Source organism: Curcuma longa, chromosome 5, assembly GCF_044706935.1.
Source record: "Curcuma longa cultivar G26 ecotype Majalengka, Jawa Barat chromosome 5, ITB_CL_G26_1.1, whole genome shotgun sequence".
Lineage (NCBI taxonomy): Eukaryota > Viridiplantae > Streptophyta > Magnoliopsida > Zingiberales > Zingiberaceae > Curcuma > Curcuma longa.
In genome coordinates this window covers 12,106,697-12,178,785 of record NC_133865.1, presented here as the reverse complement: position 1 = coordinate 12,178,785, position 72,089 = coordinate 12,106,697, and the positions used below count along the sequence as shown (strand labels likewise).

At 34.8% G+C, this 72,089-nt stretch overlaps 3 protein-coding genes across 4 annotated transcripts; 1 reads left to right on the top strand and 2 right to left on the bottom strand.

Moving 5' to 3' along the window:
• The first annotated feature begins 20,883 nt into the window (after nucleotides 1-20,883).
• Nucleotides 20,884-34,265, top strand: LOC141829462 (beta-hexosaminidase 3). The gene is made up of 14 exons (XM_074716937.1): nucleotides 20,884-21,436; nucleotides 21,758-21,832; nucleotides 28,234-28,269; nucleotides 28,376-28,487; nucleotides 29,273-29,343; nucleotides 29,519-29,649; nucleotides 30,237-30,302; nucleotides 30,562-30,662; nucleotides 31,831-31,890; nucleotides 32,127-32,160; nucleotides 32,750-32,848; nucleotides 32,918-32,977; nucleotides 33,636-33,886; nucleotides 34,015-34,265. The coding sequence occupies exons 1-14, from the start codon at nucleotides 21,101-21,103 to the stop codon at nucleotides 34,179-34,181; spliced, it is 1,599 nt and encodes a 532-aa protein (XP_074573038.1). The 5' UTR covers nucleotides 20,884-21,100; the 3' UTR covers nucleotides 34,182-34,265.
• A 129-nt stretch (nucleotides 34,266-34,394) lies between these two features.
• Nucleotides 34,395-47,444, bottom strand: LOC141829984 (inositol-tetrakisphosphate 1-kinase 6). Of its 2 annotated transcripts, XM_074717446.1 has the most exons (14): nucleotides 47,298-47,444; nucleotides 45,724-45,759; nucleotides 43,926-44,124; nucleotides 43,678-43,769; nucleotides 43,495-43,566; nucleotides 43,208-43,410; nucleotides 42,102-42,255; nucleotides 38,882-38,995; nucleotides 38,597-38,659; nucleotides 37,028-37,173; nucleotides 36,770-36,920; nucleotides 36,367-36,564; nucleotides 34,649-34,706; nucleotides 34,395-34,607 (listed from the first exon to the last, which is right to left on the bottom strand). In XM_074717446.1, exons 1-12 carry the CDS (start codon nucleotides 47,424-47,426, stop codon nucleotides 36,427-36,429), a joined length of 1,497 nt encoding a protein of 498 aa, XP_074573547.1. In that variant the 5' UTR covers nucleotides 47,427-47,444; the 3' UTR covers nucleotides 34,395-34,607; nucleotides 34,649-34,706; nucleotides 36,367-36,426. The 2 variants fall into 2 exon arrangements, with proteins under 2 accessions (XP_074573547.1, XP_074573546.1); XM_074717445.1 differs by having other exon boundaries at nucleotides 34,395-34,706.
• Nucleotides 47,445-54,996: 7,552 nt separating this feature from the next.
• On the bottom strand, nucleotides 54,997-57,992 carry LOC141830030 (MADS-box transcription factor 26-like). Its single transcript, XM_074717508.1, has 7 exons — nucleotides 57,725-57,992; nucleotides 57,549-57,633; nucleotides 56,376-56,437; nucleotides 56,048-56,156; nucleotides 55,906-55,947; nucleotides 55,441-55,482; nucleotides 54,997-55,346 (listed from the first exon to the last, which is right to left on the bottom strand). The coding sequence occupies exons 1-7, from the start codon at nucleotides 57,904-57,906 to the stop codon at nucleotides 55,182-55,184; spliced, it is 687 nt and encodes a 228-aa protein (XP_074573609.1). The 5' UTR covers nucleotides 57,907-57,992; the 3' UTR covers nucleotides 54,997-55,181.
• Between the last annotated feature and the right edge of the window lie 14,097 nt (nucleotides 57,993-72,089).

Here is a 72,089-nt window from a genome sequence, read left to right as displayed (position 1 = left end):
AAGATCCTAAGTGGAAAGAAGCCATGAGTTTGGAAATTCAAGCATTGGAAGAAAATGGTACATGGACCCTTACTTCCTTACCTAAAGGAAAGAAGTCAATCGGTTGCAAGTGGGTATACAAAATCAAGTACAAATCAGATGGATCCATTGAGCATTACAAGGCGAGACTTGTCGCTAAAGGTTATACACAAATTGAAGGATTGGATTATAATGAGACTTTTACACCAGTTGCCAAGTTAGTCACCATCCGTTGTCTACTAGCTATAGCTGCTACGAGAGATTGGTCTCTTCATCAACTTGATGTTCAAAATGCTTTTCTCCATGGTGATCTAGATGAAGAAGTATACATGCTTCCACCACCTGATTATAGTCGATAGGGGGAGAACATCGTTTGTGTACTAAACAAGTCACTATATGGATTAAAACAAGCTTCTCGCAATTGGTATTTAAAATTCTCTATAGCCATTCAAAAGGCCGATTTTAAGCAGTTTATGGCAGATTACTCATTGTTCACACGAGCATATGGAGACTCATTCACAATTGTATTGATTTATGTTAATGACATGATAATCACATAAAATGATCCTACCGCCATAATGACTCTTAAAAGCTTTCTACATGAGCACTTTCGAATAAAAGACCTTGGAAGGTTAAAATATTTTTTGAGAATAGAAGTGGCTACATCGAAACAAGAAATTTTCATATCACAACGAAAGTACACATTAGATATACTTGATGAGATGAATCTTCTTAGAGTCGCTCCAATCAATTGTCCTATGGAACAAAATTTTAAACTCACACCGACAGATGGAGAATTACTTAAAGATCCTTCAAGATATAGAAGACTTGTTGGAAAACTTATTTACTTAACAATTACTCATCCAGATATCAATTATTAAGTGCATCTTCTTAGTCAGTTCATGCATAATCCATGCAAACCACATCTTGATGCAGCTATTCGAGTTCTAAGATATTTAAAGGGAATACCTGGACAAGGTATTTTTCTATCAAGGAAAAATGATCTTAAGTTAATTGGTTATTGTGATGCTGATTGGGGAAGTTGTCCTACTACAAGACGATCAGTGTCTGGATATTGTGTTTTCCTTGGTTCCTCTCTTATCTCTTGGAAGACAAAGAAACAAACAACCGTTTCTCGTTCTTCTGCAGAGGCGGAGTATAGAGCGATGGCAGTAATTACATGTGAGTTAACTTGGTTGAGATACCTTTTACAAGACTTACAAATTAATAATCTGGGTCCTACCATATTGCATTGTGATAACAAAGCAACACTACATATTGCGGCAAATCCTATTTTTCATGAGCAAACAAAACATATTGAAATGAATTGTCATGTGGTTAAGGAAAGAATTCAATTGGGTCAAATTTCTACTATCTTTACGCCGTCAAATACTCAAATTATGGATATCTTTACTAAACCACTTCGAAAGTCACTTTTTCAATTTCATCTGCGCAAGTTGTGCATTTCAAATATTCATGCTCCAACTTGAGAGGGAGTGTTAAAATATACTATTTCAGAAACATATTCAGAAATCAAAAATATATCAGAATATGCTATATAGGAGAAGATTACCAGTTTATTATTTTCTTAATTTATCTTGATGTAATAAATGTTAAATATTTATTATCTTTTTGTCTTTTAGCCAACTTGTATATATATGTAAAAGATTTTATACGAGCATGAAGAGACAAGAATATTTTTCCAGATTCCTATTATTTCCTCCTTCTTCCATAGTTTTTTACACAAAAGCCTAAAACCTCAATGGTGCCATCATCTCCCAGTTCAGCGACTCTAGCAACTATTGTGGGTCCCTCTCGTGTTAGTGATGGATGTTGGTCTTTTCTAAGCCACCTAGGTACCTAATATGTGTCAAAACATAAGTTATAGCGTAGTTGAATGACAACATTAATTAGGATTGTAAACAAGTTAAATTGAATTAAATTTATAATGTTCAAACTTATTTGATAAGGTAGTCAAGTCAAATTTAAAATAAATTAAATTTTTAAAATGATTGTTCAAGTTTGACTTGATTTTTTTTATGAGATTGGTTCAAACTTGGCTTGAGTTTGATTTGTTTAGATGTTATCAGGCTCTGAATTCAAATTTGAAATGATTGTTCAAGTTTGGGTTGGGTTTTTTTAATGAGATTGGTTGAAGTTTGGCTTGAAATCGGTTCATTTAGATGTTATCGGGCTCTCAATTCAAGTTTGTTTAATTGTTTAAAATTTTTTCATTTTAAACTTGTTTAGTTGGTTATTAAGTATGATAATATAAATTCATTTGTTGATGTTGAAATTTCCTTTCTTTATTTAACATGTTGATAAAAATTTTATTAATAAATATAGTTCATAAATTCACAAATATTATTCATGAATCGTGAATGTTGTTCATGAACGTTAATGACCTTAACATGTATATGTTCAAGCTTGTTTGTTTAATTTAATGGGTTATTCAAGCTTATTTATTTAATTGATCTTATGTGTATTGAACGAACATAAATGAGCTCTTACCAAGTCGAACACCAAACTTATTCACGAACGTTCGATTCATTGACAACCCTAGGCAACATAAGAAAAAATTCTAACCGTTATAGAGAAAAAATATATGAAATTCAGATATTTCATTAGTGAATCTTCTTCTAATTTTGAAGGAATCTTGATTTCTCATTGGTGATAATCTGGCTATCAAAATTTGTGATTATATTTGGATCATGATCATTTCTCTCTTTTATTCACTTGTGTGTTGGATGAGAATATCAAAATTTTCTATTTGATGTTTGTTGTTGGATTCACTTATTTTTAATGACGAAAAATTATTAAATTTTTGTCTAGTTACTTTCTAGAGAAGGATTTGGTGTGCCGTTAAATTTGGTTAGTAGATGAATTAAGTGACTTGTAGATTTCGTAGTTTTTCTCTCAATTTGAAAGTTTTCTTTGTTAAAAATCTATCATTTTTTTGTTATTCCTATGATTTTTATTGTTCGGTTATTTGATTTGTCTGCTTACCTATTTGATTGCATAAAGAGGGGGGAAATTATTTATTTCATCATATGATTTTATGAATTAGAGACTTATTGATTTTTTCCCCAACAAATGATATCAGAGTTTGATTTATTTGGTGATTATTCTTGTGCCTACGAATTACTCGATTTGGAAATCACGAATGGAGAACCTGCTTTGTTGTCTTGATTATAAAGATACGCTTCTAGGTGGTATAAACAAACCAAAAGATATGTCTGATAAAGATTGGACCAAGTTGAACAAGAAATTAATATGTGTTAACTGTAAATGTACGATCGTCGTTAATTAATAAAAATATCATCCTCTGAGATTATATTGTTGAGTACTAGTCTACATGCAAATTGGTTATCTAGACAAATCGAAATAATAGAATTATTGTGAAAGCAAGGGAACTAAGAAAATGAAATTAAAAGATGAGGAGAAAATCAATTTTAGAGGCAATCCTAGAATTTCGAATTGACCACGATAATAGTTGACAATCTAGTTGTGATTCCCTCTCTTATCTCAATGTTAGATATGTTTGAAGGTGGTCTATCTTAAGGTAACCAATGTTGATGCAATCGTGGCCATGAGCTATAATTTTGATGGTTGACATCAGTAAAGCTTAGAGCAAAGTATGAGAAATCTCACTTGTGTATCAAGTGTGCAGGAAAGTCCTTATAGGTAAAAAGGCTGGATGTGAGGCAAAGGAAAATCCAAGAAAGTTGAGAAACGAACTATTGGCAAGAGAAAGTCCTTACAAGTCAGAAGGTCGGATGTGAGACAAATGAAGTCCAAGAAGGTTGATGACTAGATTCTTGACAATAAAAGAAAGATAGAGTGCATCACGGATTAAATGCGCATGAGGTAAAGTTCCATCAGTCGATTAATAATGATATTCAATCGATTGATGTTGGTATCGGTCGATTGGAAGGTAATAATCAATCGACTGAGATTGCATTTCAGCTTAGATTATACATACCAGTCGACTAATACTCATATCAGTTGAATTGATTTGAGGATCAATTCGATTGATAAGGAACTTCAGTTGACTAATTCTATTTCGGAAGTAAACAAAATAGAATTGATTCGATTGATTCTCCACATCAATTGACTGATTCTGTTTCGAAAATAAATAAAATAGAATCAATTCGACTGATTCTCCACATCAGTTGATTGAATCTGTTTCAAAAGCAAACAGAAAAGAATCAATTCGATTGATTCACCACATCAGTCGACTGATTCTATTTCGAAAGCAAATAGAAAAGAATCGATTCCATTGGTGACTCGATTATCAGTCGACTGATGCATAAAATTACTCGACAAAATTAGACACCATTTTAAAAGGTTCAGAAGCTATTATTTGATTGCTGATCAAATCAGTCAACTAATCTCAAGAAAAGTCGAACAGGTTTAAATAGTGAAGGTTAGTCGTTGATGGATATTGTTCATGTGTTTTTACTCCAAGAATTCTTGCTCAAGTGCTGAAGAAGCCATCTGATCTTCAACTACCCAACTTGGAGCAATATCTAGAAGAAGAAGAAGCAAATCTCTCAACATCATTGTTAAACTTCTCCTCTTCTTCTTTATGTTTTCTGATTTTCTTGCAAGCCATTGTAATCCTACTGCAAGACGATTTCTCTGCCTTTAGGATTTGTCCGAGAAGAAGAAGGTTTAGTTGAAGTGGTGAGTTGAGAGTGAATCCTTGGATTAGTCACCTCAAGGAGGCAGATACCAAATAAAATCATCCGAGTTTGTATTGTGTGTGAGGTGTGGTTGGTTCGCAAAAAGTATTCGTTGCCTTAGATCAAGACTAAGCAAGTTGAGCTATTCAACCTCCTGTTGGGATTGGCCCGATGCGTTGCATGTGTTTACATGTTTCACAAACGTGCGCAGTGGAAGAAAAATAAATAATTACAACTAATTATTACAACACTTATAGCACACACATGCAAAATACAACAGGCACAAGACATGATTGAAATTTAAAATTTTTTAGAATAATAAATATTCTATGTGTACCTGGCATATGACGTTGAGCATGATTGGGTTGGCATCAATCGAGTGGTTCTATCAAAGCTCCGCCTCTACTGGTGATCCACACCAAGCTCTCCTCTGCACGGTTTCCTAAATCACAAGTCGCATCACCGTCTTTGATATTAGCCGACGATCAACAATGGTCGATACGAGAAAAACCCTAATTTTGAAATACACATAACAATGTTTATCATGATTATTTTTTAGGATTTTCTAACTTTCACCGGCAATCATATTCCCGATGTAGTTTTTGATGGTCCAACCTTTGACCGTTAATAAAGGGGCAAACGATCGAAAACTCTTTCTGACAAAGATGGAACGATAGTCATTGAACAATTGGGATTGATCTGTCGTGACTTGACAACTCTTTGCAAGAGCTATCATCCATGTTTCTTCTTCGACAACATCTATCCTCGATGAAGAATTCGCCAATGGTCGATGGTAGCCCTTCACGAGTACTCTGGCGATTGGACAATGAGATCCGACCGGTAGCTACAGTAGCTTCGGTGTTGGAGGCAAGCTTTGAGAAGAAAGCAAAAGGGGTGGTCTTTTCTTCTCCGGCAACTGCCTAGTTTCTCTCTTTCAATGGTCGATTGTGGTCCACCTGTTAGATTTGAGAGGTGTCCTAAGGCAATCGCCTTATGGTTATACTATTTATTGGATAAATAACAATTCACTATTTGAGTGCACATTCTATATGTGTTTGATTGGATTTTAAACTCAAATACTGAATGTCCGTGTCCGTAATACGATTCATAGCATGAGAGAATTTGTGATTGGATCACAACTCGTGAGTATCTCTACATGTGCAATTATGAATGTATTGAAATTATCCCTAGTCGAGGAATTGATGAGCACGGACGTCATCAATTTTGTCGAGACTAGCACGTTTAGACTCCTTGGTTAACCAAGCAGTCGATCTCACTGCTGGAGACATTGGATGTTGAGAGTTAAATGTGGATGTTGGTTAAAGGTAACCAGTTCATTGGAGTGACTTGTCTTGAGACTTCATATGATTCGATTCATATGTCAATGAAGATCTCAGTGCAGCTTAAGTGCAAGTTTCCTTTGACTTGCGGTATTCAAGTCATCTTGGTCATGGAGGCTTATACTTTGACATCTTAAGCAAGCATCTCCGAGGAGGTGTGGATCCGAGATGATTGGGTATAAGTCGAAGTGCCTGAAGGTGTTTGAATAGCCCACAAAGGATTCACCGCTCCTTGGAAAAGGAGACGTATACCTTGCGGCCGCTTGTCAGGATTGTTACTAAAAGTCTTTGATCAAAGCATTACATGTCAAGAGTACAGTACCCTTGGACACATGTACAAGTAACTTGAATCCACAGGACAAGAAAGCAGCTTAGGCTAGGTGTGACATAGTCAGCCTAGTGGGGATCGACACATAGACCATGTCCTGAACCAAGCGGGTATAAGACGACGAAATGAACGAGACACGTTTAATTGTAGCTGCTGAAAGGTTTAGAATTGTTTTGGAATCAATCGTTGATTTTTTGATCAATTGGAGATCATGATATACTACTAAGTGTCACTCATGATCATTTTGTAATTAATGGTTAATTACGGACGACAACATAACCGGAAACTTATTGGGTCACATGCACAACAAGTTCTCCGAAGGACTTAAAACGAGTTTAAAAATTGGATTCTCAGAATGAGAGAAATGAAATCTGGTTGGACCAGACAAAGGATAAAATGATGGAATTCATCTTATGAAGATGAAACTAACGAAACTGATTTCGTTCAAATTAGAGGTCGTTTGGTTAGTGAACCAAATGATTCAGTTTTGAACCAAATTGAACCAACTTAGTTTGGTTTATGATAGAAGATATTTTGGTAGAACAGATGCAATGAGGAGCTTCATCTTGGGAAGACGAAATGAACAAAATTAATTTGGATGAAATCAAAGTTCGTTTGGTTAGTGAACCAAGCGAACCAATATAAACCTAGTTTACTACAATGTGAACCTGATCTAAATCCAAATCCTAATTGATTTGGTCTGATTGATTTTCATTTGCCGGTTCAGGGTTTAAGGTTTTTATCTTTTGTTTCTTTTGGGTTACCACGGAAGAAATAAAAGGAAAGAAAAATTCTAAATTAAAAACACACTGTTACTCCTCAAAACAACGGGAAATCGCGCGAGCTCCTGTTTATATTCTTCGCCTCGCCTACCTCCCTTCTTAATCGAAACCCTAGCGTGCATCTTCTTCCTTGCGCGGCGCCGTCCGCTGTGGCCAGCCCGAAACCCTAAGGCGCCGGTTTCTTCCTTCTCTCCGATGGTCGGCAGCTTCTGCCTTCTTCACCAGCGGTGCGTGTTCATCATCTTCCTCGCGGGCACGACGCTGAAACCCAGCTCCCCTGCTCCGCCGTGATCCTTCTTCGCCCAAGGATAGCAGCCACCGCCGACGTTGCTACCACCCTTCCCGACCACGCGCACAGCCGGCCGCGATCGCGCGATTAGGGCACGACATATCTTCTTCCTCCCCGCGACGCTATCGAGCCCGCAGCGCCTCCCTGCTCTGCAGCCAGCCGCGATGATGCCACGCTCTGTTTCGTGGTACCGAGAAGAAGAACCAGAGCAACAGAAGCGCACTCTGCCTCTTGGCGACGGGAGAGAAGCTTGGTTACCGGAGGACAAAGCTTGCCGCCGGGAGAGAGTTTGCTGCCGGGAGAGGTTTTGCTGCCGGGAGAAAAAGGAAGAAGGTTGTATGGTTGTATTAGGGTTTTGCTGTTAGAATTCATTGTTCGATCGTTGGAAATTGTTTTCAACCATCGGATAAGTTTTCCAACCATTACCAATCAAATCTCGGTCGTCCGACGACCGCTTGTCAAATTCGGAGAAGCTTACGAATCTTTCGAAGATTGTTCCATCATTGTCGGAAAGAATTTCTGATTATTTGTCCTAAATTGACGGTCAAATGGTTGACCACTGGAAACTACATCGAGAATATGATTCTCGGTGATAGTTAGAAAGCCCCGGAATGATCGTGACAAATGTTGTTGCGTGGTTTCCAGAATAAGGCTTCTCTCGATTCGATCGTCATCGATCATCGGCTAGTACCGAAGACGATTACGGGACTCATGGCTTCCGAAGCTGTCCAAACGAGAACTTAGCGTGGATCACCAGTAGAGGCGGGACTCCGACGAGGACCGCTCGATTGATGTCAACACTGCTTAACGTCATCATCTGCGAGGTACGCACAGAATTATTTAGTTTTCTGTAAATTTTAATTTCCTGTCATGCCTTGTACATGTTATTTCCTGCTTTGTCATGCGTGTGTTGTGATAATAATTAGTTTAATTATTTATTTATTTTCACTACGCACGTTTATAAAACGTGTAAACATGCGCATTGCACCAGGAAAACGTATCTCATTCCTTTTACCGTCTTATATCCAGTTAGTTCAGGACATGGTCTATATGTGTCAATCTCCACTAGACTAACTACGTCATAACTAGTTACCTTTAACTAGCATTCACATTTAACTCTCAACATCCAATGTCTCAAGCAAGTGAGATCAGTTGTTTAGTAAACCAAGGAGTTTAAAACGTGCTAGTCTTAATATAATTGATGACGTCTGTGCTAATCAAATCCTTGACTAGGGATAATTTTAATACATTCATAATTGCACATGTAGAGATGCTCACTAGTTGTGATCTAATCACAAATTCTCTCATGCTATGAATCGTATTGCGGACATTTAATAAATGAGTTTAAAATCCAATTAAATACATAAAGAATGTGCACTCAAATAGTGAATTTCTATTTATCCAATAAATAGTATAATTGCTTTAGGATACCTCTCAAATATAACAGACTTCTACTTGGCCTAAGGCCAATCGCTATGGTATCAAATATCATGCGTCTCTATGTATTCCTCAAACTTACTTTGAGGTAGAGATTAAATAATCCGCAAGGTTCTTTTCGGTGGGAGTCTTCTTGATTTGTATTTCTCTTCTATTGATGATCTTTCTGATCAATTGATATCGCCGAAGTACATGTTTGGATCAATGGTGAGACCTAGGTTTCATTGCCTGTGCGATTGCTCAATTGTTGTCACAATAAGCAAGTAATGCTTCAACAATGGTTGGAATCACTCTAAGTTTAGTGATGAACTTTCTGATCCAAACCACTTCATTTGCTACTTCACAAGTTGCAATAGTGTCTTATTTGAAACACTTCTAACTTATTGTGTCATAATTTAAAGTGAATATGTACCTAGACTGTGACTTGGAGTCATCCTTGTCTGTCTGAAAGCTGGCATCAGTATACCCGTGTGTGACCATATCACCGTCTCTATATACCAAGAACACATTCTTAGTTCTTCATAAGTACTTAAGGATTGGCTTGACAGCCGCCTAATGATCTATTCTTGGATCTGTCTGGTTTTTGCTTGTGACACTCAGAGCAAATGATACATCAGATCTTGTACATATCATAGTATACATGATAGATCCTATTGTTGAAGCATAAAGAATCTTACTCATGTAAATCCTCTCGTCTTTTGTCTGTGGACATATAGACTTCAAAAGATAACATTTCTTGGATTCAAGCATGCTAAATCATTTTAACACCTTGTCTATTTATATAGACTACGAAAGACCAAGTAACCTCTTCGATGTATCTCTATAGATTTCAATCCCGAGGATTTAGGTCGCTTCTCCCATATCTTTCATGGAGAACTTTTCACCAATCATAGTTTGACTGACTGTAGAATAGGTATATCATTTTCTATCATTAATATGTTATCAACATATAATTACAGGAATACGATTGCACTTCCACTAACCTTCTTATACACAAAGGGTCGTCAGATTTTTGTGAGAAATCAAATTCTTTGATTGCCTCATCAAAACAAATATTCCACCAAGTTACAAATTTGATTTTCATGAAATCCATTTTCGACTTCATGGTTGTTAATGTACCATTTATCCCTTTTTAAACTTTTCAAAACTTCTTCATAATCAGTAGGTTCCTCATCCTCAATGAGTAACACGTCATTCGATTCACGTACGAGAAATCTATATTTCTCTAGAATATTGTGTGTCCTACTTGATCTACGAATAGGTTGTGTCTTTAAAGGTTCAGTCGATGGATCATCACATGAGTAATCGGTTATGATTTTTGACTAGGTGTCTCATTAATATCTATTTGAGTCTCTTGAACTTCACTATGTTCAACTCTACTTCCATTGTTTCCTACAAGAGAAACTCCTATAGAAATACAGTTGCCTTGAAACAAAGATTTGTTCCACGAGAGAATAGAATTGGTTACCCCTTATTTTCTTAGGGTATCTAATAAATAGACATTCATCAGATTTAACTTTTAGCTTATTTGATACACATAAGTAGGACAACTCCATATCTTCAAGTAAGATAAGTGAGGTTTTACTATTCCATATCTCGTTTGGAATAGTAGAGACTACCTTGGTCGGGACTCAATTTAACAAGTAAATAGTTGTCTCAAGTGCATTGCCCAAAAAGTTTTGGAAAAATTTGCATGATTTATCATTAACCTTACCATATCCAACAAAGTTCGATTTTGCCTCTCAAATATATCATTTTGCACGGGTGTATACAACGGAGTCCATTGAAATAATATTTCATTATCTCTTAGATAATTTTGAAACTCTTGACTTAGGTATTCATCACCTAGATCAGATTGAAGTATCTAAATACTTTTGCCAAGTTGTTTCTCTACTTTATTTCTAAACTTTTTAAATTTTTCAAAGGCCTCAGATTTATATTTCATTAAATACATATATCCAAATCGTGAATGATCATCGATAAAGATAATGAAGTAGTTATAATCTCCTCATGCTTGAGTTGACATTGGACCACATACATCGAAATGTATAAGGTCAAACATCTCTCCTACTAGTTTACCCTTTTAGGTAAAAGGTAATTTAGTTATCTTACCTTGAAATCATGATTCACATGTATCAAATGAATGTAATTCAAATAATTTTAAACTACCAACCCTTTCGAGTTCGGCCATACATTTTCTGCTTATATGGTTAAGACAATAATACCATGAGTAGGAGGTTAACTTTCGATACATCCTTTCAAGCATACTTGTTGCTCGTTTTGATATTGAATGCCTCGTTGGAAATATCTAACATGTAAATACTATTACTTAATGTTCTAATCCCATAAAGAACTCCATTCAAAATTAGGTAACAACAGTCGTTACTAAAAGTCAAATGGAACATTTTCTATTTAAACAAGAAATAGAAACAATATTTTTTATTAAAGCAAGAACATAGTGTTCGTGCCCTGGTTAGTTTTGATGTGATTAACCAAATTAGGTTAGGTCGTATGTTGTTCTAATCCCTCTGCTAAGTGTGCAAGAACTTAGGTATGGAGGAAGTCGAGCGTAAGACATAGCGGACGAGAAGGGTTACGTGGGGAAGTGAGCTAACGGGCTCGGTGCAATCCGAGGGACGCGGAAGCTACGGAAGAGTACGCCAGTGGAGCGAGAAGGACGTGCGCAAAGTTTGAGGGACGAGAAGCCAGAAGGAAACACGCTCGAGGGGCAAAAGGTCGGAGTCGGGTTCGGGTGAGCCTAACTCCGATTGGCCAGAAATCACCCAACCGAAGATTCTATAAAAAGTCAATAAAAGTCAAATTATTGACTTTGACCATTGACTTTGACTTTGACCAGAGAAGAAGACTTGGACCTTTTGGATGTGGCGGTTGAAAAAAAAAGAAAAAAAATAAGATTTATCTTTTATCATATAAAAATAAATACTTAAGTTTTATTAAAGATAAATCTCTTTATCTTTTATTAAAGATAAAGTTTATCCTTATGTAATCAACGACTATGATCAAAGTCTATCTCCGATCAACAGTTAGGATCGTATTAATGGATCAACGGCTAAGAGAAAGCTCATCTACGATCAACGATCCAGATATATTCTCTTATGCTATAAATAGGCTTGGAAGTTAGAAGAAAATTTAATGCTGAAATTATATTCTCTTCTAGCTTCTGTCTTGTGCTTCAAAGTTCTGTAAAAGGCTTCTCCGCCAGAAGGAGATTTTCATAGTTGAGCTTCAACCGCCTTGACTTACAACCACCTAGTTTGTAACCAAGTATATCTGTGTGTATTTGCCTTTTACTATTTGTTTAGTTTAATTAATGTTTATTTATTTAATTGATTGCTGCTAACTTCTATCCTTGTAAGGAAAAGCAAGAGATTCGTATTTTATTTTCAAGGGCAATTCACCCCCTCTTGTCGGTCCACCTCGATCCAATAAGTGGTATCAGAGTAGAGGACGCCGCAGAAGGACTAACCACCAACTGCAGTAAATTTTAAGAAGATGGTTGGACCAGTGATATATCCGCCGAAATTTGAGGGGGAGTTTGGAGCATGGAAAAGAAAAATGAAGGTATTCTTTTCCACAGATTATGAATTATTAATTATCATGAAAAATGGCTATGCAGCTCCGGAAGATAATGAAGGAAAGATCAAGGATCCTGACTCCTGGAACAAGAAGGAGCAAGCAGACGCTATAGCGAACGGAAAGGCAGAATTCCATCTGCTGACCGTCCTCCTCGAACAAGATGTCAATCGAATCGGGAAGTACGACTCGGCAAAGGAACTTTGGGAAAACTTCTTGGAATTGCACGAAGGCACCTCGGAGGCAAAACTGACGCGACGAGATATCCTTCGAAGCCGACTGACCAATCTCCGAATAAAAGATGAAGAATCAGTTGCAAAATTACACGCCAAGGTAAAAGAATTAATCACAAGCCTCGAAAATCTCAGAGAAAAGGTGACTAATCGCGATGCTCAAAGGTATACCCTAAACGCATTCCCGATAACCCCGGAATGGACCTCAGTAATTGACGTGTACTATATTTCAAAAGATTTAGAGGTGAGTATGTTAAAATAGTTATTTTCTACATTAGAACTTCACGAATCTCGATGTGTAGAAAAGAACAAGAAAACAGACAACGTCGCGTTAAATACAAGGAAGATCCAAGTCGACGAAGAATCTTCAACGGACGATGAAGAAACTGTAGGATCGCTGTAACATGCTAGAGGGGGGTGAATAGTGTGTTGTCGCTTTTCGAACTCGTTCATTTTCTATCAAAGTACTAGCAGCGAAATATTAGAAAACACACACAGGGACACACGGATTTTACTTGGTTCCTAACCCCCCAGGGTTAGTACATCCAAGGCCTATGTATGGGAGGTGTCTGTCCACTAGTGGTCTCCTTTCTGAACGTTGTTCGAAGACGGAGAAACCCGTCTTATAGTCCGTAAATAATATAACAATAAATAAAAGATAGTAAGAAGGAAATAGAATAACCAAACAAAAATTATTGTCGATCTTGGAATCCTGAGCTGTTAATTTGAGGGGTGTCCTAAGGCAATCGCCTTACGGTTATACTATTTATTGGATAAATAGCAATTCACTATTTGAGTGCACATTCTGTATGTGTTTGATTGGATCTTAAACTCAAATACTGAATGTCCGCAATACGATTCATAGCGTGAGAGAATTTGTGATTGGATCACAACTAGTGAACATCTCTACATGTGTAATTATGAATGTATTGAAATTATCCCTAGTCGAGGAATTGATGAGCACGGACGTCATCGATTCTGTCGAGATTAGCACGTTTTAAACTCCTTGGTTAGCCAAGCAGCTGATCTCACTGCTGTCAACATTAGATGTTGAGAGTTAAACGTGGATGCTGGTTAAAGGTAACCAGTTCATTGGAGTGACATACTTTGAGACTTCATATGGTTCGATATCGTATGTCAATGAAGATCTCAATGCAGCTTAAGTGCGAATTTCCTTTGACTTGCGGTATTCAAGTCATCTTGGTCATGAAGACTTATATTTTGACATCTTAAGCAAACATCTCCAAGGAGGTGTGGACCCGAGATGATTGGGTATAAGTCGAAGTGACCGAAGGTGTTTGAATAGCCCACAGAGGATTCATCGTTCCTTGGAAAAGGAGACGTATACCTTGCGGCCGCTTGTCAGGATTGTTATTAAAAGTCTTTGGCCAAAGCATTACATGTTAAGAGTACGGTACTCTTGGATACGTGTACAAGTAACTTGAATCCACAGGACAAGAAAGCAGCTTGGGCTAGGTGTGACATAGTCAGCCTAGTGGGGATCGACACATAGACCATGTCCTGAACCAAGCGGGTATAAGACGGCGAAAGGAACGAGGCACGATTCAGTGTAGCTGCTGAAGGGTTTATAATTGTTCTAGAATCAATCGTTGATTTTTCGATCAATTGGGGATCATGATATACTACTAGGTGTCACTCATGATCGTTCCGTAATTAATGATTAATTACGGACGACCAACATAACCGGAAACCTATTGGGTCACACGCACTACAAGTTCTCCGAAGGACTTAAAACGAGTTTGAGAATTAGATTCTCAGAATGAGAGAAATAAAATCTAATTGAACCAGACAATGGACAAAATGATGGAACTCGTCTTACGAAGACGAAATGAACGAAACTGATTTCGTTTAAATCAGAGATCGTTTGATTACTGAACCAAATAATTCAGTTTTGAATCGAATTGAATTAACTTAGTTTGGTTAACGATGGAAGAGATTTTGGCAAAATGGAAGAAATGAATAGATTCGTCTTGCGAAGATGAATCGAACAAAATTGGTTTGGGTCAAATCAAAGATTGTTTGGTTAGTGAACCAAGCAAATCAAGTTTTAACCTGGTTTGCTACAGTAATATGGTTCGATTCAACTTGTTTTATCCGGTTCAGTTGATCCGGTTTAAATCCCTAATTAGCCCGAAACCTAATTTTTCCCCGGTGTGTATCTCCTCTCTCACGATAAAACAGGGAGCATGCCCTGTTCGACGAGTGCTGATGGAAAACCCTACAGCGGGTTTTGATGGGGCTGCCGGAGAAGAACAGGAAGGTTGTTGCCGGCTGCCACGAAACCCTGAGATGCCAAGTTTCTCCATGCTGTGCCGTCTACCATCGCCGATCAGCCGTTCTTCTTCCTCCTCTCTGCGAGCAAGGGCACAGCGACCGGTCTCCTCTGCGATTAGGGCACGGCGCATCTTCTTCCTCCTCGCAGTGCTGCTTCTTCTCCAGCCTCGCGGTGCTGTTTCTTCTCCAGCTGCGATCGAGCCCGCAGCGCCTCACTGCTCTGCAGCCAGTCGCGTTGACGCCGGCCGTCTCCGCCCAGGGCCAACCGCCGGAGAAGCACGAGGTCATGAGCCCTAGCTCGTGGATGCTCTAGTTTTTCGGGTGATCGCCATTGCTGCGCCGCCGCCGCCTCCTTTCCTCGCACGAGTTTTTGCTGCCACGTTCTGTTTCGTGGCACCGAGCAGATCAAGAAACCAGAGCAACTGAAGCATGCTCTGCCTTCTAGCCGCCGGGAGAGAAGCTTGGTTGCCGGAGGACAAAGCTTTGTCGCCGGAAGAAAGCTTGCTGCCGGGAGATGTTTTGTTGCCGGGAGAAGAAAGAAGAACGTTGTATGATTGAATTAGGATTTAACTGTATCGCTGTTCATTAATTGGAAATCGTTTCTAATTATTGAATAGGCTTCCGATCAATAAAATCCCAATCATTAAATGATTGTTTGTCAATTTTCTAAGAAGCTTACGAAGCTTCCGGAGAATTTTTCATCAACGTCCGAAAGGTTCTGACCGACTTGTCCATTATCGGTGGTCAACAGTTGACCACCACAAACTGCACTGGGAATGTAGATTCTCGATGATAGTTAGAAAGCCTCGGAACGATCGCGACAAACGTTGTTGCGTTTTCGGAATAAGGCTTCTCTCGATTCGATCGTCATCGATCATCGGCTAGTATCGAAGACGATGATGCGACTCGTGGCTTCCGAAGCCGTCCAAACGGGAGCTTGGCATGGATCACCAGTAGAGGCGGGACTCCGACGAGGACCGTTCGATTGATGTCAACACGGCTCAACATCGTCATCGCGAGGTACACGTTTAGAATAATTTTATTCTGTAAATTTTATTTGTGCACGTAGAATAATTATTATTCAGAAAATTTTTAATTTCCTGTCATGCCTTGTACATGTTATTACCTGCTATGCATGTGTGTGTTGTGATAATAGTTAATTTTAATTATCTGTATATTTCCGCTGCGCACGTTTATGAAACGTGTAGACACGTGCATTGCATCGGTACGATCCCAACATGAGCGTCGTGCACTCCTCCTGGATCTTCCCCGATTGCAAGATTTTAGCTCCTTTTGTGTTTGGAATCACCACTTGTTGGAGAGAAGAATTTGTGAATTGATATCTCGATGTGTACATCCGCCCCCCTCCTTTTATAGCCTTCTCGAGTTGACTTGGGCCTATCTCCAATCGACTCCACGTAAGCCCGATCCACTTTCTCCATGGCTGACTTGGCCTTCAAGTCGACTCGAATCCCTACTCAAGTCGACTCGAAGCTAACGTGGCATATCTTGATGAACGTTGCTTCCGCGACTCTTATCTTATGCTTAGGTCGACTTGAATACCAACTCAAGTCGACTTCATCCACTCAAGTCGACTTGACTCCATCTCGAGTCGACTTGAGTTACTTTGACTCAGGTTTGATCTGAGTTGACCCCGTGCTTGGTTCAACTGCCTTTGTTTGTTTCACCTCTGCTTTCTCCATCTTGCTTCTAGCTCCTGGTTCCTGCAAGACAAGCATACAACCAAACAAAGAACCTAAACCTTACCTTGTAGGTCTAACTTCATATTTCTACCGAAATCCTGAATTAGTCTGACGCCTACTGTTCCACTCCGGGAACGCGCCCTTACCCACTCCACTCGGGAGAATTTGTGCCAACCAAGTCCTCATGACTTGTTGGACTTTTGCTCGGCTTTGTCCTCAGCCCCCAGGATTTGTGCTGCAGCTCGGTTCTCTTTGACCAGCCCAGACTTCTTACTGCGACTCGATCCTCCAGATCAGCCCAGACTTCTGCTGCGACTCGGTCCTCCAGACCAGCCCAAACTTCTGCTGCGACTCGATCCTCCAGACCAGTCCAGACTTCACCTGGTGCTTCGACTCTACCAAGACTTCCGACTGATACCCACTCCACTCAGGAGAATTTGTGCCAACCAAGTCCTCATGACTTGTTGGACTTTTGCTCGGTTTTGTCCTCAGCCCCCAGGATTTGTGCTGCAGATCGGTTCTCTTTGACCAGCCCAGACTTCTTACTGCGACTCGATCCTCCAGATCAGCCCAGATTTCTGCTGCGACTCGGTCTTCCAGACCAGCCCAAACTTCTGCTGCGACTCGATCCTCCAGACCAGTCCAGACTTTACATGGTGCTTCGACTTTGCCAAGACTTCCGACTGATCCTCCAAACCAGGACTTTCCTTTTGCGTAGCCTACAACTAGGACTTTCCCTTGCCTAGCTTCACTCACCAGGACTTCCCTTGCCCGATCGTCCAGATCAGGACTCCACTGCCTAGTCTAACCGACTAGGTCTTCTCGCTAGTCATCTGGTCTGACTAGACTTCACTCACTTCATCCAAACATCAATTCCTGTTTGGATCATCCCTTTGGTCAAACTGACCAGACCTAGGTGTATTGTCAAACATCAAAACTCTAGGCAAGATCTTAGTGCTTCTTGCACCAACAATCTCCCCCTTTTTGGTCAAGCTTATCCGTCGAACATTTAGTCGCAGTCACCGGGGATTGGGATTGTGAGTGGAATCGGAGGTGGGATTGGCTGAGATAGGGGGAATGAAATTGGGGATCGGGAGATTGATTAGAGATCGAGAGAAAGAGTTAACTTAGGATTTTTGACAACGAATTAAAATTCATCGTCAAATTCATCGCCAAATTGGCGACGAATCACAGATTCATCATCAACTTCGTAAAGAATCCTTGATTCATTGCCAAATTGGCGATGAAAATATAATTCATCGTCAAATTTGACGACGAATCACATATTCATCGTCAATTTGACGACGAAAATATAATTTGTTGCTAATTTGTGATGACTTTTGCGATGAAAATAATTTTAGAAATGATTTTAGTAACGAAATTTATATGTTGCTAACTTCGCAACTAAATTATTTTTATCATAAAATTTATCATCAATTAACGATGAAATATTTTATTACTAATAAGGAACGAAAATTATTCATCGCTAAAATTTATTGCTAATAAATTATTTTTTTAATAAAAATAACCTCACTTAAAGAAAACACTCTCAGGTAAAAAAGTAAATATGAAAATAAATATTTTAAATTAAAAAAATTAATCTAAAGAGAGAGATTATAAATATTTTTATTTATTATTAAAGTAGAAACTATTAATTATCAAATAGTAAAAATCAAATCTTAATTTGTTATAATATTCAAATCTTAAATATTTTAAAATTTCTTTTCATTTATTGCATATGTGCAAATTTGATCTTGAAAATTTTAATTTCTTTCTCTTTCATTGTAGACGAACAAATTTAAAATTTATCTTTAATTATTTTTTATTTTAAAATTATAATATTTATTTTCTTATTTGAATTACTTAGAGTCATCTCTAACCTAACAAGTAGTATCAAAGATATTTTTTATCCTAAATAATCTATGTTAGGATTACAATCAAAATTTTACATTAAAAATATATAAAGAAATCATGAGTTTATAAGATGGAAGATATCTTCATTGACATAAGATCTTTTGAGTAAAATCCAAAAATAAAAATTATGAGAACTTAGACTCAAAATGGACAATATCATATCATTTAGAAATATATTAATTCCACGATTCTATCCTAAGCAGTCGACGTTAAAGGTGACACATGACTAACAACCCGACCATGTCAGAGATACAACTCAATTATATTATTGTCTATGTAGTCGTCTACATGGTTCGTACAACAATCTGCAGGTCGTGTGTGATAATCCACGTGGAGATTCATTCCTAGTGGTTATATTAATGGCGGAGCCAGGAATGTTGTAGCCTCCAGGCTAATCTCAATCTCCCCGGGCTACCTTCCTCTTTTTCCTATATTTTTCATTTTTTATAATAAATTTAAAGGACAGTTCTTTTTTAAATCCATTGGGCCCCCGGGATGAAGCCCGAGTGAAATTATACTTGGCTCCGCCCGTGGTTATATAAGGTCCGACCACGATAAGTGAGGGGTCACGCCGCAATGTCAGCCCCCGCTAACACACCTCGGCTCGCAAGACATCGAGAGCGGACCAATCGAAGGACGGACCCTACCGCAACTTCAAAGGAGTAAGGAGAGGAGTCTGAGCGGGTGAAGAAGGACACCGTCGATTGGATATCAATTTTCCCATCACAATATCACCAATTTATTATCATGTAAATCCATTCATTCAAATGAGCAAATCAGCAATAGGAAAGCTCAACCTTTAGATCTAACACACAGAAGAATATTGCTCATGAACTCTAATCCATTTTCGTCTTCTTAAATATTCTTCGTTGCCTTACGTTATCGATCGACAAGAACATGCAAGACGACACTCGAAAGAAATTTGAATGTATATATAACAAATTCTATTTTTATTTTTATTTTTAATTTTTAACATCATGATCTTGCATGGTGTGGTTGATGGATGTAAAACGAGCCAAGGAAGAATGGAGATCGATGTTAATGCTAAAGTTAAGGACAAGTTTGGATCATTCTAAGACACACCATGTGCCCTAACAATACAATACATCTTGTCCTTATCTCCATCGATGAGCCTTAACTTAATTGTCCTATCTTTAGGGCATCTATCTATCTATCATATACAAGTTAAAAGATTCCTATTATTTTATGCCATTTTATCAAAACATGTCAAAAATAATCTTCAAAATTAGAAATTATTTAAGATGGGTGCATCTATCATAATGAAAATAAATAAATTAGAAAACATTCAAATTTAACACATCTATAATAAATTAGATATTTAATTTTATTATTTAGTAATTATTATTTTCTATTTTGATAATAAATAGGGAATAATTATAATCTATGTTAATATTAGATTATTTTTTTATTTAAAATATTTATTCTTAATTATATTTGAATTAATATAATTAGTTGAGATTATTTCCTTCTTCACTCAACCCATCCAGGTGGAAATTAAAACTCATCAAAAATAATATCTCACTAAAAAAATAAAATTTCAAGGTGATTAAAACACAGAATTCTACTCTAACTTAACTAAATAATAAATATTAAAATAAATTATTTTAAATAAAAATATAATAATTTAAGTAGAAATTATAATTAGAATACTATTATTCCAGCAGCTATATCTTTTAATATTCTTTAATTTGTTTCTAATTCTTCTTGTCTATATAAAATGAGAGTTATTTGTTTCTTTAAATTTTCAATTAATTAAATCAGAAAAAAAAACTTGTCGGCCGGTTAGATTTGGTGGATCACCAGCTAATAATAGCTATAATCCAATCTTTAACTACGCACAAGAACAAGATCCACCACACTACTATTTCTGTCAAATGATAAAGTCGTGTAAACTCACCAACTGCCATCTCACAATTCCATTCGAGTCATTATTTTTATGTTACTTTTTCTAAAAAATTTGTTTTGGTTTCAAAATTCTTTAAATTGATCTTGCTTTTGAAGGCAATTTTGCAACAATGAAAGCTAAATATCTCCTTATTCAAATGCATAATCATCGTTCGGTAATGAGAATGAAGAGTCAATGTTTGATAGGAAAAACCATACGTGAAAAGAAAAGCAGTAATTTTTTGGATTCAGGATCGTCACATGCCATATTTTTTTTAAAAAAAATTGTTTATTGCCTTGTTGAAAGGTTCCATGCCAGGAATGCCGCTCTTCTCGCTTTCTATCTTTGCATCTCCCGCTTGCTTCGCTTGGTTTCCTACCTGTCGCTCAATTACTCCCCCGCTTGTCCTCGCTCTTACAATGCGGCTGTAATTCTCTGTTTCCGGCTTTAAAAATCCATTCTTGCGATCCGCATTGCCCGAAATGCACTAAAAATCGCTTCTTTAGAGCCTTTCTTGCTGTTTTGCTCTTCTAGTTTCGTCCTTTTGGGGTAAAAATTGCTCCTTTGGGGCTTGCAATGCCGATGGGAAAGGGGAATCGGGGGAGAGGAATCCTGCTCTTGCTCGGGTTCCTTGCTTGTTTCGAGGAGGCGGCGTTTGGCGGAGAAGACGAAGCGGTTAACCTCTGGCCGATGCCCAAGTCGGTGAGCCATGGCTCGCGAACGCTGTCCTTGAGCAAGGATTTCAAGTTGACGACGAAGGGGAGCAAGTACCCGGACGGTTCCGCGCTGTTGAAGGACGCTTTCGAGAGGATGGTCGATGTTGTTCAAGTGAATCATATCGTTGACGGTCGAGTTCCGAGTTCGATGGTGCTCGCTGGGTTAAATGTGGCCATTTCTTCAGCGGATGATGTGGTAATATAATTCTTCTCCATTTCTAATTGCAGATGCCAGACTTGGTTCTTTACCTTTACTTCACATGCTGATTGCTTGTGATTCTTTGGCCATTTCATTTGATGTTGATCATAATAGGAAGATGCAAAAAGTGGCACTTGAAAATTAGAGGAAGGAATGTAATAGTTTGAGCCATAATAATTGTTCATGTAGAAAATTTGGGTCTTTTGCTGAACCTGCATCCTACTTTTGATTATTGACATATATCTAGAGATAAAGTTTAGCTTTTAGGAGCATATTTATCCTTTGCTTTACTGATGAATTGTTTGATCAATTATGCAGCTGAAATTTGGGGTTGATGAGTCCTATAAATTGGATGTTCCTGCTGTTGGCAGTCTCATATATGCAAATATAGAGGTACATAAACACTACAAAGTGTTTCTTATAGCTTTCATTCATATCATAACATTTCTAATTCTCAATGAGAAAAGCTGAGAACTACATATTTAAGTATTCTATTGTTTTAAGACAACTTCCAGAAACAATAAAAAAAACTTACGAAACACATCGGTTCATGCCTTTTTTCTTGTCCTGCTCTGTCTTATGTTCCTCCATGAAGAGCTTTCTGTGAAGTGAAAGGAGGCGAAAGAGAGTACTGGGAATCAGTAACTTTGTGTATTCTTCAGTTAAGGGAGGGTTTCTCTATACACAACAGATTATATATACTGAAGGTATAGTGGATTACCTAATGCAAGTGGCAATTAAGAAGACAAAATAAGAAGATAATAACTATCAAGTAACTAATAACATGTTAACTACTAATTATTATACACTCTGCTATCGTCCCCCCTCAAACTCAAGGGTCTATGAAGAACATTGTGTTTGGAATGTAAAGAGAGAAATTTGGAAGTTGGTAAGGTTTTAGTCAACGTAATTTTAGTCAACGTATCCGCAAGCTGATCATATGAGCAAGTGTACTAAACAAGTAGAGTTTGAGCCGCAACATGTTCTTTAACAAAATGGTAATCAATTTCAACGTGCTTGGTTTTAGCATGCATGATTGGATTGACAGAAAGATATATAGTGCTCATATTATCTCAAAGAATGCACGGTACAGAATCCAAAGGAATTTGACGTTTATGAAGCAAAGATTCTAATCAGGTAATTTTAGTAGCTCCATTGGCAATAACACGATACTCTGTCAATACTAAAACGTGATACAACCTTTTGCTTCAAAGAGGCCCACGAAACAAGATTACCTCCCAAAAAATATGCAATAGCCATTTGTACTACGGTGATCATCTAAACAAGAAGTCTAGTCGACATCTGTATAACACACTAAAGATGGAGAGGAAATAGATAAACCAAGGTGCAAGGTTCCACGCAAATACCTCAAGATTTGTTTTACAACTTGCCAATGAGAGACAGTAGGTGCATGCATGAATTGACATACTTTATTTATAGCAAAAGATAGATCTGGATGTGTCATGGTGTAATGCTGAAGAGCACCGACAATGCTACGATAGTCTGAGCCATCTTCTAAAGGAAGACCATCATATAGAGCAGTAGAAGGCATAGAAGTGTTTGATGGTTTGGAGTCAAATATGTCAGTCTTCTTCAAAAGATTAGTAACATATTTTGTTTGACTGAGATGCAAACGATTATCAGAGTGATACACTTCAATACCCAAAAAATAATGCAATGGTCCAAGATTTTTCATAGTAAATTGTTTATTAACAAAATTAAGCAAAGAATTAATGAGACACTACGTACTACCAGTGACAATGATATCATTGCCATAGACTAGCACAATAAGAATACTACAGCTTGAGTAGAAGAAAAATAGCGAGGTATCAACCTTCGAACCAGAAAAACCTCATCGCAAAAGTGTCTACTAAGTTTTATAAACCATGCGCGAGGTGACTATCTCAAACCATATAATAATTTGTGTAGTTTACACACTATATCAGGGCAAGAAGAATCAATGAAACCAGGAGGATGATCCATATAAACGGTCTCAGTAAGATCGCTATGAAGAAATGCATTTTGAATATCAAGTTGACGAATAGACCATTTGTGTGTCACAGTAATGTTAAGAACCACTATAATTGTTTGAGGTTTGATAACCGGATTAAAAGTTTCGGCATAGTCAATATCTGCAGTTTGATGATACCTTTTAGTAACCAAACGAGTCTTGTATCAATCTATAAAACCATCCGATTTTAACTTTAATCGATAAACTCATTTACAACCAATAACTTTGACATTTTTGGGTTTTGGAACCAGAGGCCATGTGTTTTGTAGCATTAGCGCATTAAACTCAACCAACATGGCTTGTTGCCACTTAGAAACACTAGCAGCTTGCTTGTAAGTATTTGGTTTAGATTGATTACCAGAAATTTCAGCCAGCAATACACACAGTTTAAATATGTCAGACTTACTCCAAGTTATCCTATGATGAGCATTTGTAGTTGGTGCTATGATATTCTCAATAATATGTGGCAAAGCAACCACCAAAGGGTTGGAGGGAGGGGAAGAAGATGAAGTGCATGAGGAAGAAGACTGCATAGAAGATGCAGAAGAAGTTAGATGCACAATACACGGTGGATAAGTTGGGACGGTGGAAGGAGTAGAAGTAGATGACTATGTAGATGAAGAAGATATTGTAGGATGTGGTGAAGTATTAGAGGGTGGTGATAGAGATGCAGAAGGTTGAAAAGAATTAAAAATTAGAAGAGTTGTAATGATTGATGGAGTACTTGAAGGAATAACAGATGAAGAGGATGATGAAGAACTAAAAGGAAAAAAGATACTTCATTAAAAATCACATGCCGAGATATATACAATTTGGAATTAGAAGGATCAAAACAGAGATAGCCTTTGTGTTTAGAGCTGTAGCCAAAAAATACACATTGATTTGACCTAAATTCTAACTTATTTGAAGTGAAGGGACATAAAAAGGGAAAACAAGCACAACTAAAGTTTGAAAAAAGTTATAATCAGGTGCTTTATCATAAAGAACACTATAAGGAGACTTTGTAAAATTTTTGTGGGCAATCGATTAATGAGAAACACGACCGTAAAAGATGCATAGGGCTAAAATTTGAGAGGCATATTAGAGTGAGCCAAAAGAGAGAGACTCATTTCGACAATATGTTGATAATTGATGATGTATACTTTCGGAAGCAAAAAATTTTATAAGGGATCGAAATTCTCCACCCCAGTTAGAATGAACATTTTTAACAAAGATATTAAATTGATTATGCACCATGATGTAAAAAGTAACAAAAGTGGTGTATGCCTCATCTTTAGATGCAACAAATATAGCTAAGAAAATCTTATAAAATCATCAATAATCAACATAAAATATTTATAACCAATAACAGGTGAAATAGGTGAAGGACCCCATAGGTTAGTATGAACAAGTTCAAATTTATTCAGTGCTCGAGAGTTTGATAAAGCAAATGAGAGTTTATGGTTCTTAGTCAATTGACAAGAATTACAAAAATCAAGAGAAATAGATTTGTTCACAGACACATTTTAAGATTTTAAAACTCAATTAACAACTTCAAAAGACGGATGACCAAGATGCTTGTGCTAGAGATTTGGATCGGAGGAAACAACAACATTAATTTGAAAAAGACTTGAAGACGATGTAGAAGATGAAGTGGAAGATAATGGGGAGGGCAGACTCAAAAAAGATCACGATCAAGGATTCTCCGGAGAATGACTTTGTGTGTGAGTTGATCCTTAACCAAGAAAAATGTGGAATGAAATTCAACATAAGCTTTATTATCATGACACAAACGAGAAACACTAATGAGATTTTTAGACATGGTTGGAGCATGATAAATATTGGATAATTTGATAGATTTAGAATAAGCAAGTAAAATTGAATTGTGAATATACGGAATTAAAATGTTCTTACCATCACCAACCATCACATGCTCAGCACCAATAAAAGGAGTGGTAGAATTCATCATATTTAAATCAGGGATAATGTGATGAGTTGCTCCTGAATCCATATACCAATTAGGATGCCCTATTGTATCAGTCATAGCAATGAAACCAAACACATTAGAGCTAGTGGCAAAGGAAGGCATATCAGTGCAAATAAAATTATTGAAAGCTTTTGGTTGAGGAAGCACTGATTGGTAATGAAGATTTGCTCTATGATAGCAAATATTTACAATGTGTCCGAGTTTGAGACAAATTTGGCAGCACGGTTTTGAGGCATGAGTGGTCTTATTCTATGGAGGTTTCCATGGTTGTAAAATTGTATAGTTGGAGGCTTGTTAAGAAGACAATTTTTAGAGGGGTAAGGTGTAGGGGATTTTGACAGAGGAGTGTTTGGAAAGGTTGGTGTAGAAAATTGATACTATCTTGGCTGAGGGTGGCTCTTATCCATGAACAAATGAGCTATATTAGTTTGAAGTGAGCTCAATTGATCTACACTTTCTTGCCTTTCCAATCTATATTCGTAGTTCAACAATAAGCTATGCACTTCTTCAATGGAGGGTCGATCACCACTATTTTGTTTAAAAGTCACAAAAGCATTATAATCCTTCCCAAGGCCAGCCAATAGATACAACAAATGATCATTGTAAGCAAGGTTTAAAATATCGAACCGTGCTGGAGTTTCGGTTCCAGACCGGAACGATACAGTTTCGGTACCGTATCGTACCATACCAGTATAGTTTCGGTATTTTTAAAATATAAAATATATTAATTAAAATAAAAAATTTAATCTAAATATTTAAAAATAAAAAATAAATTTTTTTTGATAATTTATAGGTTTTAATAAAGCCTATTTAAATTATCTCGAATTATAACTTTGAACTATAGCTAGGAATTGATTATTAAAACTTAATTAAAACCCTAAGTTTTAAAAATAAAAAAAAGTAAAAATCGCGCGCCGCGCGATCGATGCGCCCGCGCAGAGCGTCGCTGGGCCCCGGCGGCGTCGCCGGCCCCGGGCGGGGCCTCCGGCGGTGTTCCCCGGTCGGAATTTGTATGCCGGCGCTGTGCCGGTGCCGGTGCCGCGGCGGAACAAAATTTTTCGTGCGTATCAGGCGATATGGCACAAGATTTCAATCCTTATTTATAAGAAATAGGTTCTCTAATAGAGGCAAGTTTGTTGGAAATACCTTTTAGTTTCTGAATGTATTCCATTGTCGAGAGATCTTTTTTTAGATTCTACAACATATTTCTTAATTCTGACACATGAGCAAACGACGAGTCAAAGTAAATTTGATCGAGAGCTAGACAAATGTCGCATGCTATTGAATACCCAATGATTTGAGTTATGAGCCCTTTAGTCAAGGATGAATAAATCCAACTCATTATTAGATGATAGTAGGGTTGCCTAGACGTATGCTCATGATTAACAACCAGATTGTTGAAATCAAGGAATTTGGGAGGGCAAGGACGTGTATCATCTATAACTCTTCTAAGCCATTAGCAATCACTATATTTAGGAGCTGATTTTTCTAAATCAAATAGTTATTTTCATCAAGCTTGACAGAAAGGGGTTGATTCATTAGAAGGAAGTGTTGGAAGGGGATTGAGATTAGACAGAATGATGGGAATCGACCGAGGAGTAGAAGTTGGAGTTTGATGATTAATACCAGGATTTGGCTGAGTGGCTAATGATGTTGGATAAAAAAACCATGGTTACCAATGGTGGTGGTGGCTCTGATACCATGAAGAGCTTTCTGTGAGTGAAAGGAGGCAAAGAAAAGTATTGGAAATCAGTAACTTTGTGTATTCCTCAGTTAAGGGTTTCTCTGTACACAACAAACTATATATATTGACGGTACAATGGATTACCTAATACACGTGGCAATTAAGAAGCCAAAATAAGAAGATAATAACTATCAAGTAACTAATAACATGTTAACCGCTATTATTATACACTCTGCTATCACTCCAAAGAAAAATGATACGCTACATGAAAAATGTAGCATGAAACTCAACATGACGCACTCAACTGCATGGATGTGGGACCCACTGCATGGAGTGTGTCATGTTGAATTTCATGCTATATTTTTCATGTAGTCTATCATTGCTCCACTCCAAAATGATTTCTTATTCCTCTTAAAACAAAAGGTCGACTATATAAAGTCTTCAAGATGAAAAATGTAAGATTAAACTGTATTTTTTTGGGTGCGTAGTTAAAACTTTGTACCTGTTCAATCTACATTGACATCACAAGAATGAAAATTTCAATGAAAGCATATCATTTTTAGTTGGAACAAATCAAAAAAATCCTTACTACATAGATCTCATTAAACATGCTACGTGGATGTTAGGTCATAAAGAGGAATTTAGATACAGTTGTATTTCATTATAACTCCTCTAAAATTTGAATTGATTATGGAATTTTTCAGCAAGTTAAAATGAGATTGGTGGGTGAAATTCACAAGTTAAGATAGAACATGCCACTCTGCAGGCCACAGTCCTAGAAGAAAAAAATCAATGGACAATTGTAAATATTGACCCTCTACTAGGCAAGGAGGCAACAATAAATAGTAAAAATCTTCTTCCTGGATGTTATCCGATTAAGAAACAGTTGATTTTTTACCTGATTGGCACAGGAATTAAACAAGCTCTAGCCCAAGCATCAGTAATAAAGAGGAGAAATGTCATCAGATTGACTTAACTTAGAAGAATGTCGATTCAATTAACTGTTTATTAATTTATATAGATTGTTTGACAGTTTTAAATGAATGTTGAACAGCTATTCTAGTTTTAAGGTTAAACTTCTCATTCTTTTTTATTGCATACACTTAATTTGCATGTTTGCATAATATTTGTAGGCAAAAACAGTTTATGGAGCACTTCATGGTTTGGAGGTAACTTGAACTAAAGTCATTCAAGCAATGGTATTTAAGCTGAATATACTGGAGAAGGATTCACATTCTTTTGTTTAACCAACTATTTGATTGTGTGATTTTGCAGACTTTCAGCCAATTGTGCCACTTTAATTTCAACAAGAGGATTGTTGAATTATATTCAGTTCCTTGGTCTATTTTCGATGAGCCAAGGTTTCCTTTTCGCGGACTTCTTATTGGTAATATTTATCAGGAGAATTTGGATTTTATTATTTATAAATTTTTAAATTGATTACTAAGATTTTGGTGCCTATCAGAAGCATTAGTCAATTACGTGTATAAAAGAATTGATCACACACAAATAAACTAAATCTTCTGCAGAAATTTTCGAGGTGGTATCTGTATGGTACCATGTTCAATTTACTGTACTTAGCTATACCATTTTCATATAAATGGATGAATGTAACAGTTTGGAACTTCCTAAACATTTTTCTCATTTCCATCATGTGCCTTATGCCCAATTTTCTTTTAAAGAAGCAAAAAGTTTATGGATGTCAAGTGCAATGACATCGTTTTGGGTGCATGGAAATCTTTGATGTGTGTTCTTGTTTGAGGTGGTCCTGGTCATTTACTGACCCCAATATAGGCATACAAGTTTGATTGCTAGACCTGCCAGGGCACGCAGACACAACTCTTCAGTTCCATGTTGTTTAATCCTAAAGAGAAATAGGCCTTTATGAAGGAGTAAACATCACTGAATTGGGCTTTTACTTTATAATAAATTATAAACGTTATTCAGAGTGTGTAGCTAGATTTTGAAGGATGATCTGGCTTTTGGATCGGGGAGAATGAAATCAGATCTTGCTTGAGGTTGGTTTGGGTTGTTGCCGTGAGATACCTTGATCTAGGCACATGACTTTCTTTGCCTAACCACTACTCTCTAATCCCACATTGCTATAGTTCCTTTCGTTGCCTAGCCTCTTGCATGAATCTTTGATACTTAAATGATTTTTGTATGATGCAGATACCTCTCGGCATTACCTACCCCTACCAGTAATAAAAGTTGTTATCGATTCAATGGCGTATAGTAAATTGGTACGTTTCTACTCCTTAGCATATAAATTATTTCACCTCAGTGTTCTAACATTATAGATTATTGTTTGTCATTTTTCTTTGGATGCCATTTTCTTATGCTAGTGGCATCATTGTGTGTTTTTCTATCTCTCTTTTTCTTTTCATATTTGAACTATTTTTAGCACATTTTATACAGAATGTGCTTCACTGGCATATTGTGGATGAGCAATCCTTCCCCTTGGAGATACCATCATATCCAAGATTGTGGTTTGGCTCATACTCTTATTCCGAGCGATACACTGTGGCCGATGCACTTGAAATTGTACAGTAAGTATTTACTGCTTAAATGATGAAACTTTTCATTGTGTGGTGGTCTGATCTGGTAAGTATTTGAACTACCTTTGATTAATGGACATAATTTACAGTTCTTTCTTAAGAATACAGTCGCTAATTGACTAGTGTCATCCTTCCGCACCTGAACAGAGACTGCCTTGATAGTTGAAACTCTTAAAAAGATCAAGTACCAACTGAGAATTGAATAAGGACCTATCTGTCCTGCATTGCCATTGATGAAATCAATTGCAACTTGCATTATTAGGATACGTCGTGCAACTAAACCTTCTAAAGTAAGGCAATATTCTCGTTTGACAGAGTCAAACAAGTATGCTGTAAATGCCTATTACATGTAGAAAGTTACACGACCATATCTTCTTGATTTTGGTGTATATGACAAATGATACAATTCATGGAGCATTAGTGTATGCTAACTCACATTTATAAATATCCTCCACATATATTTATGTTTTGAATGGTTCATGTGCATCTATCAGTTTATCATCTCTTATTGTGAAATAGCATGATCTTCTACGGTAATAATTTTGTTTTACATGATGAATTCTTCATGAAAATTTCAGGTATGCAGAAAGAAGGGGGATAAATGTCTTGGCTGAGATTGATGTTCCAGGCCATGCTGGCTCATGGTAGATCAGTTCTCTAGCCTCCTTAGCTGTTACCATAAAAGAGCTTGAAGTCATATTTAACAGACATATTAAGATAAAATAAAGTGATGGGAATTTCTTGAAACCAACATAATGAATTCTCAAAATGTGTTATTTCTCATGAGTTATTTGTGATGGTCCTAACTAGCTGCTCTACTGCATTGCTAATATAATTAATATGTTTGGTATTTTCTATGATTTTTGATCCAAACCACTTAATCTTTAGACTTATATTATGCAGGGGTGTCGGATATCCTGCTTTATGGCCATCAACACAATGCAAGCAACCACTTGATGTCAGTAAGAAGTTCACATTCAAAGTAATCGATGGAATTCTTTCCGGTAAAATACATTTCCTTGTTCATTTCTGTATTTTATGCATTATGATTTCAGAGATCTTTGTAATAGCTTGGCCTCAGGCAATAGCAAAATGTCCTGAGTTATCACAATAGACATTTACATTCCATATGAAATAATATTATCAGAAGCTACATTGGCATCGGCTTAGTGAGTGCCTCATGAAACAATAGTTGATTATTTGACTGCATTCTATGCATTAAAACCATCAAGGGTGCCACTCAAAAACCTTAAATATTATCAGGTGGCTTCAATCAAACTTTGCAAAGCAATCTGCCTCACGAGAAGCACCCCCTTACTGCTTAGGCACTCACTTCCGAAAGTAGAACTCATCATGTAGGTTACTACTTAGCTATAATTTCTCTTGAAGTAGTATACAATTGGCATAACCATGAAATGTGTTTTACTTTTCTTCTCTATTGCACTTCTTAGTTTTAAAATTGTCCAATTGTCTTAATTTTGTATGGATCAAATAGTCAAAAAATTCAAGTGTAGGTTGAATAGATTAGTAAGATTAACGAAATCAGATCAGAATAAAAAATAAAAAAGAAGAAAGAAGAAAAGATATAATGAAAACATTTATATTAGAATAAATGTTCTAAAATCTTAAGCAGAATATCATATCTGATTATTAATAATGAAATATACAAATAATATTATTTATTAATATAAACTTAATAAATAATAAAAATAGGTTACAATTGATATTAGAATCATATTTTTTGTATATATTAGTCAATGAAATTAGATTACTAATATTTGTTAATGTGTTATTATTTAATATGCTATCTTTAGTTAGGTTCCTAATTCCTAACTACATTCAAATCGGTTTTTAGTTGAAGAATTTTAGGATAGTTATTGATTAAAAGAGATTATTATAGCATCAAATTTCCACCTCAAATAGATCAATGCACATGTATATCTGAACAGCATTCCCAAAAATTCCTATGTTTTCTTATTTATGTCAAAGTATTCCATTCCCAGTATGAATGTTTCTTATAATATGTTTCCTCCCAAATAGTTGGTATCATTTCATTTTATATTCATGCAACCAAAAAACCTTGCTCTTAACTTGGACCTTGTGCAATCAAATGATTCCTTAGATAATAAAGACTCTGTATATCCCTACTCAACTTTGGATAATTTTTTGCAGATTTTTCAAAGATTTTCAAGTTCAAGTTTGTCCACTTGGGAGGCGACGAAGTTAACACGAGTAAGCTTGAACACTTTCTATTACTTCTAATAGGGTTAACCATGGTCTTCTCATGGCATTTGTTATTTTCAAAGTAATCCACTCTTTCGCTTTGCTTCTTTTGCCCTCTTCTATGTTTTATTTAGTAACCAAAAATTAGGATACATAATTTTAAGTTTCGATATAGCCAATAGTTTTTATATCTTTAGGTCTGTAAGAGAGTATCTAACTTGAGCATTTTTGGTTGTCAACTGCAGCTTGCTGGACCAATACCCCTCATGTAAAAGAATGGTATACCTTCGTTATTAAAAGTCTTGGTAGTGTAAGCGAAAAGAATCTCAATTTGTAGTTATCAATCATCTCATTTTCTCATTAATTTTTTTCTTATCCTTCATTATTAGTCAGTTGTGCATTGAGAATCGATCCTGTCTTTGTTTGTTTGCTGCCTTGATGCTCATTCTTGTTTCTCTTCAAGCACACTAGCTTGTGTGACCACCAAGGAAATAACTATATTGACTTGATGCATTTGTAAGCATGCAGCAATTGCATTAGTTAAACAAAACAATGCAGGAGCAATTGCATTGTTGCACACTAGATTTTATCAATGAGAAAATTGACAAGGTTCCATACTTCAATCCCTTTCTGTAAAAAAAACCAAAGCAATCTTATATCTGCTGAGTTAAATCAGCTAAAGCAAACTTAAAAGTCTCTTTTCAAAATGGGTTCATGTATCCAGTAATACAAGGCTTGGTCTTTGGTCAAACCAGTACCTATGAAGTATTTGTTTAATCATCTTGATATTTCATCATGAGATGTTCCTATTACCATACGGACTGTTTTCAATCCACTTAACAAGCCCCATATGATATCTTTGTTGCAGGTTGAACAAACATGGGATGGATGAATCCGAAGCCTACAAATACTTTGTTTTACGAGCACAAAAAATAGCTATATCACACGGATATGAAGTCGTCAATTGGTACGAAGCCTTATATTCCAAAGTGGCAAACACTGGTAGTACTCTAACCTTTAGTGTTCTCAACTGCAGGGAGGAAACTTTCAACAACTTTGGGAGACAACTGAGCCCCAAAACTGTAGTCCATAACTGGTACGCATCTCTAATTAATAGTAAATTGAGAGATGATATACATGTTTAATTTTCATTCTTAGAATCTTTATTACCATGTTTGCGTTCTTATATTGGCAATTGGCGTACATACTCTAATAGTTGTTAGTTATCCCATCTAACTAAAGCAACCATCTACAGCTTGTTGGTAGCTATGTTCGTTAAATTTGTGAATTGTTGTCAAGGTCTTTAAGTTCGAATCCACCTTCATCACTTTGGTAGAACTTATATGTTCCTCTTCTTAAAAAGAGAATATTTGTTAGACAATACACTTGATTGGGGTTTACCACTCCTTCCTCTTCAAAATGCATATTTGTCAAAAGATATAGGGCAATTTACTTAAGTTGCATTGTGTCATGCACATTTGGATGACTTAAACGGCACAAACTATAAATAACTAATCATTCACAATTCTAGTTTCAATGTGCTCATGATATAGTCACCTTCAATCAATCCTTCCGAGAAAACACGAAGAGAAGTGTTGATTCTTTCTTGTCATAGTTTGACTCACAATGATTATCAATGTTTCATAATATCCTTCTTTTTATTATTTTTTCTAAGCGTACGAGTGAACCAAGTTGTTCATTCAGAGATTCAATGGCCTATGATCTATAATGTAATTCCTTGAAACTGTTTATAGGCTCGGCGGTGGAGTAGCAAAGAAGGTGGTCGCCGCTGGACTGAGATGCATAGTTAGCAACCAGGACAAGTGGTATTTGGATCACTTAGATGCTACATGGGAGGGGTTCTATATGAATGAACCCCTCACAAACATCACTGTACCAGAAGAACAAAAACGAGTTATCGGCGGTGAGGTATGCATGTGGGGAGAACATATCGATGCCTCCGATATAGAGCAAACCATATGGCCGCGTGCAGCAGCTGCTGCGGGTAAAGCATTGAAACTTAGTTCTCACATTTTGTTTAGTTATCTACCAACAACTTGAATATGCAACTGTTGTTTTACTTTGTCGATATCCTGCATCTATGCTGAATTTTGTTCTTTGAATTGCCTGAAGAGCGACTATGGACCCCTCTCGAGAAACTGGCAAATGATCCGACGCAAGTCACGGGAAGATTGGCTCGATTTAGGTGTTTGCTCAACCAGAGGGGGATTGCTGCTGCACCATTGGCAGGACAAGGGCGTGCCATTCCTATAGAGCCTGGTTCTTGCTTGAAACAGTGAAGGAGAAGTTAGGCTTGATTAACAGCATTGTTTACAATTGAGAAATCAAGTAAATGTTATGGTTCAACATATTTTGTGCATTGGAGCAACTTGACATTGTTAGTAGTTTGTTTTGTTTCCATCTTGTCAATAAAGTGGCATTTATGCTTATCATTAATAAAGCAATCATTTCATGTTTATAAATATTTAATTGAGTAAACAGCACATGTATGAGGATATTGTGTTTTGCTGCCTTCACAAATTGGAAAACAGATGAAGATACTTTGCAAACTCATCATGTAGCCACCTTTCTTTTCATAGATTGGGTTCAGCATCAAATTCTGATACATAGGCAATTAATTCTGAAACACATGCTTTGTCTAGTTTAATCTCTCTTATTGTGACAATTTAGTAAAACTTCGAAGCTCCAATATCTGAACCTTGTGAAATATCACATCTCGCAAGATGATATATGCCTGGTGTGAGCCGAAATCTTGCCTACATGGTGGTTAACATTGCCCTTTATTGATCAACTAACCTTGAAACCTGCAGAAAAGAGTGGCATCAGTGACATCGATTTGAGTGGGCAACAAAAAATCTTTTCCATTATGGATGTTAAAAAGAACACAGTTGATCAAAAATCTGATCTAAAGTTATCTGGTTCGGCTTGGATTTTGGAATTTTGAAGGAACTTGAATGCCTTTAAGGTTTATTTCAGAAAAGGAAGTCCAAAGGGTGTATAATCTAACCCAATCTCCAATTTGCCCTAATGATGTCTTCATTCTATTCAAACTGAAACCCTCCCCTTCCCTAAATGAACATGAACTTTTTCTTGGAAAAGAAATGGAAAAAAAATCATTAGAAGTATATTACCTTTTTCAGACTTTTTGGATATATATATATATATATATATATATATATATATATATATATATATATATAGGTCTGATATCCCGCGCGACGAATAAACAATCAGACCCGCGCGACGAAAAAACCCGACTCCCGTACGCGACCGCCCGACCTCCCCGCGTTCATCGCCGCCGTTCTTCGCCGTCCGGTCACCGCCGGCCACCATCCCGGGCTCGTTGGAAGCGCAACTCGACGGCGCACACATCGGCACCGGATTCCGGCCGGATTGGGTCGGAATCCGGCCGGAATTCCGGCCGAAACACAGCAGACGCGCTGGTGGCCGATTCGGCCGGAATCCGGCCGGATTTTGGCCGAAATCGGCCGCCAGCGTCTGGCGGCGATTTCGGCCGGAATCCGGCCGGATTCCGGCCGAATCGGGGCCGGACTCCGGCACCCGCCGGACCGCCGGTGAGTTGCGGTTCCAACGGGTCCGGTCCGGCGGCAATCGGTGGTCGGACGGCGATGAACGGACGCCGGGAAGCGGCGAACGTCCGAGGAGAAACACTGTGCAATCGCGATTTTTGGACGGCTGCGGTTGATCGCGATCGGGCGTGGACGGCGTGGATCGATCGCGCACGGGGTCGCATTTTTTTCGTCGTGCAGTATATCAAATCTATATATATATATATATATATATATATATATATATATATATATATATATATATATATATAATCAGAAAAAAATAGGCCAGGTTGGAAGAACATTCTGCTGTACCTTTTGATGAGAGACATAAGCTCCACTAACTACCCCAACCAAGCAGTGAAGCTATCTAGCACAAATTTGGCGAAAGTAATTGAGTCATACCACAAATTTGAAAGTTTGCTTTGTTCAGGTCAAAGTAATCTAGGCATACCTAGGTTAAAGAATTTGGGTCTCTTATGGTGGGTTATTGTTTTTCAGTATTTTGTTAGGTTTATGTAAGTTGTCTTATGACTTTGTGTACACAAGATCCCTATTGTTTTACGGTTGTCTCATGCACCCTGACCATCCCCTAGTTTTACTCTTCTTCCCTTCTCCCCGTGCATCTAGCATCACTTGCATTTATTGCATGATCTAATTGCAACCTTCTACTTTTTTTCTCATGTGTTTGATCAAAAGGTTCTGTCAGTTGCTACGACGCCTTCTCACGGCATCCTTCACTAATTATTTGTCTTTCCCACTTTCATATGCATTGTCAATGAGCACACTGGAATATGGGTAGATTTTAAATGGACCATGTGAGAAAGCTAAGTTTCTACAAAATGATAGAATTCAATGGACAAGTGACAGATAACTCAGAATATCTTAAACTGACCTGCCAAATTTTTCACTACAAGTATCTGGTTCGATGGAGTGCAATGGAGTTGTCAGCTATTCAGTTTGTCTTCCTTGATTCATATGAACTCCTAATAGCAGTCCAAAATGCAGGTATGGCATCAGCATTGGGTACTTCCTTAAAAGAGGGTAGATAATTCAAGTCAACGATGACATGGTCTCCACTGTCTTCTTGAACCTGTAAATGGAAAGTACAGTAAATTCCCTTTAAAGTAAGAAATTAATGATCAAAGCAATCCATTGAAGCTACCAAAATCTAAGTTTAACAATATTAACTTGAAAGAGCTAAAAAGTCATGATGCAGATTCTGATATTCTTTTTCTTCATCCCACAAAAAATTTATGGCCTCAAATAGAGTTTACTGATAAAGAATGATTACTTACAACCAAATCAAATCCAAAAATGGTAAGATCAAGCTTTATCTTCAGCCAATTAGCAGCACTATTGACAAGGTCCACATCCAGTTCTTTACCACATTTAAGTCTGCCTACCGAGAGCAGCTGGTCATCAGTAGCAACTGGAAGAGATTTCAAACTGTTTGACAGAAAGAAACCAAATATTAGGTGTTTGCCCATCGAGGCTTCAACTTCCTTTCTGTTTCTTTCAGGAGGACAAATGTAGATGATGCTTATTAGTTGCACCTGTCAAAGGTGATTGGTTTTAAACCATTTTTCTCTTGCGAAGAGATTAGAAAACTGGCATTTGGCATAGACTTCTTAACAGCATGGAAAACATTAGTTCCCAGGACATAGAACTTGTATATTAAAGATCCATGATCCACATATTCCTGCATAATCAGAACATGTGAAGCTCTCGATTAAAAAGGTCAAATAATTGGGATCAAAGAGAGATGACAAACATCACATTATCAGTAACACATTTGTTAAGTTTGGAGCTTTGGAATATTGGCTTGCATCATATGTGGGTAAGAAACACTTACATAATATTTATAAAACCCTAATCTAGAAGCATCAGTGTGGGAGTAAACCTGATAAAGCTATCACTCTTAACAAGATCAAGCCAAATTAATCAATTATCTTGGACAGAAACATGCCTGCCAAAACTAGAAGGGGAGATCAACAAAAATCTTCCAACAATGTATTTGATTGGCTAATTGCTTTATTGGATGGATGGATCACACTGGATCAAACAATTTTTATTCAAGTTTCCTACTGCTCGCTGGGTATAATCAGCCCATATTCCAATGCTGTTCATATGCTCTTTCATGGTTTCAAGTGTTGATCAATATCAATCTACAGGGATGACACATAGCATTTTGATTGTGGGTTGATATTGGTATTGTGTCTGCAAGTGTAAATGCCACTATTTCACACAGATAGTTTTAGTGGTATCAAGTGAGACAAGGTGTGCCTCAGTTTCTATTGACTAAAACCGACCAAGACAAGACAATTTTCTTATCATCTCTCATCCTTCGATTTCATTGGCTAGCATGGGTAAAATGAGAGAGGGAAAGAGAAGAAGCATAAGTAGACGATGCCCATTGAAATATAAAGATTGTCCTCCAGATTTCACTTATCAATCATGAGAAGGAGATCAAACACTAAAAGGGGAGAAGATGGAAAGAGAAGATGCACTAATCAGAGCACTAACAACAACAAAGAGTCTTCAGAGTTGAAGTAAATGACATATATCTATATCTTTCACCTATAACTATGCTAGTTTAGATTTTATCAATTTAAGTCAACTCCCAATGGTAACAACAATATAATTATGGAAAAGATTAATTCAAGTACCAGATGTTCTAACAATATAATAGGATTAATCTTAGTAGGGTACTACAAGAACTATACTCCCACTACACTCATTTTGATATTAGGAAGATATCCCTATTACTCAAGATTTTTGTTACACTTTTGCAGGTTGATGCATCTAAATCTTAATTCAATTGACTTTATAATATCTTATAGGCTTATACATGAGACTAAGCAAACTAAGTAGAAGGAAATTATAGAAGACTGAAACTTCAACATAGGATGATATTTTAATCTTTGTGCTCTCTTGTATTATATAATTACATGTAATAAACTTTGGTGGCCCTGCCTCCAACAATCTCAGCACACAAAAGAAATAAAACTTTCATCAGCACATCAAAATAACAAAGTATCTATAATTCTATATTACTAACCTATATTATTGAAAGAAGCAAATTCTGTCACAAGAATGAGAAAAAGGGAAATTCAGATAATTACTTGAAGAATAGCAGGAAGAGGAACATGAAGTCCTTTGAAGTCTTCAAACTTAAATACTAAAGCCTGGAAAAGAAGCACAAAGTCTTAGTTGAAAAAAAAAAAAGAGGAGCCAATATTGATGAATAATAACTCACATTAAGTAAATACTACAGATAATAACTTTCAAATGAAATTCAAAATTCTCACAACAATCTTAGTCCAAGGACATCACCAAATTTACACTTTCCTAGAATCTACTACATGAAATTGGTCACTATATTGTTCCTGAAAAAGGAACCAAATTACCATATTATGCGCATCACCAACACCACATGCAATTTGTGGCTTCACAATGATGGGGAATGATAAATTAGCTTCAGATAGTTGATCCCTCAGGTTAGGTTCATTAAAAGCATCAGTCTGCATAATCAAGCATCAGCATATTAAATTTAAAGCTGAAACATTACAAAAATAAAAGGGATCAAATGTTGTCCTTCTGAAATCTGATAACAATAGCTTTACTTTCCTGTGCCATGGATTTACTGAAACAAAAACAAGTAAACGTATAGTTTGAGGTTTAAAATCTGCATCGTGGTCCCTGTCATAACTCTATAAAGGATCCTATCCTCCATGTTGAATAAGAGGGATAACTAATCCTTTAGCAGAGATATGAATAAGTGCTTGTTACCCTTTCTTCATTGGCTCTTAACAATTGAATCGGCATATATGTGATCAAGGTTCTCTTTCATATTATTGATAACTTTCAGAAACACTATCTTGGATAAAAGATTTATCACATGTGTTGACACTTGGCTTCCAAGTAGAATGTTACACAGCCACAAAGTTGAACAGAAATTTCTCATTCAAATATCTAACTAAGAAAGACAAACTAGTGCTGAAACCTATCAAAGTTTATTTCAACAAAACACAACACAAAAATTGCAAGCATATAACTTCTCTTGATTGTAGTACTTAAGTTACTAAATAATTTTAAAGAATAAATAGCTACACCCAACAAATAGCTATGGAAAAAGCAAAAGAGGGACACGAGAATAGACAGTGGAGAATTTCACACAGAGGAAAGCTCACATTAATAGCAGTGCAAAGGCACAGCGAATGCACAAAAAATACAGTGGTCATGCAGGTTTACTCAATCTCATTTTAATCTCCTCAAATAAGGAATATGATGGAGACCAATCTGCTTGGAACTATTGCTTTGGACCATGTTTCCATCAACATTATTGGGATATTTCCCTTCGGTTACAATGCAGGAGCAAAGGAGTTGGTGTAGCCTTCATGCAAAATACAAAACATTGGAGAAAAGAGTGAACCATCAAGTACTCATGGAAGCGGAAAGTTTCATATAGAGATGTGAATATAGCCACTTATTCAAGGGTGGGATTTTGCCCCAATGTGCAAAAAGATTTGATCAAAGTTTAAAATCTTGAGCAGTGTCAATGTTTTGGTCTTTGAATGGAACGAAACTATTTTGGTTTCGTGCCAACGTTCCAATGTATGGTGATAGTGGCAAATTGGAGGTAGGAGAAAAGAGAAGAAGAAGAAAAAGATAAAAGATAAACAACTATATATATTTCAATGCTTGCTTTCTATTTGGAATGTTATAATTTTAGCATTATTTTGTATGCAGACAAATTACCAAAAAATAATGTCAATTTTACATGCTAATGGGTGTTGAGTGTTAACATGAAATGATACTTATCAATATGATTAACACGATGACACAGGAGACCTTGTCTTGACCATTTCGACCGTTTCGCCCAACATGGTATGAGATTTGAAACCATGGTTTTGATCTTACCCACTCTCTATAAGTAAACACCTATGGAAATGGAGCAAATTTTGTGGAAATGAATGCTCATGATAAAACAACAATAAATAAGTTGAGTCCCAAATATGGGGATTAGTTGCAAGGGATTTTATTTTGTTATTAAACTCTATTATACCTCAATAGTAATCTTTTCATTGATCTCCATCTGCCCCACATGTTCAACCATAATTGATTATACTTATCATAGTATTTATTAGTGCCTTTTGAGCATGCCCATAGCATCTTAATAAATTCTCGTATTTTATCATTTATTGGAAGTACATCCACATGATTAATATTTTTAATTTCTCTTTCCTAGTAAACCCACACCACTTTTCTAACTATCTGACACTCTATTCTATAAATGCATCTAGTGTTTACATAAAAGGATAAGAATTTAAAGTTTACCATTATTATTATATAAAAGCTTGCATTGGTATAAATATACAGTAATAGGAAATAATAGATACATCTAATAAACAAATCAATCTACAACCATGCTAAGATTCTGAGCAAGGGTATTGCGGTCTCATATCTATAAAACATAAGTCTCCTAAACAAATCTATTTACAAACATGCTAAGATTCTAAGCTAGGTTATTCCAGTTTGATCTGTATAAAATATACATCTAATAAACAAATTTAACTAACTACATCCATGCTAAGATTTGAGCTAGGGTATTCCAGTTTGTTATTATTTTTCCTGTTGAATTGTATTTGCACTTACATTTCAACTTTCATAAAGTAATTGGGAAAAGAAAAAATGCACCAAGAATTTTGTTATCCTAAAGGTCGCAAATGCTTTGGGTTGTAAATGAATCAAACATCCATGAACAAGCTTAGCGTTCGACTTGGTAAGAGTTTGTTTATGTTCATTTAATATATGCAAGGTTAATTAAATGAACAAGTTTGGACAACTCATTAAACTAAATGAACAACATCAAACACATGTTTAGCTCATTAATATTCATGAACAAAAATTATAACTTATTCATGAACAATGTGTTGGAACAAAACTTGTGAACCATGTTCATGAACAAAGTTCTTATCAACCTTGTATATAACCAAGAAAAATTTCAAAATGAACAAACAAACTTATAAAATCATGGTCACTAACCAACCAAAGTTTCAAAGAATCAAACAAGCTCGAATTAAGAGCTTGATAATATCTAAATGAACCAAGTTCAAACTAAGCTCGAACCAACCTCAAACTCATAAAATAGAAACCAAACCAAGCTTGAACAACACAAAGTTTGACTCGTTTACAACCCTAAAAATGCTTAGAATGCTCTTACTTTTAGAAGATTTTAGACACATTGGAAATGATTAAGAGGATAGTCAAAATCATCTTTTGCATTATTGTAATGTAAGATAAACATAATCTTAACAAGTTGTAAAAGATCATTAAAACCCAGATCTTTAGTTTTGTAGGATGCTCTCTTGGCGAACTTTTCTTGTACATGCTGTCCAATGGACTGCCAGCTTTAGAGTGTATGATGCAGTTTGTAGTCATCCTTGTAACAAGAAGAAGACATGTGGCAACCACAATAGATGATGGATTACATGTATTAGACTGCTATTTTTTAGAACCAGACATGCTATCAAGGTGCAAGTATTGCCTGACAGTTACCTTTTCTGGTTTTATCTTATTGCAATAAACAATTTATGCAGCAAAAAAGTATAACTCTAAGAAGTGGACCTTTAAAAAATAAGGCGCACGTAGTCTGCAGTGATCTTTCATGTTGATTTCCTGTAATCCAAGTAGAACTTGTTGGATCTTGTGCCTATCTAACAAAGGGTATATATTATTTAGAGGATCAATCAGGCAACATTCAGGATGGTCCTGGATAAATCTGCACAAAGATGAAAATAGTCAGAGAACAAACAGAAACAATCTAATACTACTTGCGCTACTTAACTAGGGCAATCATCAACTTGAAACCAAACCAAAGTTCCTGTGTTCTATCATCCATGAGATACAACACAGGTTTTGAAGAATGGTTTAAAACCTATCACAGTTGCAGCAACTATTATCAGTAAAATTGGTTTGTACAAGAAGGATTTATTTATCTAATAAATATTAAATAAAAGTGGAAATCACAATTCTAACATTCAATACTACATGCTAACTTATACAATAACAACAATAACCAAGTCTTATCCCACTAGGTGGGATCAATTATATGAATCTTTCTACGTCATTGAGTTCTATCCCCTACTATATCATCATCTATACTTAAATAAATTTTATCTTGTTTTATTATTGCTAACCAAGTTTTTTTTATTTTTCTCTTCCTCATTTAATGTGTGTATTTGTCATAGTTTCACACCGCCTAATTGGAGCATTTATATATGGTTCAAGTCCCAACAGTATCCTCAAAAAAATTCAGTTGACGTATATACGTCATTTGTACATGCTAACTTATATCCCCAAAAAAATTTAAATTCAAGTCCCAACAGTAATTTATATGGTTCAACTAAAACATGACTGTAAAAAAACGAATCTAAAAGAACAATCAAGAGGTAACACAGGACAAGATGCAGTAAAGAGTAAAGACCAAGAGGTAACATTGATAGATTCTTCTCACCTTTTACTAGTTAAGATCTCCATCACATTTCATACATTGCCCAATCTTTTAGGTAATTTTACAATCAAGGAATTTACCCCCTCAGGCCTTCATACACGCTATATGTTGATTCTTGTCAAAGTGTAACAATCTTACACAATATGAAATATGTTGCAATTTGACTATAAAGCATGAGAATGTTTAAATTTCATTCACATATATCAATAAGGGAAATCACCTCTCCAGCTCACGCATTCCTGTGGAAAATGAAACCCCTTGGGAAAATTCAGTTGAGGTGTGGGGCTTGAAGTTAATGATTTCATCAGTTGCTTTGTGAAGGACAGCATTAACCTCTTGTAGTTGGGATTCTAAAGGAAATTCAAAACTGAGAGGGGCAAACATCAATCTGTTGTCGGTAGGATACATGGGAAATGCACCCCTCTGTCAATAGCAAGAAAACATATCAAATGAAGTTTTATCCCTTTAACTACTTAATCCTACTTGTTCAGAATTCAGAGTAGCTGCCTTTGCAAAATCTTCTTCCCGAGAAGGCTTCATTAAATAGCCAATGATAAGTAATGAAAGGTTCTTCAATGCCTAGAGGCATGCAAAAAAAACTATTTACATTCAAAGGCAGAAACAAAGCAATGCACCAAAGAACATAACCAAAGGAAAGGTGAATATGATGAATGCAGAATTTGGAATAACCTTTTTAGTGAAACAGCAAATAGTAAGGGGCAGTTGTTCCAACTTTTCAATAAATAAAAACTCATTATTTGTTGTATAACAACAGTCAACACCTGAAACAGTAAAGATTAGTTTATTTTTTAAAAAAATAGCAGCTGGTCAGCAGTCAAGATTAAAAAGAAAGAAAAATTGCATCAAGGTTGCAAACAAGATAGCATTGGCATTCTAATCTAAATTATGACATCAATGATCCCCATATCCATTCTTACCTATGTGAACAATTACCCAACTCTCTCCCACAATCTCATATGCAGCTGCTTCATGTTTTTTGGAAGTAACATAAAAACATCTATCTCCAGCTATGCCCCATTCTAGCAACATTTGGTTCAACGAATTTATTATATCTGGAGCAGTAAGTGAGATGCAAGTACAGGAGTGCATTCTTGCTGTCTCCTGGAGAAATGTCACCTAAAAAGGTAGATAGAGAAATTAAAACTTGTTTTCCCAAAACCAAAGGTTGAAGTCTACCCAGTTAAAACACTAAGAAACATATTATAGAGGAAAGTAGCAAAACTTCCAGCCTGTATTCAACACCTGACAAATTTATCCTATTGTAAGAAAGGGCAAACAGAAACATTAAATTCTTCTTGAAAGGATTAAGAGCTATAGATAATAAACAAAATCATATGAAGAATAATGTTGTCACAGCATAATAAAACCTTGTTTGCCTAGTATATAGGTTACCAATTGCCAAGACACATTGCAAACATATGAAATTTCATTCCATGTATAAGTGATCACTAAAGCAACCAACTAAAGTAAAAGATAAAACATGGGGATGGAAACTAAAGAGGGACATTGAGAGCTGCTAAGGCAACTTGAAATGGAATATACAATGTTAGATCACAAATCTACAAACAAAACCCTTCCTACTAGATTAAGCTTTTACGATAGATGGCTATCCATTATCAGTGTATTGGTTTCAAAACAATTCTGAGTTCATACTTATTATTCTCTATTGCATCAACTGAATTTTTATAGTTTACTTATTTATGAAAAGCTTGTGCATGGGTCTTTGGCTTTTTCTCATCTGCAATTCTGCCCGTGGTTAAAGCTTAGTTTGAGACTGTGAGAAGATGTTTAAACCATAAAAGTGCACATTGAGATCCTTCCCAACATCCACAAGCAAGTCATAGAGGAACAAGTAGCAAGAGGAAGGGAATGATTACTTTATAGGCCGAGCTCCCATGTGGTGGTTATCAATTTGAGAATGGACAACTGATAGCATGCAGAATTCATACACAAGAATACTGGATGAATGATTGAACTGGAAATAGTCAGATCAATTCCTTCACCAAGAGTGCAACATTTCACAGTCCATGCACATGGAGAAGAACCAAAATCTGGATTTTTATTTTTGAATTATCTTGAGACTAGATTTATGCCACATTCTATCTCCAAATCCAATGATGCATCTTAATACATTCTAATATGAGACAAAGCAACATAGAATTCACCACATATGTTGACTAGACAAAACAAATCAGTTAGGCAAAGACAAACTGCACAATCAAATATCACAATTTATAATAAATAAAGACCAAGATTGTAACACTTTTCCTTTCAGAAAAAAGAACGCAAATATTCCATTATGTATTTAGAGGGAGCAGTTCACAATGAAATAAAAAAACAAGCTTAAAGTATGGCACTACATTTTTGCGATACCTATCAAAAAGCAATAGTTTGTCACCAATTTAATGTACCAGCTTGACTAAATGAAGATACCATAGAATTTACTCAGCAGATATCTCCAGAAGCTACAAGACAGAAGATAGAGATACAAGTATTTTTGCTTGAATGAAATATTAGTGTTTATCAAAGCATATTAGCTTCTCTGAGTGAGTGATAATTTGCACAATTTTTGCAACTATGGCTTTAATAGTTAGATAAAATTCGAGAATATTGCTGCCTCTTATCAAATGGAAAAACGGGTTGTTGCATGCAGGTTAACAATTGTTTCTTAAAACAACACCAAGAGAAGTTTTCCTTGTGCTTCAATGTCTTCACCTTTTGGGCTGAGATTTCCCCATCATGGCAAAACCCCTGGAAACCAAGTGAAATGGGTATAAAATTACTTCAAGTCTAATGGACTTGCAACAAGTACTAATAGTTCATTATGAAACAAATAACAATTATGTCCTCAAAAGAAAAAAGTTTCTTATTAAGACATATGGAATCTTACAAGCTGGGGAAAAGGATGAGATTCTACAACAATCAACAAGTCAATAATGTGATATAAGGATGATAAGAAACATATATTCTATACATTCAAACAGATAAGAATAAAATTTAGTACAACATCAGTTAATAGCTGGCAATAAGTTTTCGTCCATTCATCTAATTTTAACACCTCTCAGCTGTGCTTTGACACCTCACTTTAACCACAAAACTATTTTGCAAACCTAATAATATAGGACATTATATGGTTAAATAGAAAATTAATACTATCCTAGAGATATTAAAAATTCTACCAATAAAGAAATTTTGTTTAGGAATGAAGAATAATTCAAATTTACATGCTATTTTATCCAATTCTATTTTTCTTACCGAACTATTTTCTACATTGAAATATCAAGAAATATGAATAATAAATTTATACAAGGTCCTCTCTTACTTTCTAAAGCATCAACTAGATTAGGGACCTATATGAAATTAATCATGGTAGAAACTAATTGGATACCTAAAAAATGGAATCGAATAAATGATACAACATATGTTACTTTTAGATTTTACCATATATATTCTGCAAACTATAAAATAAGATGCTAATAGTTCAAGAGAATAAACAGAGTTATCTAAGAAAGAATGATTATAAAATAATGGCAACAACTTTACCATTGTGCCAAGACTCCCCTTCTTAATTTTGCATTTTCTAGTATCTAATTTTTTTCCATCTTTGACACCCCCTATCCTAAATTGGATTTTACTACTTTCTTTCTAAATTTTAATTTTTCGTCTTAATTTTTCTCTTCCCATCTGACTGGTTGTTGTGTATCAGTGCTACCAAAGTCCATCCAAGCTATTGTATCTTAGATCTTAAGTTTTAATGTCCATATTTAACATCTCCAATACTTCTGAAAAAGGAACTCAAAAGATCATGCCAGTAAACACAATCATGTAAAAAAGCATGAATGTTTGATCATTTCCACAGTGACAAGCATGCATGCAAATCACCATTCTGAAAGTTTTCACTAGAAACGTACGAGAAAAGGCATTGTCGGGAATTCAATAGAAATTCCAACAAGGTTTATCTTCAGAACAAAAGCATGCAAGAATTCACGGCGTTAATTACAGAAACCCACAAGCTGCAGCTCCTAAACAACAAAGTGAAAAAGGAGAAGAAAAAAAAATGGAATTTGTATATATTTTTTCGCTAATCCCTCCGATGACCAATTGTAGCGCACACATCACAAAAAGAACACACCAAGGAATAAACCGAAACCGCAACCTAAAGGAAATAAGCAGAATTTCCTCAAATGCAGACTTAAAGTTCATAGAGAAGCAAGAAATTTTCAGGAAATCGACTACTCCGGGACCAAATATCCCACTCGAAAATGAGTTTCTTCGGAGAGGTGTCATACCACTCGCAGATCGGAATAACGAAGCCGTCGAAGCACAGCCTCCGCTCCCGGCTTCAGCAAAGGGCCATCATCTCCGTCGTCCGACAGTAGCACGGATTCATCAAGGAGCACTCCTCGAACGGCGCCCATCTCTGCTTGTGTCCGCCGGCGTTCCCACTCGATCACGCCGGGCGGATGATCATCGGACGAACTTAAAAAGGCCGACCAGGATGGAATTTTCTTTGACGACCCCAAGCTCTCATGGGTCGACGAACGGATTGGAGGACGAAGTTCCGGCCCACCTCAGCAGGACCACGATGTTTGCGGGATACAGAATTCGTGTAGCTGAACAGGGGACATCAATTAATCTACAGTGTCATATAAAATAATAATAATAATTTTTAAGGAAACATTTAATATTACCCCTGTAATTTAAAATTATTTCATGCCCTCATATTTTCAAAATTTTGCTATATTACCCTTTTATTTCACTTAATGACGAGTAAGTATATTTTCATTGTTTAATTGGAGTTAAAAATAGGGCAAAAAATAAGAGACACCCTATTTTTTTAAAGAGAAATTATATGTAACATGAAAAAGTTCAACATGAAACCAACATGACACATTCAACTGCATGCTTGTGGGTCCCACTGTATGGATGTGAGTTTCATGTTGAACTTTTTCATACTACATATCATTGCTCTTTTTTAAATCATCAAAGGGGTGCCCTACCTCACTAACAATTTATATTTAGTTATCCAACTATCCTCCAGTATATTATTTCCATTATTATCTTCTGTTTATATCTCTCATCTAATTCTTGAATCGATCAAACGTATTATAGTAGTTACAAAATTATAACTGCTACAACATGAATGCTTTTGAATAGTTTAAGTATAAGTTATAGTTACGAAATTGTAATTAATACAACATGTATAATAGCTACGATTAATACACCTGATCGATTTAAGATTTAGACAGGAGATATAAACGAAAGATAATAATATGAAATATGAATGCTCTTTTAACTTTTATTCTTAAAAATATATCACATTTTTATGCATCTTCTATCTCTTGGGACCTCACTTCTAGTATTATCAGAGTCTAGGATCAGGATATGATGTGGTGTAAACAGTCACTAAAATTGAGGTTGGAATTATGGCCAATTTTATTGATATTCATAATTTATGATCCATCAAAATCTTTTAGCTAAAATAGTTTAATGGTCATAAACTATCAAAATTGATCATTTAAGATATAAATAATGGTTTGCTTGAAGTACTTTGAAGATGGGAGAGCTCAAAAGGTCAATTTGGTCATATCAGGTTGATAAGGTATTTTCACCTTAATAGACTATGAACTTTGAATATTTGATAATTGACCTTTTGAATGGATTTCTTAGTGTGCAACGTCTTAGATATATCAAATGGTTAATTAATTTGGGCAATTTAAACTCATCAAGATGTTTTGTGATTATAAACTAACTGTCCAAGTTAATCATATGAATGAATTTTTAGAGCATTCCAAACTCAATGGAAGATCTCAAAAATAACCAATTTGGACATCTAGCCCATTATAATTTTTTTGCCAAAGCACTTTGATTTTTATATAGATTTTTAAAAGTATTTAGGAGGCTTATTGATAGCTTAAATGCTTTTAAAATTTTAATATTTTAACATGAACAAGATCAAGAGAGTGCAAGGAAGTTATTAGGGTTATTCTAAAATAAATCAGAGATATGTAAGTCCATATATGATACCAAAAATATAAAATGTTAAAATTTTTAAATAATTTCTCTAAATTGATAGGGATTATAAATCAAGAGTTTTTGAGTATGGTTAGACTGAGAGAGTAAATGAAATCTATTGGATAAAATTTAGATTGAAACTGATGATCTATTAAAATTCATTGATAGCTTAGATGCTTTTGAAATCTGAACAAAATTATGAGAGTGCAAGAGAGTTATTAGTGTTTTCTTAAGTAAATCAGGGGTGTTTAAGTCTAAATATAATATTATATCAAAAATAAAAAAAGTTGAATTTTTTAAATAGTTTCTCTAGACTTATGAAAGTCATGAGTCACTAGTTTTTAGCTATGATGAGACTATGGGAGTAGAAGGAATCTACTAAATTTGGTTTAAATTAAATCTAACTTGTCAAGTCCATTAATCAATTTTGATCAAAACTCACTTGAATGCTTTTGGAAACCTAAAACTTTAATATAGATAATATTAAGAAGATAGTACAAAGTAGCTATTAGTGTTATCCCAAAATGAATCAAAGGTGCCTATCTTCATATATGATATCATGTTAAAAGAAAAAAAAAATTTAAAATTTTTGAATAGTTTATTCGGTCTGATAAAGTTATAATTCAAAATTAAGTTTTGGGGCATAATAAGATTTAAGGAAGTGAAATAAATCTTTTGGACCAAATGTATTAATATTCCACTTTTGGAGTGCTAAGTTGATATTGCTTTGACTAAAATAATATCAAGTTGATGATGCTTTGATAATATCAGCACTAAGATGGTTATGCCTTAACCAAAACAATACAAAAGTATTTTTTTTAAATTTTTGATTTTTCCTTTTTAGTTTTGTTTCACTTCTCTTCTAGAGAAATCAGCTAAAAAAAGATATAAAACTAAAAATAATTTTAATTTTAATTTTTTTTGTTTTTATTAATATCCTTTTATAATTTTTTTATTTTTTTATTAAGATTTCAAAATTAAAAATAAAAATATAGATAAATTTAGAGGGCCACCATAATCGTAAATTTAGAATAAAATTAAACTATTTAGAATTATCAATAGCTTTTGATTAAAACTAATTAATAAAATTAAAAATTAAAATTTTTTTAAAAAATATATAAATAAATTAAAGATATTATTCAAAATAAATAATATAAATTTGACCAAAAAATTTATTTTTAATGTCGTCAATAAATTTTATTGATAAAATAACTAAGTTTTTATTTTATTAATTTTATCTCACTTTTCCTTATTTTCTTATAATTAAATATTAAAAAAAGATTGTATGAAAATTCTCGACGAAATAATTAAGTTTTTATTTATTTTTTATCTTGATCTTCTATTCAATTCAATTTAGTTCGATTTAAATACAAAAAATTAATTTTTTTTACTTTAATTTAGAGTTAAAATAGATTAAAAAAATATTATGTAAAATAAGGTACGCTCTTTGATAAAATTTGTTAAGTTCCACCGCACATGTAGAGGTTGAAAGTCATTTGAGTTATATCTCTAAAAGACAAGGGGTAATATTATATTATTTTTGGGGCATAGTTGAGTTAGTTACAATGAGATAAATTTATTGAAGTGAGCAAGAGTCGAAGTTCGATGAAGCCGAGACAATGCTTTCCCCCGTCGTGGTCAATTACAGCTTCTCGATTTACTCCTCACAAATGGTCGTGGAACCGACCATGTAAGACCGTTAGAGTGTCAAATTTTTTTTCCTAAGAAGGGGTAATATTATGTTAATTAGGAGACTAATCTAATCAATGAGAACCAATTCTTAATATTTATGGGCATGGAAGGGAATCTTTCAATCATGTATTTGAGAATTTAATGACTATTTTTTTTACTAAAGGAGATGTGCCATTAAATGTTGATTTCAACCAATTTCATATTTGAGGATATAAAATATAAAACTTTGTATATTTATTTAGGATAAATTAGATTTTAAGTTTCAAAATTAAAATAGATTTTATTTTAAAAAATTAATATCCAACCAAACTTACTATTTTGATTTAATTGAGTTCGACATAAAAATTGAATTAAATAGGAAGTCTTACAATACCATGTTGCACAATATTCTCGTAATATCTATCAAGAATCATGATAGGTACTTAGATGACTAATAATAATGCAGTTAGATGTGATTAGTAATAATAAAGATATTATATTGATTGTTTTAAATAAGAGATCATAGGAGTACTAATAATAACACCGTTAGATTTGATCAATAATAATAAAGATATTAGATTGATTATTATATATATATATATATTTATTTATTTTTGATATATTGCACGACGGGTTCGTGCATGACCGTGAGCGACACCGTCGATCCATCATCGCTACCGCCAGCCTCGCCGCGTCGTCCGACTATCGTCGATCGTCGGATTGAGCGCGATCGACATGTTGCTCGCCGAAACTTTGTCCGGCGTCAGATATATATATATATATATATATATATATATATATATATATATATATATATATATATATATATATATATATATATATATATATATGGCCTTTCATCAGTATGAGTATAAAAGGTATTATATTTCTATTTCAAAGGGATTGCCAGTCGTAGATAAAGGGATTGCCAGTCATCGATAAAGGGATTGCCAGTCGTAGATGTTAGATTTCAATCTCGGATTGGCAGTCGTAGATAAAGGGATTGCCAGTCGTCGATAAAGGGATTGAATTACCTTACCTTGTAGCTTGTATTTATCTGGGGTTGAGTTGAGTACCCTCTTGAGTATGCTGACCCTGGAGTATGGAGATTCTATAGCTTGAATTGAGTACCCTTGAGAGCGGAATGAGGCTTCTGTGGGTTATAGCTGGTTGTTCCTTCGTCGATGTGAGTGACAGTATATATATATATATATATATATATATATATATATATATATATATATATATATATATATTGGAGAATTCAAATAAGCCTAAATAATAAAAGAAAAATAAAATTGGAATAAGTAAAGTGAAGTTATTAGATTGATTTTTTTTATTAATTTTATTTATTTAATGAATAGGTTCCCACATGGCATGCAATTTGACATTTGTTCCTCTTTCGGAAAATTTCCAGCAACGCGCCTGAAAATTGAACATTCTCAAATCACCCCTCTTTGTTTCAACCGGGCCGCTAAAATATCCTTAATTTGTTGTTTTAATTAAAATGAATTTCTATTAGAGATAGAGCCAAGAATTTCATATTGAAAGATGAAAGATGTATTTACGTTGAGAAGAAGCGATCATGTCGTCTCCCTATTCACTCCTCATTTCTATACCCTTACATTTTTCCGCACTAAACCATTTTTGAAACTATTTTTTAAATGTATGTTTTCTCTTGAATGATCAATGGTGTTTCCTTTAAAAAAAATCTCTGAAAAATAATTTTTAAATACAAAATAAAATCACATAAACGTGTTCATTAGCTCTTTGAACATTTTAATCAGCTAAAATATGTGTCAATGAAAAAAAAAATCACACTAATGTTTTTATGCATGCCAAAAATTAAAAAATAAATTAAATTATTGATATATTTTTTTGTAAAAAAAATTAGCATGGAATCGTTTTATTAATTAATTTTGAATAATATAGTATAATAAAAATCATAGCATAACTCAAAAAAAAATGTCATGTATTAGATAATTTCAATAGCATTTGTATTGAACTTGGCACTCACTCAATATTTACAAATATTTGAATCGCCCACTTTATTTTTAAATTTACTAAATCATACACCTCGTTTTCAAGATACTCTTTTATTTATACACACGATTATTTAAACCACTTAAGCACATTTAAAATCTTAAAAAATAAATTATATTTTATAGGATCTTGAAACTATTATTTGTTTCTTTGATCAGTTGTCAGAAGAAGATTGAATTTTTTTTAAAAATTCACAATATACTAAATAGAGGGTTAACCAAGATTAGAATGCATGTTTACGTTTATAAGAGTTCCAAGAATACATTGATCCTTGTTTAGATTGAATATGATAAATGTAACTTCATTAATGGATTTTGATTATAGTTATAGTCCTGAAAATTTCAAAAATACCTTAATATTATCATTCAGTGAATATGATAAATATAAATTCATTAGTGATTTTATAATAAAATTATATAAAATTAATTTTTTTTAAAAAAAATCACAACAAAATAAATAAAGTATGGAGCCTAGTTTGAAAGACATGATCACATTTAATAGAGTATCAAGAATACATTGATTTCAGTTGGGCTCGAATCTAATAAGTTTAAGTTTACTAGTTAATTTTAGCCAAAACTCACCAATGGACTTAGGGTTATCATATTCAATCTAAATTAGAACCAATGCATACCTAGAAGTCTAAAGTCTCTTAAGTATAACCATATCCTCCAACTTTGATTTCACATCCTAAATAAACTATTGTGAGTTTTTAAAATTTATACAATTTTGAATAAATTTGACATAAATTTATTATTAAACTTAAATCTATCATGTTCACTAAAAAAATAACACCAATGTGTTCTCAAACTTTTCCTAACTATGTTGAAAATTTGAGATTATGCACGTTTTACTATCGTTAATAAATTTTAATCAAAATTTATTGATAGATTTAGACTTATCAGATTCTAGCCAAACCAAGGCTAATATATTGTTAGAAGTCTCCTCAGTGTAATCATGACCTCCAATCTTGATTTCACATTTTGGAGTGAACTATGAGTTTCTAAAATTTATGTGTAATCATGACCTCCAATTTTGATTTCACATCTTGGAGTGAACTATGAGTTTCTAAAATTTATATAGTATTAAGTAAATTTAGCACAAATTTACTGTTGCACTTAAATCTATCATATTGACATAATAAAAATATCAATGTGTTCTTGATACTCCCCTGACTCTAATTATGTCAAAATTTTTAAATTTTGAATATTATATGACTATTAATGTGTTTTGGTTAAAAGTTACTAATGAGTCTATCAATAAATTTTGATCAAAATTCACCAATACCGATAGACTTAAATTTATCAAATTCAATCTAAATCATAAATCACGACTAATGTATTCATAAGAATCTCCTAGATGTAATCATACTCTCCAACCTTGATTTCACACCTTAGATAGGTTGTTGTAAATTTTTTTAAAAAAATAAACCTTGTGTAATTTTATAAAAAGTTACTATGAATTTTATTTTATCATATTCACTCAACAATATCTATTATTTTTGAACTCTCATATCTCTGGCCGTGTTCAAATTTCTAAATCTATCCCTTGTACAAGCATCAATACATTTTGGATAAAATTCATTAATGAACTTAAATGTATTAAATTTAATCTAAAATAAAAATAATATACTTTTAAAACTCTCTAAAACTCCTGAGTACAACCATATCCTCTAATTTTTGTTCCATACCTTTTATAACCCATTGTGAGTTTTTCTTTTTGGAAATAGGTTCAAAATCCTATAAAACATAGCCTACTTTTTAAAATTTTAAATATATTTTGGTGGCTAAGTAGGTTGGACAAGTGCGTGGTAGGGTTCTTTATAAAAGAAGTATAATTTGATAAATTAAAGAGTGTGGTACACAATTTAAATACAAAGGAGGGGTATTTTAGAAAAAGAATAAGCGATTTGATAAATTTAAAAAATACGATGCATGATTTATGAAAGTTGAATGCATGGTCCCATAAAATATCATAATTTTAACAACTATTATATGATCAATAAACTTGTCAAAATAATGTTTATATGTGATACTTAAAATATATTTTTAAATTCCAAAATCCAATCCAGATAGATTTCAAAACAAAAACACACATACACAAACTTCATTCTTATATAAAAAATATTGAATGCAATACAATCCCTATAGTAAAAAGTGAAATCCATCACCCTAATAGTTCAATACGATCGGTCCTACGATTATATGTGAGAAGAATGCAATACAATCCCGATGTATGAATAAAAGATTAAGATTTTTCACATAATTAATAAACCATCAAAGCCCTTGCAATAAACTCCCCATCATAGGAGTAAAAGTACATGGACGAGAGTTGTGAGGCATATTATTCAATACAAACCAGACACACAAAAGTTCCACATGCTAGATATAAAAATAGGACACAGTAGAGAAATATTAGTTTATGCCCCTCAACTAACCTTATTACCATCAGGAGAAGCCCGTTTCAGGGCCCCAAAAATTGTTAAATTGATCCTGTATTGTCAGTGGGTAAGCATTCATGTAGTCAGCAACTGTGATTGGGGACATATCAAAATGCCCATTGGGTTGGACCATCATTGGGGCTACATCATAAAGCCCATTTTGCTCCACAATCTGCAATAAAATAAATAAATTAACAAATAGGAAAAAGAAAACTCGATTTCAGTTCATATTTGTATTATAGGAAGATAATGAGAGATTATTACACCTTCTCTTGAAGGAATTCATTGGTGGCTTTCAGTATCCCCTCCTGCAAAATGGATTGAAAAGCAAGTGAAAAGCCGAGAACACCTTTAGCACTCTTTTAATTAGTAATCAAGGGCAAATCCTTTAAGAGAATGAAACAATGAGTATAGAAATATATGGAAGAAGTATCTACTTTGCTGTTATTAGTTGTTGGTTTTGACGTGAATTGAAATACTAGTACTGCTTGAAAGATCAAAGAGAGGCATATTTATGCTATATCACTTTTACTATTGTGCCTAATTTATGTTTTGATGTGCTACACGGATCTCAAATATTTGATACTGATATGGCTTGATAATGACATTACCATCATGTGATGATGACAATGACATCAGATGTGAAGATGTTGATGGCATCATGTTTCCAATATTAAAGTGTTGTTATTAGATTACTAGTGTTTATTGTTTGCAAGGTTTGAAAGAGATACCTTGTTCTTCAGGGATTGAATCTCTTGGAGCATGATCTGCATCTGGAGTTAAATAGAGAGAGAGAGGGATTAAAAATATCAGCAAATTGCATACTGAAAGAGTTTAGTTAGCAGAGGATTAGAATTTTGATGTTCTTTCTACCTTCATGGTCCTAATGTGGTCCATCCAAATCTCAAGGTGCCTTTCCAATATGTACAATTCATCAAGGCTCATCTGCCCATGGCCAGGGCTTCCTTCTCCAAAAAGGTGCCTGCATGAATGCCACAGTCAAATTAAATAATTATTACAACCATAAAAAAATAGGTTTAACTACTGTGCAATCTTCTCAATTTTGCTTCTTTAGGATTTCTTTATGAATATTTTTGTTACAATAGGATTGATAACATATATAGATTATTAGGGGGAAACAAAAAATCTAATTTGCATATTTGTGGTTCAACAATTAAGTTTCAGAATAAATATGTTATACCCCAGACTGTTTTGCAGAACATTGATCTGTTGCTTCAACCGAAAAATCTCTCGTTCATAATCCTATTAACATTGAGACAATGTTAAACGATGAGAGAAATAATATGCGTTGATATAGGATTAAAAAAAACTGCACAAGGAATTTTAGTGGTATGGTAGACAATTTTTTTGATTAGTAGAAAAAATAACATATTCCATTTTTTGATTGGGACCAGTTCTTAATTTTCTAGATTTAATGCTCAAGTTGACCTGGATTAGAATTAGATTTCTAATCAAGTTGGACAATTCAAACAATTTTAAAACACATGTGGACAGTCAACTTATTTATTTGCTTGTTTCTTAACAATTGCCTAGTTCTTAGGTTAATCACATAGTGCGAGCTAAATTAAAATACTTTATCAAGTTAATCCATAGTATTTTATGCTTCACATATGATTATAAAGGGGCTTTATTTATTTTATGCTTCACATATGATTATAAAGGGACTTTATTCATTTGAACTAATCAAGTCATCAGGTTTCAAGTTAATTATTGTATTTATCAAACATTACAAAAGCAAAAGCCAGCTAATCTGCATTTTATAGTGGGCAAATTTGTTATGCCATTCTCCATTTCTTGTATAATGTTTTACATTTGTATGGTTGAATTGAACATAAAGAATCCAAACTCACTAGTCCATAGTTCAAACAAATGAAAAATCTAAGCTACTGGGACTCAGTTCGATCATGGGTGATCTAGAAGCATTTAAAAATGCTGTGACAATTATATATCAACTACACAATCATCATTAAGTCAGTAGAGAAGTTAACCGTGCACAATAATTAACCAAAATTATGGTAACTTTTAAGTATTCCTAGAATATTAGTAGGAATATATAAAAGCAAATGATATCAGAGGGCTTTATATATTATCTACACTGATCAAGATTCAAGGAAGAAAAGCATATCTATGAGTGTCATATTCTCAGGCGAATTGGGAATTCAAAGGAAGAGATAAATGCTTTAGAAATACATGCTACTTGTCATTAGGACACAGCGTAGTCTTTTCTGCCTAGAGTCATTGTACATGACTTTACGTTGTAAGATATTGGGATTACCTTCCTTTATTTACTCTTTTGCATTGCTACTGTTTCTTTACACTACTGAGAAATAGAAATAAAAAACATTGGACAAACCTGAGGTGGATTCACAGCAGCACTCACATAATTTTGACCTTCTTCAGATGCCATCTTGTACCTCTTAATCAAGCCTTCCATTGTCCTTCCAAGATAGCCCAACTCAATATCTCAACGATTGAGAATACAAATATGGATATAGTAAAAGCTAAGAAACTGATATGATATTGGCATACCCCTTTGTAGCCAATTCATAGAGCTTGCCATGGGCAGAGAAGATCATGATGCCGATGTCAGCATCACACAACACTGACAACTCACGGGCCTTCTTCAGCAGTCCTGCCCGACGCTTGCAAAAGGTCACCTGCCGGTGGACTGGGTTCTCGACGCGCCTGAGTTGCACCTTGCCTCGCACCATCCTCGCACACAACCTCCCACTAGTTTAGACTAGCTTCGAGGTTGCTGCACTGCTGAGCTCTGTCCTTCCTCTCTGCTTTACTAGCAGACTTCCCACCAATGATGGTCCACGAAGACAGGGCTGCCCTTTTATAGCGCCTCACTCAATGGTGGAATCTTTATACATCAAAATTGTTTGTCCTCTGTCAATTCTATGGTCCCTCCTTGTCCCTTTTCATAGGGTAGAAATCCTCTTATTGATTGAACAAAGACAAGCTGGGTTCGACTACCCCCATTAATGGCTTTAGTATGTACTGATGACATGGCCTTGAGTTGAGGTCCCTCCACAGAGGGCCTTTTCTGCACAGTTTGTTGACTGCTATTCCTATGCGCCCTGACGAACATGTGAGAAAGCCATTAAGAAACACTTTCGGAGTCATCTCATACCCTTTTCCTTTTGCTCTTTGAACAATGAGCACAAGAATCATGTCCAATAAAAGGGTAATTAATACACGAGGAGAATTTTAATATAAGTTTCCTCCAATCGTAGGGGTCTTGGGGGGTTTCTCTATTCATAGAGTAGCTAAGGGGGCAACACTTGGAGCATTTTGGCATGAGAAGACATGTATTGGTGGGGGGCTAATGGATGCTGGTGGTGCAGGGTATAAAGCTCGAAAAGATTCCTTCAGCTTTTGCTTAATAAAATGCCAAGCCACTATGGGGGAGCTTATTGAACAGCCAAAGAGCCCGTACGAGTTGATAAGTTACTCTTTTCTTAGCTGGCCTGCTTTATCATGCATTCTAATTCATAGATGTCAGGGCAATTTAGCAGAAGTGAAAGTTATGTCGAGCTATTGAGGTAGTTTTTGTCCCTGTTATGTAAGATTAACATATATTTTATTTCGTCCCTAGTTAAGAAATTGCCATAAACTCACTAGTGTTTTTACTTGGCGAAAAAAGGGAGTATAAAAAAATATAGACAAAATTGAAAAAAGAATAGTTGTCTTTGTTTGCTTGAAAGAACTTGTCTTGGCTGTGCAACAGTCAGCACATAGCAGTTTTCATGGGATCATTAACTTACTCCAAAAATACCAAATACAATTTGGTTCGAGCAAAGAACTTTTTGTAAAGGATAAGAAAAGTAAAAAAGAAAACAAATGTGCTCATGTGAGTTTCTAGTCCTACATTGGGGAGTCGAAGGAAGTGAAGATATAAATAGAGATTTTGACATATAAAAGAGTCTTGAATGGTGGTGGAAGTGGTGGAGTCACATTCAGTGCATTCACTCCTTGTCGATACACCTTGCACTAAGCATGCACACATCATGAGTTGTGTTCAATTGCTCATTTCATTTTTATTATATCAGACACCCTCCTAGCAAGTTAACCACTCCATTGGTTACCCTGCCTTGTAGACTGAATCATCATACTACCAAATAGCAACAGCTCAAGAATGAGTCTGGATGAACTGATGCTTGTGGTGTGATATGGATTGTCAAATGATCCAAGGGTCTAGAATGAATATGGACAGATGTTGACTAATAATGGTAGCCTGAGTAGAATGGGACATGGATTGGCTCTTAAATATCCGATGGGGAATGAGCAAAGAAGACCAGAATCAATTTTTTTTTTAAAAAAAAGGTATCCAATGTTCTTATCCTTCTTCCTCTTACACACACTTTCCTTTCTATAATCATTTCTATCTACTGTGAGCTCTTCTTCATTAGCGAAGGGCACAGATGCAGGAGAGCAAGCAAACTAATAGGATCCTAGATTAAATTGATGATATCTCCGAATACACACTCACTGATGGGGGTATATTAAACCTCGAGGAGGAGGATAATATGCCTGAAAGATTACAACCCATCAATCTCAATTTCTTCAACATCTAGTCTCTTATGAAAAAAAAACAAATTATGGTAACTTGCAGTCTTATTTCACTTCTATGCATAGCGACCCAGATTAAACAGAAAAATCATTTTTGTATTTTCTTAATTAGTTTGAAAGCTTCTAATTCAAACTGATCTTCAGCTCAACAAAACTTATTAACTTCAAATTTTAATAAAACTTTTGAAATAACTTGGGAACCAAAGAAAATTCCTAATTCCTAGGTTACCAATTGAATTTGACAATAGGGGAGTGCATGAGTCAGAATGAATTTAAGGAAAAGGTGACCTAATCGGTTTTCATCTGGGGTACAAAAAATTTTCTGAATCCAAGGATTGAGTCAAAAAGAACATTGAACATGAAATTTTCGAGATAGGTTTCAAGCTTTTTTATTTCTTTTTTGAGTTTTATGTTTGCAAAATTTTAAAACATTTGGTCATCTTACAATGTGATCAAAATACAATTTAATTCTAATTTCTTTTAACTTCATTATCACTTTGACTTATATGAATTATGCAATAATTAGATACCCTACCAATTTGGGTTGAAAAAAAAAATCAGATTTGAACCTAAAACACAATATTTTGCATCCTCAAAACCTAACCCAAAATCCAAAAAACTTATTATTTTTTTTTTGGATTGGATCAGTTTAATTCAGATTTGCCAGTTCTTTTCCCCATCCTTACTTGCCGGTCTGGTCCAGTTAAAAAAGTGAGACACAAGCTATAATAAATAGTGTGTATGCATTTGCTCCTGCTTTCATACTTGGAACTATACCAATCAAGAAATAAATACTTGACCCTTATATTAACTTAATCTTAAATAGCTTTCCCTTCATAATGCAGTTACCTTTCGATAAAAAAAAAATCAATACAGATAATTATGATCCATTAATATGGGTTATCAAAGAATGGCAAAACAAAAAAAAGCATCCAGGTGGTGTCTAATCAAACCTAAGAATATAGGTTAGTCCTCTTTCTAGCCAATATTCTTCTTCTTAGCTTTCAGTCTTCACACAGAAGCAGCGACAGCTAAAGAAAGAATATTTCACCAATAGGAACTGAAGTTAATTATCCAAAATAAATTATCCATCGATAGACTGAGCATCTGGGGTGATTCTTAACTTTGATTTTTTTAAGTGGACAGTTAATTTATCTAAGACATCATCAACTTCTGATTATAGAAGATTTCCATGGGCCTATCCAAATCTTAGTTTCATCATTAAAACTATGTTGAAAGCTTAGTTCTGCAATAATTAAGTAGTACTTTAGACCCCTCCCCCTCACATTCTGCTGAGAATTCTTAGATTTTTCAGTCGTTGGGGTCGAGGAGAAATCATCTTTCACTGCTGGACAAGTGTTAAAAGTTGGATGAAAGCTCACGAGTGGCACGGGAATTGCTTCCGAGGACAAAACCAAAAGCTCAACCACTCCAGGGTATTCCATCCTCTCTCACAGTTTATGCTGAGCATATCACTACGATAAGATATTTTTTATAAACTCTTCTAGGATCTGTATGTTTCCTCGGAGAGAAAGCACAATGATAGTTAATGAATTATTATTTTTTTCATGTAACCAGGCCCTAAGCACAGAAGTCAGGATGGGATTGCTTAACTCCCAAGGTACATTAAAGCAGATCAGTTTAATGGAGGGAACAAGTTGTGAGAGAGGATAAAAGATTGAGGCAATATCAAGGGAGATCTTGTAATGGAATCTAGTACATTTGCATTTGTATGATCTTTTAGCCTAGCAAGAGGAAATGTTCTGGACTTGAAATCCATGTTCTTATTGGCTCTACACATAGGGTATAGTATGATTTTTAGCCTAGTGAAAGGAAATGTTCAAGACTTGAGTTTCATGTTCTTATTGGCTCTATGCTGTTCCCCATTTGAGCAGAGAAATTATAGAATATTTCTAGCGATGGAATCTTGTGCTTTTTTGCTTTGTGAACATTTGACAAGAAAAAAGCCTAGTGCTAATAATTATTCTTGATCAGACTGATGTGTATTTTGTACCATGCAAAATTAACATTAAAGTTTTGTGGAAAATATTTTCCACAATTTTTATAATGCATTTAATATGCGGCACGACAGAGACTTATAGTAAACAAAATTATTATGTCGGTCAATATAAAATATGTGGCATTTTAAGGCATAAAGATTTCTGCTTGGAACAATCAAAAGTCCTTTTCCCACACTCGAACATCAGTTAATTCCTCTCTGCCCTCGAGCCCCCTTCTTCTCCTCCAACTTTATAAACCCTAAACTGTGTCAGCCAATGACTACCAACCATCAAAAAAAGTCCATATCAGTTAGTCATCCATCCCTACTGACCAACAACCATCAGCTGTCCCTGCCAGTCAGCAACCTCAACAATCCTGTTGGTGCTTGTCTACCATCCCTACCAATTAGTAAGCCCATTGGCCCCAGGGAGAATCATCAGTCGCTCGTACAGGCCATGAAATGGAGGGAAGGAGAAGAAAGAGAGAATATTTTCCATGTATGACAATCAAGCAAGGAAAATAATCATTTTTCCTTGTAACAATTCCTTGGAAAATAGTTTTCATATGTAAATTATTTTCCATGAAATAAATGAAGTACAAGTATGAATCATGTAACAGACTTAGTAGTTCGAAATTGTATACTTTAATTCCAAAGACAGAAAAGAAAAAAAACCTTAGAACAAGTAAATATATAAAAAATAAGAAAAAAAATCTTCTTTTCTTATTCTATTAACTTGTATTAACTATTTAAATATCAAACTAATTTAAACACATAACATGTCTTCCCTTCTGATAAGGAATTCTACTACAGCAGACTTTTGGTTGTTTCAATGTATATCATATTTTATTTTCCCTTAAATAAAATTATCTAAGTTCTCTTTTGTTATATCATATATATTTTCTAATGCTATGTGATTTTTCAACAAAATAATTTTGCTGTTTAAAATGATCTGCAACTTTTGGTGAGATTGTTGAGGTTATAGGTGTATTGACCTCTATTGAGAATACAGAATGTCATTGGCTGTGTAATGGTCACTCTGTTTAGATTGGAGGCAATGTTTGAGGGTCCTCACACCCTCTCATGTGGCTAAGAATTAAATCAAAACTGACAGAAAGATCTTATGCCACTTGATATAGCATCAGGATAAACAATCTGAGGAAATAAACGATCTCACATAGAGAAATAAGTAATCAAACACACTCGCAGATTGAAAATTTTATTATACAAAGATAATCAAATACAAGGATCGGGGTCCCTTTTAATGATACTAATCCAACATAAAGTTAGAAATAAATTACAAATATCCTAAAAAAAAGTAATTTTATATCTTAAAAGACTCAAGAAAATTTAGAATATATCATATTTTCTAATCATGACAATTGGCAAATTAAAAATGGCAATTTACTAAACAGTCTAGCCAAATTTCCATAATAACCAAAATGTATACTCAATTTTTATATTCACCAAAGCACGTAATTGTTTCCTATTAAGCCCCTCCTTTATCAGCAATCAATTGCTCATTCATCAACAATTGACTGCTATATAAATAGTGGACTGCACCAATCGATTCTTGAACTTACTATGCTTGATTTGTGGATGTCAGTCGACTGCACCACTCGACTGCTAGTTTCTTCGAGCTATCACAAACCTAGACCATCAATCAACTAATCATAATATATCAGTTGACTGACCTAAATTCAATACTTCAATTTTAATACCTCAATCTATGTTTGAGGGCATGGTTACACTCAGGATGAAGCAAGAAGTGCAATGAGCTTAATTTGAAGTGTTTTTGAGGTACCTAAGGTCATTAGTAAATTTTGCTCAAAACTCACTGATAGTCTTAGGCTCCTCAAAATCACTTCAAACTGGGATCATTACACTTCTGAGAGTCTCTTAAGTGTAATCATGCCCTCAAATATTGATTTGATAGTCTAGATAGATAGCTATGAGTTTCTAAAATTGACACAACTTTGAAATGCTTTGTCATGAGCTCATTAGAGGACCTAGGTCTGTCATATTTACTCACCAATACCACCACAGAGTTCTTAGGACTCTCCTGGTTCGAGCATGTTAAGATTTTAAAATTCTAGACAGTGTAGGGACCATTATACTTCAAACCGGGACCATTATACTTCTAGAAGTTTTTTGAGTGTATCCATACCCTTGGACATGAATTTTACAACCTAAATAGAGTTGTGAGTTTCTGAAATTAACACAGTTTTGAGATGTTTTATCACGAGCTCATTAGAGGACCTAGTTATCATATTCACTCACCAACACCACAATAGGGTTCTTAAGACTCCTCAAACCATATCAAGATTTTAAAATTATGAACACTGTAGGGTTACCAACGAGCTTTGGTCAAAACTCATTGATGACCTTAAGCACTCAAAATAACTTCAAACCAGGATTACACTTCTGAGAGTCCCATGAGTGTAATCATATCCTTAAACATAAATTTCACAACCTAGATAGAGAGTTGTGGGTTTTTAAAATTAACACAAGTTTGAAATATTTTGTCATGAGCTCATTAGAGGGCTTAGATTTGTCATACTCACCGACAACACCAAAAGGTTCCTACGACTCCTCTAGTTCAGATCATGTCAATATTTAAAAGTTTTGGCTAAAACTCGTTGATGGGTTTAGACACCTCAGAATCACTTCAAAATAAAACTATTATACTTCTGGGAATCCCTTGAGTATAACTATGCCATCAAACATGGATTTTACAACTTAGATAACGAGTTGTGGGTTTTTGAAATTTACACAGCCTTGAGATATTTTGTCATGAGCTCGTTAAATAACCTAGGTCTGTCATACTCACTCACTAACACCAACAAAGAGTTCTTAAAACTCCCCCTGGTTTACAGTGTGTCAAGATTTTAAAATTCTAGACATTGTAGGGGCATCAGTGAGTTTTGGTCAAAACTCACTGATGGCCTTAAGCACCTCAAAAAATACTTCAATCTAAGCTCATTGCACTCTGTCTTTATCTCATCGTGAGTACAACCATATCCTTAGACATGGATTAGGATATTAAAATTAGGATATTAAATTTATATTAGTCGACTAATTCATTATGATTAGTTGATTGCTGGTCCAAATCTATGATATCCGAACAAAAAGTTTATAAATTGAGTCGCACAGTTGAATGGCGCAGCCAAATGGCGTCCACAAATCAACATGATAAGTTCAAATATCAACTGGTGCAATCGACAATCCACATAGCAGTCGATTGCTAGTGAATGAGTAGCCGACTGTTGATAAAGGAGAGGTATAATGGGAAAGAGCTACGTGATTTGGTAAATATGAAAGTTGGATATGCATTTTGGGTATTACGAAAACCCTAACTACATGGTTCAGTAAATTGTTGAATTAAAAACTAACAAAATTAACTCATTCTCCTAATTAATTATATATAACGAAATAAACTTTTAAGAAGTCCAGAACTTTTAAAAATTAAACTACTAATTTGTATTATTCTCCTCCCTCACCAGGAAAACTTGACTCTAGATGAGTTGTTAGCATCTTCAACTATTGTGTTCATTCCAATGAGTATAGATAACAATAATATAGTTTAAATCTCGATTTTCAAGAAGGATATTGCACTTTTTAAAAAGGCGACTGCTTATGTGCTTGCAAGGGACTATTTTGCGTGGTTGCTAGGCAATCCATGTTAAATAACTTTTTAAAAGGCAACTTGGGCAATCCGCCTAGGTGGTCTAGATGGATCTAAAAAAATATTTGAATTGTTTTCTTTTTACAAGTTGATTATTCATTAATCAATTATGACTTATTTATTTATATTGTAAACTTATTTTGATTAAAGATACATCCATTATACATACATTAATAAGATAGTAATACTTAATTTAATTTCTTCTCTTCCTTATTTTAAAATATTATTTTGATGTTGATAGCTTAGGCACCCACCAACCACTTAGGCACTAGGCAATGGGTTGACTACATAGAATTACCTTTGTATATTGCCTTCATTGTGTTCTTCTCTAAACATCCCTTTGAATGAGTGAACCAGAGATTGCTTTCTTCTAGTTCTTGAAGTTGCTGTCGTGTGACTTAGAGGCTACGGGTTCGAGTCTCGAAAACAACCTCTTGCAAAGCAGAGTAAGACTGCGTACAATAGACCCTTCCTCGGGACCTCTCATTGACGAAAGCTTCGTGCACCGGACTAATTCTTGAAGAGATTTGACTTAAACATTTTTGGTCAAATCATGAGATGAGGAAGATGTTCCCATGTCTATAGTAGTCATGGGTCATTGAAGTAACAATGTTGATGATGAATTTGCTTGCACCAAAATTGAAGTGTGAAGTGTGACATACAAGGACAAAAGACTCAAATTTCTTGAGTTAATTAGGATATATTCTAATTTAAAATTTTTAATAGGTTGGTAAGTTAAATAAATATAAATTAGACTTTTTTTCGTTACATGACTAAATAAATTGGATAAAAATGGTCTCTTAAAGTAGTTTTCATAAGACAATTAAAGTTCATGAATGCAAGAGGATAATGTAACATTTCACTAGATACTTTATAGTAATTACTACTCAATACAACTATGTTCATAACATCAACATGTATCTCATGTATTAGCTCAATAGAAATCTCAGTATTTTGACAAGTAGTAGCCAAGAAAACTTAATCTCTGAATTCAACTTTATATAGTTATAAATAACCACACAAAAGGACATGTATCAACGAAATTTTTTAATTGATTTATTGTTATCAAATAGACAGCATGCATTCTTACACCTGTATTCTTATTTTGTTCTGCTTTTTTCCTTTGGCCTCCTTGGGTAGCATGAACCAATTATAATTTGTCAACCTAAGCTATGCTCAGTAGCATGTAAATCATTCTTTAAAGTGTCTGAATCAACAAAAAGCTCCACCAAGGTTGTCACTAGGCAATCTTCTAAAGTAAGTCATCAAGGGATCTTCTACAGTCCAATTTTTGGGATTTGATATTATTGGTGTTATGTGTATATTTTTCAAAGGGCATAAGTCATCACGAGTCATGTTTAGAGTTAAGTTATCTAATCAATTAAAAATCTTTCAAATTTAAATGAAATAAGGGCTTCAAGCAATGACTTCAAAGTAGTCACCACCTAGGATTTCTTATGCTCGAGATAGTACTTAACTTCTATACCTTTATGATAAACTCATCTATTAGAATAAGTGAAGAGAACTACCTTTTATTGGAATTTCTAACCAAAGTCCATTAATGAATCGAACAACTGTCATCTGTGTTTATGAATCTAACTGTGAGAGCTGCTCAACTCATCATTAGTCGACTAGTCAAGACTTTATCACAGCTAATATCTTGGATCATGACTATATTATCCATTGACCACATCTATTGTTAACTATGTCATCAATGGGTTGTTATTTATCATAAGTCGACTGAACCAAAACATATGCTATTTAGTATGTGCATTATTTGAATTCAAACATCAATCGATCTAATCTTTGCTTTTAGTCGACTAGATTTGAAATAAAGATAAATCTATCGCAAGTCTTAGTCAACCATATGGTTTAGTCAACATTTCAGAAATAGTAGTCAACTGGTCCATTGACTTTTATCGCGAAATACCTATTTGTTGGTCAGATTGTCATATAAATAAGAAAGTTACCCTTACCCTCTCTTACATCTCACTTACAAAGAGTTCATCTCCTAGACTTTTCTAGGTATCTAGTTCCCTTGGCCTACCGAGATTTCTCATTTGCCAAGAGGTCTCATTTTTTAGTCTTCCTTCATCTACCCAGTATTCAATCGATGTTGACATATCAAGACTTCATCTGCCACTGTTGGGCTTTCAAACCCTACTAGCACTTGCAGGACTTCTTTTGCCAAATGTTCAATCAATCTCAACCAATTTGGACTTTGTCAACTCCTGTTGGACTTTTCCATTACTCTACAACGTCACACATCATTAGTTTAATGTAAGTCTAACTTTAAACCATTGCTAACCACATCAAAACAATATGATTAGGCTCAATCACTTGGTACCTGATTGCACCTACAAAGTTAACTATAACTAGAGAACAATTAAATTATTTTCTAATAATAATAATATTGTACATTTAGGCGTGTCAAAAAAGATGCTTTTACTTTTGAAGGTAGAATGTAACCTAATATATTTCTTCATTAGTTAGATAACAATAAAAATTATTCTGACCAATATAACATAACCTCTACAGAATAGATACAATTTGCTAATTTTCACTTCATGAATTTGCTAAAAAATATTGGTGATCTGCCTAAACTATTAGAGACTAAGATGGACAAGAACTTATCGCACATTAGCATGAAATGAAAAAACACTTAATGAAGAAATATGTACCACCAAACTTTAAAAGACAACTAACTAATAAATATGTACACACAAAATAATCTTCCTTAATGAAACAAAACTCAACAACATCTCAAGTCAAGATCGAAGCCTTAGTTCACTTACAATGAACTTGTAGTTAAAATAATATAGTTGTGTTCAAATAAGCCTTCTGATAACTCAACTTTAGGCAAGTCCTCAAATGTTGAAGAGCTCCCTAATGACACAATAGATGAATCCCCTAAAGATGAAACCTTAAGAACACTTTAATAACATTTTAGAAAAATCTTCTAATGGCATTTTAGATGAACAACAAAATAATATAACTTTAAAATAATCTTCTATTGACTTAACCTCCTTAGAAAATAATCAACTTGATCCTTGTTTATGTTATCCAAAGAAGCCAAAAAAAAGGAAACAAAAAAAAAACTAGCAATATAAGGCCCTTAAACATCAACATATCACTTGGCATCATTTTTTCAATAATTACTTAAAACTTTAATGCTCATTAATCAATTTAGTTTCTTTATTTGCTTTTATCTACCCAACTGACAAATTCAGTATTCCACTTTACAAATGAGAGTTATAAGCCAATCCTAAAAATAAAATTGTACTGAGTCATGATTATTATAAAGTACCTAGTAATACGGTAAAACTTTATGTTACATTTATAAATTCAAATTTCCCCATTAGATCCACTTTAGACGTATTCATATTCTTTATATCTACTTTATGTCTTATGAAAAAAATTGATTACAGTACTTGTTTTAATTTTTCAACTTATTTAAACACAAGTTCGATATTTAAATTAGGGAATATGAAAATTTGCTAAGAAAAATTTGACTCATATGTTGACTTTATGGCAAGATATGTAGATTCCTCTGTAACATTCTCTCATTACAAACTTAGATATTTTCTTATTTACTAAAAAGGATGACTAAATGGAGCAATGCAAAATCAAAAAACAAAAAAGAGGAGCAAAGTGTTCTTTTTTTATTGGAAGAGACATCAAAAGGATAAAGAAAAAAGTTTACCACACAGAGTTAGTGAAACAATTCTTTCGTATGTTTGCAAGCAACAAACCAAGAAGAGGAGCCAACAATTCACTAGAATCAAATTCTTCTCAATAGATAAAAATAACACAGTGAGGATTTTGAATCATATTAAAATATTGTTGAAAAGTTCAAAATTGTTAGTCATCAAATTTTAATAAGTTGTTATATTTCTTAGAAAATTGTTGTAGAATTTTTAAAACATTGTTTATTTAAAAAAAAACATATTAGAGTATTTATTGGAATAAACTAAGTTTTATTGAAGAAACCTTATTATCAATCTATAAATGGGTTAATTAGGGAACATGTATTAAACAAATTTTTTAAATTAATACAAATTCCCTTTTGATTCACTTGGTGAGATCCTCTAGGTGAGCTTTTATTTTTTTTCTCTGACATATTCATCCCAAGTTCATAAGTGATTCGATGGTTCTATCTTGGTGTTGTGTAGTTTGTCTTTATCAAGGAACAAAAAACTCAAACAAATAGATGGTCAGGTTACAACATAAATTATCTCTTAAATTTTAACATAAAACATTATACTCTAATGTTATGCTTATGTACATCTTCGTTCAGTGTGGTAAATGTTAGTCATTTAACACTTTTTCATCTAATGCTAATTTGTAAAGTTCAATGGGTGGCTTTTGTCCTCTCGTTTTTTTGGTTGATTATTGTTAGATATAAAGTTTTATCACATTTATTTTTTGCTGCATTAAATTTTTTTTTTCTAATTTTTAGACGATGAAATACATTGAACCGAAAGGATAAATTTGATTTTGGCTATCAAGTTGAAGTTGAATTGGATCTCAACAGAAGCTATCATATAGGCATTTGTAATTAAGGCCATATAGGTTCAACTAGAGGTCAATACGGATTTGTTTTGATCAGTTTATGATTGAATGCAATTTTAAATGGGGAAATCCTAGTTTAGTTGCATAGAGACGATTAAAGTATTATATATTCCTATCCTCAAACATTATCTCTTCCATGCGTCCACCCACACCACATCATCCATTTTTCTCCTAATCTTTCCTCCTCTCTCTTGCTCTTCGCTAATGCCATTGATGGTCTGATGTCACACTCTGAGGGTGCAATTTCCACGTACCAAAAGCTACCCCACTTGGTGACAGTGTGATAAAAGAGAACCAAGAGTCATATAAACAAATACTCAAGATAATTAAAAAAATTCAGCAAACTTTATATTTATTTATATATATCTTTTTTACAAATATAACAAAATCATATAAAATAAAAGATCATATGAATAGAACAGAAATACATCAAAATAAAACTAAATCAGGAATCAGTAGATAGCAAACTCAAAGCAAGTCTATGATCTAGTTGAAATCAATTATAAAATCAAAAAAAAACCTTGCCCGCAAAACTAGAGGCCAAGGAAAATAAAAAATAAACAAAATTTACTAAGTGGAAAATGAAGAAGAATTTAATCTTATTTAAGAGGTCAAGACATTTATACAAGCATATATAATCCATTTTATCTATTTATTCATGCACAATGAAATATATATAGAAGTCAAAAAATAGATTTACCCACCAAAACTCAAGATAAATATCCAATAATAATAACAAAAAAATATGAAAATTAATTAAAATTAAAAATCGACTATTAATTTTGATCATGCTATCTCAATATAATCTCAATTCCTACATGACACCACCTTCTCACCGAATCGATGAAACAATATAGATGTTTCACTGATATAGATCGCTCAGTTTATTCAAACCTATACCAAAAATCGTAATTAATGCAAATTAATTTATTATTTCTGGATTTCAACATACAATCATTCACTAATTTCTTACACTTAATTAATTGACCAATATTGTGGTGAACAGTAGCAGTCGCTGCGATGAACAAGAATAACAGTATTTTCTGTTATGAACACACCAGGAGATAGAGGAAGGGAAGAAGAGAACCAAGAGGAGGAAAAACTGTCCGCTTGGCGGCTGAAGGCGCAACAGCGATATGAAAAGGCAGCTTCGCTGGTGCGGTAGCTCGATGGAGCAGGAAGAAAGGAAGGAGAAAGAAGAGCTGCTGCTATCGGCAGGAAGAATAGGAAGAAGGCTGATACTGTTGGCCGGAAGAAGAGGAAGAGTTGCTGGTGCTGGGAAGATGTTGGACTGATGCTGGAAGACATCCAGACATCTTTTGCAGATTATGTTAAGGCGAATACGGACAAGGACTAAGCCTTTCCAACAATCGAATCTTCGCATTCTCATCCTACTCCAAATTTCTACACTATTAGGTGTACGATATGCATTCCACAGTAAATCAAATAGCACAGTAGAATCGTTCCATAAGCTAAGCAATGTCGAACGCAGCGTGTTTATTCAGAAGCAAGCATAAATACAGGAAAGCATAAGAACACTTGCGATTAGGGAAATCAGATAACTTACTTTACCGGATCCTCCGCCATCTCTACTACCCGCGCTAATCTGCTCCGGCGACTCCGGCGCCGCTTCACCAAGCCTATTTTCCCTTCCTCCTCGTTTCCTCCCTGGGGGGGGAGCATGTTCGGCGGCGCCAGGGAACGTCGCTCGCCGCTCGCCGCTCCGCCTTCCATTTTCCAAATCTTGGGTTCGCTTTGGAGCGAGATCGCGTTGAGTCGTCGTCATCGGTGCTCTTTTGGGCTCCGTGAGAGCTCGTGCGTACCAAAAATAGAAGATACTAGGCCCTCCAAAAATAGTATTAACTAGCTAACCTAGAGAACGGGGTTAGTTACTTTAGTGGCGTGGGTCATGCTTAGCGAGTCGACCGGACCGGACCGTTTCTCATCATCTTTAAAACTAGTGAAAAAAAAACGAACATAGAAAAATTATAATAAAATTCTATCTTGTAAAATCTTTCATAATGTATAAAGTCACATAATATTAGGATAATAAATACTTAGGT

Bases quoted from the DNA above. Each gene is read 5' to 3' on its own strand.
- LOC141829984 (XM_074717445.1), bottom strand. From the start codon at position 47,426: ATGGGCGCCGTTCGAGGAGTGCTCCTTGATGAATCCGTGCTACTGTCG. The intron at 45,760-47,297 runs GTATGACACCTC...CTTGGTTTCCAG, and splicing joins GTTATTCCGATCTGCGAGTG to GGGTTTTGCCATGATGGGGA. The intron at 37,174-38,596 runs GTAATTATCTGA...CTGATTATGCAG, and splicing joins CTCTTCCTGCTATTCTTCAA to GAATATGTGGATCATGGATC.
- LOC141829462 (XM_074716937.1), top strand. From the start codon at position 21,101: ATGCCGATGGGAAAGGGGAATCGGGGGAGAGGAATCCTGCTCTTGCTC. The intron at 21,833-28,233 runs GTACATAAACAC...TAATATTTGTAG, and splicing joins TCATATATGCAAATATAGAG to GCAAAAACAGTTTATGGAGC. The intron at 29,344-29,518 runs GTACGTTTCTAC...CATTTTATACAG, and splicing joins CAATGGCGTATAGTAAATTG to AATGTGCTTCACTGGCATAT.
- LOC141830030 (XM_074717508.1), bottom strand. From the start codon at position 57,906: ATGGTGCGAGGCAAGGTGCAACTCAGGCGCGTCGAGAACCCAGTCCAC. The intron at 55,483-55,905 runs GTATCTCTTTCA...TCCATTTTGCAG, and splicing joins TTCAATCCCTGAAGAACAAG to GAGGGGATACTGAAAGCCAC. The intron at 55,347-55,440 runs GTGTAATAATCT...ATTTTATTGCAG, and splicing joins ATGAATTCCTTCAAGAGAAG to ATTGTGGAGCAAAATGGGCT.